At 47.0% G+C, this 71107-nt stretch overlaps 5 protein-coding genes and 4 pseudogenes across 10 annotated transcripts; 5 read left to right on the forward strand and 4 right to left on the reverse strand.

Moving 5' to 3' along the window:
• Positions 1–7012: 7012 nt before the first annotated feature.
• On the forward strand, positions 7013–9785 carry LOC136537668 (scarecrow-like protein 30). Of its 2 annotated transcripts, none has more exons than XM_066529627.1 (2): positions 7013–7417; positions 7503–9785. In XM_066529627.1, the coding sequence occupies exon 2, from the start codon at positions 7664–7666 to the stop codon at positions 9617–9619; it is 1956 nt and encodes a 651-aa protein (XP_066385724.1). In that variant the 5' UTR covers positions 7013–7417; positions 7503–7663; the 3' UTR covers positions 9620–9785. The 2 variants fall into 2 exon arrangements, with proteins under 2 accessions (XP_066385724.1, XP_066385725.1); XM_066529628.1 differs by having other exon boundaries at positions 7522–9785.
• A 603-nt stretch (positions 9786–10388) lies between these two features.
• Positions 10389–12547, reverse strand: LOC136537669 (uncharacterized protein At5g02240-like; annotated as a pseudogene).
• A 1032-nt stretch (positions 12548–13579) lies between these two features.
• Positions 13580–14458, forward strand: LOC136535979 (probable protein phosphatase 2C 31). Its single transcript, XM_066528423.1, has one exon. The coding sequence runs from the start codon at positions 13580–13582 to the stop codon at positions 14456–14458; it is 879 nt and encodes a 292-aa protein (XP_066384520.1).
• Positions 14459–14783: 325 nt separating this feature from the next.
• Positions 14784–17192, forward strand: LOC136537670 (uncharacterized). The gene is made up of 6 exons (XM_066529629.1): positions 14784–14920; positions 15002–15088; positions 15196–15258; positions 15359–15460; positions 16148–16406; positions 16548–17192. The coding sequence occupies exons 1-6, from the start codon at positions 14843–14845 to the stop codon at positions 16655–16657; spliced, it is 699 nt and encodes a 232-aa protein (XP_066385726.1). The 5' UTR covers positions 14784–14842; the 3' UTR covers positions 16658–17192.
• A 6577-nt stretch (positions 17193–23769) lies between these two features.
• On the forward strand, positions 23770–26939 carry LOC136537671 (hsp70 nucleotide exchange factor fes1-like; annotated as a pseudogene).
• A 1951-nt stretch (positions 26940–28890) lies between these two features.
• LOC136537672 (uncharacterized) lies at positions 28891–37624 on the forward strand. Of its 5 annotated transcripts, none has more exons than XR_010779120.1 (6): positions 28891–29317; positions 29468–29630; positions 29848–29942; positions 30101–30352; positions 37123–37182; positions 37283–37624. XR_010779120.1 is itself a non-coding variant. In XM_066529631.1 (5 exons), the coding sequence occupies exons 1-4, from the start codon at positions 28985–28987 to the stop codon at positions 30314–30316; spliced, it is 807 nt and encodes a 268-aa protein (XP_066385728.1). In that variant the 5' UTR covers positions 28891–28984; the 3' UTR covers positions 30317–30352; positions 37254–37624. The 5 variants fall into 5 exon arrangements, 3 of the variants coding, with proteins under 3 accessions (XP_066385728.1, XP_066385727.1, XP_066385729.1); XR_010779121.1 differs by having other exon boundaries at positions 28908–29317; positions 37278–37624; XM_066529631.1 differs by lacking the exon at positions 37123–37182 and having other exon boundaries at positions 37254–37624.
• Positions 37625–41202: 3578 nt separating this feature from the next.
• LOC136537674 (uncharacterized) lies at positions 41203–56046 on the reverse strand (annotated as a pseudogene).
• Positions 56047–67513: 11467 nt separating this feature from the next.
• On the reverse strand, positions 67514–69034 carry LOC136537675 (transcription termination factor MTEF1, chloroplastic-like). The gene has a single exon (XM_066529634.1). The coding sequence runs from the start codon at positions 68959–68961 to the stop codon at positions 67765–67767; it is 1197 nt and encodes a 398-aa protein (XP_066385731.1). The 5' UTR covers positions 68962–69034; the 3' UTR covers positions 67514–67764.
• Positions 69035–69631: 597 nt separating this feature from the next.
• LOC136535980 (uncharacterized) overlaps positions 69632–71107 on the reverse strand; it is a 3934-nt pseudogene continuing 2458 nt past the window's right edge.

Raw genomic sequence — 71107 nt, forward strand, 5'->3', positions numbered from 1 at the left:
GACTTTCCCCCAACTGCTCATTTGTCTAGAAATAGCAGGGCTCCATTCCATCAGGATAGCCTACATAGGTGAGCACTCTCCACAAGAGTGTAGGCATCCCAAACTCTCCAAGAAACATGTGGTGTTGACGGGTATGTGGAGCAAGCTGATGGTGGGGAACTCTGCCTTCGGTGGACTTGCGAGCGGTCTGCTTTGTGCGTGCCATCTGTAGCAATTTTTTTATTACCCATGTGAGAACAAGGTTAAGTTGTCATTTTTATTAGAATGAGATAATCAACTTATAAGGGGAGGAATAATGCCATGAATGATATGTAACAACATGATGCATGCACGTTCCATACGTTCTCACAAACTTAGGAAAAATAACAATTGCTAGCGGCATAGACGGTGGCATACAACGGTCTCTCATAAACGTAGCTAATATGTACTACACGATAGTGCTGTTATGTACCTACAAAAGATCCACTTCAGCCCAAACCCTAACAGTATGAAAAATATGCACGAAAGCAGTAAAGTAATCTACTCGCTCTATACGCATCCCTAGATATGCGTACAACGATAGCAACTACCTGAACCATCGTCCTATCGACGACATCGTCACCACAGGACGGAATTCCCCACACATTGGATACCTTCATACAAACACGCGTATGGCATGTAAATAATCCAGCATCATATAAGCACTTCCCTAGATCGGCAGTGTATCCGATCATGCTCTCACAACTCTCACTTACCAAGGCGTAGAGGCAATGGATCCATACATTACCACTCAAGTGAATGGCACTAATACAATAGCACGCCGTATGAGCAACGAAATAGAAATATGATGCAAAGACCCCCAAGTCAGTACTTAAATAAGCCACCTAGAGTCCTTAACTAGGCATACAGGATATGACCACTGGCACACTATTAAGTTTTAAAACTTAGTTTTAAACACAATTTTGGTTTTAAATACTCATGGGAATAGTAACCTGCTAAACCTTGCTCTGATGCCAGCTATAATAGAACCGACCAATTATACGCGATTAAGTAAGGAAATCTTCCACCGAAGCAGATAATTAAGCAAACTTAAGCCTGTATAACCCGGTAGTCTGTGAAACCATGAAGGATTTCAAACCAATCGACATACAAATCAAGATCGTACAAGTTTAGCAATCACCATCACATGTTACAAAAAGTTCGCAATGACAGTTGGATACATCGAAGTTTAGAACATAAAGTTATTACAACCCAAGTTTAAACTGAAATAGCGGAAGCAAATAGTTTTAAAGCCACACACATACTTTTGGTTCAAATACAGTGCCAGTAGGTAGTCATCTCCAACAAAAGCATCAGATGAGAGATACGGAGTGACCATTACCCTTGGTCCTAGTTATCGCCCATCGCCGAGTACAGGTAGTTAATGCAATAGCCGTAGTACATTTGACCATCTGCAACAATAATGGGAACAACGCCCTGAGTACGAGAAGGTACTCAGCTAGACTTACCCATCTTAAACCAAAATAAAGTGACACCAAGGATTATGCAAGGCTTTCTTTAGTGGGCTAGCTAACTCGTTTGCGAAAAGCATAAGCTATCATGAAGAAACCATTTTAAGTACTTTGCATCATCTTTATTATGACCTATCCATCTAGGTAAGCACCTATACTATAGCAATCACTTGATTAACCAATAACATCTAGTTACCGATTTAGATTTAGCATATCCCATACCATCCAGATAACCATCAGTGTTCCATCATAATTACTACGATGCTATAGCTCGAGTCAAGTGCTCACTATCCAAGAGTGATGGCGATTCGAATCGATTCCTAACCAGCTGGTGATTTATTCCTCACACAAACCACACTCACCGATCAAGTGAGCTACAGATCACTAATGACACTTTCTAAGTAGCCGAAGGATAACAGTCATAGATCGCACTACCCAGGGACCGCCCGACAGCCAGGACGCACCTTGGGCTCACTCTTCATGTCCCCATCATACCCCCTTCAGCACTAGTCTGCCAATCCGAGTTTATCCCAACTCGAATAGTGTCACTAGCTTCGTGGTCGAAAGGTACTTTATTCGGCCAGCTAAATATGAGGCATATGTTCAACATGACAAGAGGGATGAGCAACGATCGGTCCTTAATCAACATAGACGGAAAACTAACAGCACCCCAGAACCCTATCTTGTTGCCTCCAACTTTTCCGTCCGGTCTCCAATTATCCATCACACATGGTTAATTCTAGGATATCATTCTTTCCATAGCTAAATTCTTCTAGTAACCACCTATAAATGTAGGTGACCCGAAATCACCGATCGCTACCGGTCTAAGCAAGACTAAGCAGTTATTTGATCCTAACCTAACAGGGTAAAAAGGTAATAAGGTAGGCAAGGATAGTAATAAATGCATCAACGGTTTCAATCAACTCCTACAACTTAATGCAACAATATATAAACTCATATATAGAAAGAATTACTTTTATAAAGTAGAAGACTTAGAATGCTTCGGGGCTTGCCTCGTTCGAACGAACTAGGTTAATGATCCACGCACTCGGGCAAGTCCTCTCCTTGCTCCTCTTCCTCTGGTACCTCCTGTGCCCAGATTTCTTGTGGATCTATCCCTGTCTGCTCTTTCTGAACTGCTACTAGTAACTCCTCCTACGATCCTATATGATGCAGATGTATAAGTGCTCATGCATAGGTGCATCGGAGAGATGACATGTAATGATCATGATGCATGGAATGTAGATGAATATGTTTAACTTTATTGGACATAGTAGAAGTAAAGCTCTTCTACAAGGTAGCCAACATCATCCAAGAACATGTACTACTATACTACTACTACAACCACTGTACTAACATGCCAAGTCACCATAGCAAGCTAAGATGCTTCAAAGATACACCAAAGCAAACATTATTAACTAAACATGCATTAAAAAGGTTAATTAAACCCTAATTGAAACTAGGTTTGAATAGCAACACCTATTTTGGTAGCACATAAAAATCTAAGAAAATTACAGTAGCATAGTACTACTCTAAGTAGACTACCATAAAATTTTCATGGCATTTGGATAAGTAAAATAGCCTACACAAAAATAACAAGCTATGGCATAAATATGAGCATGAAAATACTTTGTATTATGAAAAGTATCAAATAACAGATTTAATATTTTTCCTATGTTCTACACAGTAAACAATCACTGCACAAAAATTATCATACACATGTTTTATACAATTTTTGCTCTCTATTAAAATAACAAAAATCATCAATTAAAGGCACTTGAACTACACATCAATATTTCTCTATAGAACATGTATGACATATATTTTTCCTACAAAGTACACCACTAAAGGAGATTAACCAAACTAGAACCATATTTTTCTGATAATTATTCTATTTACTAGACATTTTCTAAGATAACAGCAAATACAAGGATTAAATAAAACCCTATACAAAAGTATCACTAAAACCACATGCAATATTTTTCTACTGTAGATCTAAGAATAAGAAGCATATAGAAATTTGTTTCATCAAATTTGGAGCAATATTTTTAAATTTATGAATTTCCAAAGCATTTAAACAAAATATGTAAATCGTTTCTTTTATTCCTTCTGAAAATCTCGGTTCAAAAACGCTAGATCCACCCGGATCTGTACACACGCATACACACACAGGGGCTGACAAATGGGCCCGGGGGTCAGCGGGACCCCACCTATCAGCAAGAGAGGAAGAAGGGTGGCGCTGACCACGGCTAACCTTGCCGCCGGCAAGGTCTCCGGCGAGGAGGTCTACTCTATCGCATCCTCCTTCGTAAGGCAAACCTACTGGTGCAGCTATCGTGGCCAGTGGAGCTCGAGAGCAAGCTCACCGGCATCCATGGTGGCACGGTGGCCCGGCTGAACATCGACCGGCCATCTCCGGCCGAGATGAGGCGCGGGGAGGGGCTTGGGAGCTCCACCGCGTCAAGGTGGTGCTTGAGCACATGAAAAATAGGGAGAGAGGTGGAGCAGAGAGGGGGAGTCCACGGAGCGGAGCTCTCCAGTGAGCTCGACCACTACTCCGGTGAGGGATTCCTAAGGAAGGGAAGCTTCCCATGGCTTACCAAGGCGAGCATGGGGTGCGCGAGGTGGAGGCGGAGCTTTGGGCGAGATGAAGCGGTCGACGGCGAGCTGGGGTGGCCAGGTGAGCCAACTCCAGCGAGGCGCTGGTGCGAGCGGTGGTGGAGGCGAGCGCGTGCGCGTGCTCTGCTACTGGCGTGTGAGAGGAAAATGGGAGAGAGCGCAGGGGAGTCAGTCGCGCGTGCGGAGTTGTAGGCGAGCGCGTGGGGCACGGGGGTCACCGGGACGGCTAGGTGCCACCGTCGCCGGTGCATGGAGACCATGCGGCGACGAGCGTCTGCCGCGGTCAGGACGTAGACGCGCGGGCGCGGGCGAGCGGGAGGCGTGGCATGGGCCTGGGCCTACAAAGCGGCTGCTGGGCCAGGGCGAAGCGCGCGGCGCTGGAGCGAGGTGGGAGCGCGAGCGTGCGAGCGCTGTGGGCCAAATCCGCGAGCGGGCCAGAAGGGAGGCGGCGGCCTATTAAGTGAAAATGTGATCTTTCCTTTTTATTTTCTTCCCCAAATTCATTCAAATGAATTTTTAAATCTTTTCAAAGTAATTTCAAAAGTTGGACCCAAAATAAAAGTTGTTTAGAAAAATGTACTCTACAACTTTGCCATAAAGAGTAAGGCCAAATTCTAATTAGATTTTGAACTATAGATTTAAAGTTAATTTAAATCAAAACCCTATTCTAGAAGATTATTTTTACAAGCAAAACTTGAGAAAACTCTGAGTATACATTTTGCTCCAAATTGCATTCTAATTACTTCTAAGTTGTCTAAGTGATCAATCAAGGTTCACACATGGCAAAACAAACATAGCATCCAATCTATTAAAACAAAACTATGCAACATACATGTTTCATTAGTATGTTTCAATTCTATATTTCATGTCATACTTATGAATGCATAATAATGATTATGCTCATGATTTGCAAAATGTTAATGCATGCTTAACACCGAGGTGTTACATCTCTCCTCTTCTAATGCCCTCCGTCTCTCCAACCCTCATTTGTCAAGCCTAACATCAATCGGGTTGCAAATACAGCGCTATCTAGCAAACTCACACATCTTCTTTATGTGTAGTTTAACGAAGAGGTCGACGTATTGAGGTCTATATCCCCTCTTCCGTACAAGTACTTGCTTTCCCTTCAAGCCATCCAACAACTTAGCTTGATCATCATAAGATTCCCACTTGTATTTTCTAGTGTTCTGTTCAAATGAAAAATTAGATCATAACTCTTTGGAAAAGAAAAAAAATGATTTCATGTTTTCCACAACAATAGCCAACCTCATCATAGTCAACTATATGGCCGCAATAATGGCCTACTCCAAGCTCCGAAGGGACTAGGCTGTAGTTGGCTTTAACACCACATTCGCACATGACAAGAGGTGCTTTAAAAATTACCCTTTCTTTCTTCTTTTCCTTTGCCTTTGGCAGCTCTTTCGGCCATTGATTCTTAGGACCATAGAGCCACTCCTTGAAATGACACTAGTACATGAACACATAGTGCTAAACATTTAAATAGATACACTGTCCACTTACTTTGTACTTGTTAGGACACACAAACTCCAACGTATTCTTAGGGTTTATCATAGCTCGATCTCTGCAATCGCACAGAGGAGGTTCCTTGAGTCGTCTAACTACGGCTAGGTGCTTCTCCTTAGCCGTCATTGGCGGTGGGTTAGGGAGAGGTAGAATCCATCGCTCGAAGTGCTCACGTGAATGTCTTCCTCTCCACCAATCGTCGAAAATGAGGTACCTTGGGTCAAACTTGTCTGCACCGTCGATCCACTGAAAGAAAAAGCACCTCTCATGAGCCTACACAACAAGATTTCAACAAAATATTAGTAACCTACTAACACAAATGAAGAAAAAAGGTATGAATAGAATTACTTATATTAAAATGACTGCATGTGTAGAAGCAACGCATCGCTGTGTCCGAATGTCTTGATTGAAACACGTTGGCCGGAAAACCACAGTCACAGTTAGGGACAGGGAGGTCAGGAGGGACGGAGGCATCTTTACTAGACGCGTCGAGGTAGAATTCTCAAAGACAGCCCCGTTTTCGCCATAACTGCTCCCGAAATATGTCTTCCATCTAATAAAATGGTTATAATTTAACATCAATCAAAACATCGCAAATTAATGTAAAAGATAACCATTTGCATTGCAACTAAAATAATATAACCAACACTTATAGGAACAAAAATAAACCTTATAGTAAACATGGTAAATATACTTCTAACTAGCTAATTAACCTTAACATTGATAAAATCAAACTAATATCTTCCTCCAAACCCTAGCCGTAGTTCCCAAATATAATTTTGCTCCAAACCCTAACTATCATTCATAATATTTGAATCCAAATTAGCGTGACCGAGGCCGAGGAGAAGCTTGGGGGGAATGGAAGGGAGGAAGGGAGGCGGGCAGCGAGGGCTGGGCGGCGGCAGCCCTTGGGAGAGGCGGGAAGGGGCGGCGCAGTTGCCCTCCACCTCTTTTCGAAGTAAGGCAGACAGAGGGAAGGAGGTTCGCAGCGCGACATGTAGTCAGCATTGCCGCGCCTTGCGGCATGGCGCGGCACTGACGTGCCAAGATCTGCGGTGCGGCAGCGCCTGCCACGTCAGTCGGTCAGGGCTCGGGCCGATGCCACGTCACCCCCACCACGCTGCCATGCATGGCGCGGCAGCGTTGTTTGGCCGCGCCATGGCAATGGGCGCGGCCAAAAATGTTAGTTTTTTAAAAAAAACAATGTCAGATTTAAAAATAGTTTAAAAAAAGTGTTAGAAATAAAAAAAAAATTCAAGATGGCTCTCGTCCGTCGTCTTTGCCTCCTTACAGGCTGCAGCAGGCGGCAAACCATTCCGCAGAGAATCCCGCGCCGTTCCCCACGCGTCACCGAGGTGCGCCCCCTGCTCCCTCTCCCCTCCACCTCGACTACCAAACACTAGTCCGGTCGCTGATTCGCTGGTGCTGCAGTTTAGGGTAAACAAATCCCCCTGTTGACGAAGAGAAAGCCGCTGCCGCGGTCCTGGCCCTGCCTGCTAGAGAGAACTCTTTTGCTCTTGGACTCTTGCTGCCGCTGTTCCCCCAATCGGCGCCGCTTTCTTCCTAGTTTCTTCAACGTTCCGCGCATCAGCATCCAAGACTTGGGATGGAGGGCACCGCGTCTTCTTAGCCGCGACTAGGGAAGCCGCGTCTTCTTGCCGTCTTCCCAGTCTTTGTGCAGGGTACAGCCGGAGATCAGAGATCTTGGTGCAGACAAGTTCTTGTGCAGTCTTCGCAGATCTTGGTGCGGAGAAGTTCTGTTTGCTCTTCCATCGATTTGCAGGGTAAATATCGTCTCCCTTCTTAACTTGGATATATGCTTGTCGGCGAAGTACATGATCTGCTGCTAATACATCGTTCCATCATCAGCTTTTCTTCCCATTTGTAGTTCTCTCTAGATGGAATCCTTGTGTTCTTGAGGGAGAAAAACAAAACAGAAAGGTAGCGTAGATGTGAGATTTGTGAACCTGTAAGTGACTTGTGGCACTGAAGCGCGAGAGTCAGAAAAATCTTGTGGGAAGCTCCAAGGAATGATAATGGACCCTCGTCCTCGTGATAATCTCAACTTTGGTGCTCGATTGCCCACCCCAAATCCACCCACCCCTCACATGATTAGCTTCTCCCTCCAACAGCCACAGCTTCAGTTCTTCCCTTCATATGGATTCCACAGCCACAACCACAACAACCCTCCTGTCAGCTCACATCCATCTCCACCCTCGGTCATGCCTAGCTGCACCACGCCAAGCCCGGCATCAACAACCACAACCGAGCCAGACAACGCCGAGGATTTCTCCGAGGCTGTTGCTGATGATGCCATCCTTGCTTACATCAACCAGTTCCTTCTTGAAGATGAGGATGAGGAGTCCTATCCTGTTGCCAGTGCGCCTGTGGAGGATTCAGCACTCCTCGCAGCTGTCGAGAAACCATTCGTTGACATCCTCAAGTCTGCTAAGCCTATCACAGCAAAGGCCTATGAAGTAAAATCCTGGATTACTGATGATTGCCATTCCACGGGAAGTGGAAGATTTCATGATGTGGTCACAAGTAGTCTGGACTCTACCCAATTGCCTGGTGAAATGGTTCAGGGGGATGTAGTTGGTGCTGTTCATAAGGGTCAGAAGAACCCACGTGACGATGACTTGGAGGTGGAGGGGAGGAAGAGCAAACAGTCCGCATTGTGTGATGAGGAGACTGTCCGAGAGATGTTTGACAAAGTGCTGTTGTGTACCGATAAAAATTGTGCGTTCAACTCACCAATGCCAGCCGATGCACAAATTAGCGGGGGATATGTGAAAGGATCTGGAAATAGAAGAGGGCGAAGGAAGGGAGGATCCGGTGCTGGTGCAGAGCAGGAGCCAGTCGATCTCGCAACCCTACTTATCCATTGTGCTCAGGCTGCGGCTATTGATGACCACAGAAACTCAAGTGAGCTGCTGAAACAGATTAGGAAGCATTCTTCTGCTACTGGAGATGCTGGCCAGAGATTGGCACACTACTTTGCTGATGGTCTCGAGGCTCGCCTAGCTGGCACTGGTAGCAGCATCTACCGTTCACTTGCTGCAAAGAGAACTTCTACTGGTGATATGCTGAAAGCGTTCAATTTATATGTTAAAGCATGTCCATTTAGGATAATATCGCACTATGTTGCAAATATGACCATCTTAAATGCTACAAAGAGTGTGACAAGGTTGCACATTATAGAATACGGGATAATGTATGGTTTCCAGTGGCCAATCCTCATGCAGCACCTCTCAAAGAGATCTGGTGCCCCCCCAATCCTTCGAATCACTGGTATAGACTTTCCCCTGTCAGGATTCCACCCTGCAGAGCGTGTTGAGGCGACAGGGCGACGGTTACATGAGTATGCCCGTATGTTCAATGTTCCATTTGAATATCAAGCCATTGCTGCCAAGTGGGATACCATCCAAGTTAAAGATCTCAATATAAAGGGCGACGAGTTCATTGTCGTTAACTGCCTTTACCGAATGAGGAACATGATGGACGAGACGGCGACAGATGACAGCCCGAGAACAAGGGTTTTGAACACAATCAGAAAGTTGAATCCCAATTTGTTCGTTCATGGGATTGTCAACGGTACTTACAATGCACCCTTCTTTGTGACACGGTTTAAGGAGGCTATGTTTTTTTTCTCTTCAATCTTTGATATGCTTGAAGCAAATGCCTCACGGATGGATGAACATAGGCTGCTGATAGAAAGAGAATTCTTTGGACGGGAAGCTCTTAATGTGATTGCTTGTGAGGGTACAGAGAGGATTGAAAGGCCAGAGACCTACAAACAATGGCAGATGAGAAACCTCAGGGCAGGCTTCCGGCAGCTACCTCTGGACAGAGAGATAATGAAGAGAGCAAGGTACAAGGTAAGCAAGACCTATCCGAGGGATTTCCTCGTGGACGAAGATAACAAGTGGATGCTACAAGGTTGGAAGGGTCGTGTCATATATGCTCTCTCAGCATGGAGTAGCTAGACTTGTAAATCCTAGTGAGCTTAGCTGACATCTTCCATTAATTTCTTGATTTTTCACCATTTCATTTTGTTGTATTATGATTACGTTAATGAATCTGCCCCTCGTCTAGGAACCAAAGTTTTGTAAGTTTGAATTGACTGCCATAAAAGATTTTTGTCTGTGTGCCTGACATATTTGCGTAATAGTGTAAGAGGTTTCCCTTTGTCCCTATATCATAGGGTAGAAGACACTAGCACTTTTTTTTTTTGTATCATTTCATTGTTTGCTACCATCTCTTGAGTAAAAGATGATGAGGCTCAGCTGATACCTTTTACAAATCTGTAAACTGTTTTGCCAATTAATCTTCTGTGATGTTATGTTGATGAATTTTGACCTTCTCCGGGAGTAAAGATGTTAAAGTTCGATTTGACTGGAATAAATATGACTTCTAGGTATATGCCTGACATATTTGTGTAATAGGGTAACAGTACGCTAATTTTGTTTCGTTGAACCGGTAGGCTGTAGCACCACGAAGTTTCACTTCATGGTTTCAATGTTTGAAATCATCGCCTCAGTTGAGTTAAAAACATTGAGGTGATAGTCGTCAGCAGCAGCACTCCCATGGCCATAGAGGTCTGATGAAGCTCCTATATCTGCCTTGTTCAGAAGATATAAGCAGGATGGCTGCAGCTTTCACCACTAGGATGTCACTGGAACGATGGGGGAAGTTGCAGCTAAAGAATCCAAGCAGGTGGCTAACTGTGCTGGATAAATTGTGCCCAACGATTTATGCAAATAGGGGTTCCTAATTACTATCATATTGGCTCTTAACAGTTTACACAATGGCAACTAGACATTCAGCAGTGTACTGCAAACAATGCACCAATTTCTTTCTTCAGTTTTAATACAGCTTTGCAATTGCACCAAACTGGAGCTCCATGCTCAAGCTACCTGGTTATACCTCCAGACACCATGAAATCTAGAACTTGGAGTAGGCTTCTCAGCAGCTCACTCAAAACCGAGCAGTAATCTGGGAGAACAGTGCCCGAAAGTCCATTGTTGGTGTGCCCACACCTTCAGGCTTCGAGGCCAAATCAAATGCCTTGAACTTGGCCTCTTCATACTGCAGAGCCTATTATCAGAGAAGAAAAATGAGTAAACTCAGAATGGCTGTCTCACCACGCTGTCCAATCGACCCATGGCTATACACAATTTTAACCAGGTCCTTTCAGACAGATCTGTATAGAGATGGTGGTTTATATATATATATATATATATATATAAACCTGGACACAAACCTCAGCCACATCGGCTCTAGGAATCGACTTTGTGTCAGTCTGGAGAAGTTCATCGTCTTTCCCACAATTAACTCTCTCACTCCTCCATCCTTGTCTTGTAGACCTCCTGGCCTAAAATTTAAGGCACAGAAGAAAGCAGCATCAGATTATGTAAGAGAGAAGGAAATGAGATTGAATATTTTCTTTTGTATTAGCCTCATGCGATTTCCAGGCTTTACACTAGAGATGTACTAGATAGTACACAAAGTATTTTTTCAGTTGTCCAAAAACAAGGATCAGCACATTGTCCCTTAAGAGTCCAGGTAAATACCTCTTTACTTCTTTACATGCACAAAACAAAGAGTAATAATCTACTGAATAGAGACTACCATAACAAAAAGCAGCAGTAGAATTTTCTATCTGTTCTAAATATTGTGTCCTATACTACTATGTACCTTATGATTGTATAAGGGACTCCACTGTCTGCCCAATACTGTTCTGCCTTGCGCTTCCATACCTACAGCAAACATATGCAATAATCAAGATCCCACTTTTACAATTTGTGAATAGTAGTTGCCTAATGGAACAGTCAGATTTTAGCTTACCAGTATATTGCCATTACCCAGGCTGTTCAGCAGATGGTTAGGATTTGTTCCTCCCATAGATCCCACCAACACAATATGCTTCACTCCAGCAGCTTTAGCTGCCAATATAGGTCCAAATTAACAATCATTTATGCTCGGAAGTATACGATCTACCAAAAAATCAGAAAGTGAAGCACTGAGCAGAATGAACACATACCAGCATCAATCTGATTCTTTTGGCCAACCCAATCCACCTAAAACAACCACAACCAATGTTATCACAAATTAAACTGTTCAAGCAAATTCTACTAATGCGCATACAATCTTGGACAAGATTCATCAACCCACCTGCTCAGGGTACATTCCATCTTCATAGTAGAACTCAGGCCTCCCACCTTTGCTAGGGTCGAAACCCGGTTTCATTTTTGGGACTGCACTGGTGAGGATTATGAGCGCATCAACCCCTTGTACAGCAGGTGTTAGACGATCTCCGTCTCGTATGTCAGCAATGTAAACATCACCGGCTCCCCCAATCTTCTGCTTGCTCTCCTCTGTCCTGACTAGCCCTCTTGCCACGAACTGCTCGGACCTCTCTTTCAGTTTGTTGTAGACAATTTGGCCTAACATCAAGTTAACTCAGTGAACAGTGAATGCAAACAGAAACACGGTTGCAGAAATAGCTACAGACCCACTGCAGCCTCACTAGCGTTACAATTCAGCACTAAACTGTAGGAGCACGGCAGCCAAATTGAGCAAAAAACAAAATCCAAGGCCGTTCCCATTTGGATCACCATTCCCTAACCACTCTAGCCAGCCAAATTCCCCATATCAACAGCTTTGAACAACAGGCGAATCGGGTGATCATCAGTCTGTTTCTTCCCTTCCCTATGAAGCAGTACTGCAGCACGCGCGGCGAATGCGAGAGCCTAAATGCTACGCTACCGGAGCTGACGGGGAAAGCAGAGCTACCTGTGCGGCCGCCGGCGCCGGTGACGAGGACGGTTGGACGGGAAGCGGCGGAATCCGCCATTACTTGTCGCGACGATTCGATTCGTGCTGGACACCCACCCCCTCGCGGTTGGTGCTGTAGATAGGGCCTTTTTAAGTGTCATTAAAAAAGACGGTCTAATCGTTAATGTGCTAAGTCTATTATTGTCGTTCCTGGGTTTGAAAACTTCTTTCATCCAAGCTATTCCGTTCATTGTAGCTATTAACGGTGGGTAATGAAGGTAGAAAAAGACTTTGAATGCCAGTGGGGAGTAAGAGGGACGGAGATCCCGTGCAGTTGCTATTGCTACTGCAACTTATGCAGTTGGACGTTTTCAGCCTTCCGATGACCATCCGACGGCCCAAGCGAACCAAGCAATACTTCTTCCTCATTTGCTATTTCTTCCTCCTCTGCACTCTGCTGCTTGTCTATCTTGTTCAAGGAACCAAGCACGGTGGCATCGACGGCCAAAGGCACGACGCTAGCCACCTGCTCCGCGGCAAGGGCAAGGCACCTGGCCTGCTCCTTCGTGAGCCACACACCCTGTCCCTCATGGCCACCGCGAACACCATCACATTTCTCAGCTGCTGGCCGAACGCTGGCCACGGCCCCACGACGAGCGCGCGCCGGAATAGGACACCAGGACATTGCCGCCGCCGCGGTACTCCATGTTGTAATCTAGTTGCATTTTGTTTCAGTTATAGATTTGCATTAGGTGCATGTTTATCTTGTAATCGGTCACGCAGCGTCGTGCTTGTACACGTCGTGACTGCGTCCAATTTCTGTTTGCACCCGCCACAGTGATCACGGCAGCCACGCAGAGCACGCCGTCGCAAAATCAGGGGCGTCGCCCACCGTGCGAGCTGTGGCCGGGAGGTCGGGCTACGAAGCCCGTGTATGCATTGTGTATATGTGTATGCATTGTGTATATGCGTCCACCGTTCGTGTTTTGCCGATCCTGGCCGAGCTGCAATCTCCGGCAGCCGGTCTCAACACTCCACCATGACCGTCTCGTTGCGGCAGTTGTCTGCGTGCATGGCAGCATCGAGCTGCTAGGAGAGGATCAAGGAAGAGGAGGACCGGTGAGGACTACAGCTCGCTGCCGAACGGCAATGTGGAGTGGGCTCAGGGCATGGCCGGCGAGGACCGGTTCCACGTCGCGGTGTCCGAGGAGCACGGCTGGGTGTTCGTTGGAATCTACGACGGCTTCAACGGCCCCGACGCGACCAATTATCTCTTTGCCAACCTCTACGTCGTCGTGCACAGCGAGCTCAAAGGCGTGCTCTGGGACGACATCCAAGCCGGCGACGGCGCCAGTTGCGGTCAGCAAGAAGCGGCCGCAGGCAATGCCGAACGCCTCTGTCTTGCTGAGGCCGACGGCGACAGCGCGGAGGCTAAGCGCAGACGGACGGAAGTGCCTATGCCAGGCAACAACGCCATACCGGTGCACCGCGACGTCCTGAGGGCGCTGGCGCGGGCACTGAAGAAGACGGAGGAGGCGTTCTTCGTGGCGGTGGAGGAACACGCGGCCGAGAGCCCACAGCTGGGGCTGATGGGCTCCTGCGTGCTGGTCATGGTGATGAAGGGAACTGACGTTTACGTCATGAACGTCGGGGACAGCCGCGCCGTGCTGGCGCGGAGACTGGAGCCCGACCTGAAGAACGTCCTCGGCAAGGCATCGCAGGACCTGCAGCAGTTCAAGGCCAAGATCATGCGCGAGCTGGAGGCGCACGACATGGACGGCCTGCAGGCCGTGCAGCTCACCGCAGAGCACAGCACCGCGGTCCAGGAGGTAGGCCATACCGGCGTCGGCATGGGCGCCAAGTTGGCATTGTGGCGCCGCCAACGAGCTCACGTGATTCTCCCCTGGTGGTGGACTTCTCATGCGAACCAAGTGCTCGATGTAATGTCAACTGTCCCATACCCATGGGCAACTGGGTCATTTTCTATGCCCGACCCGTCTTCCAAACGGCGAAAAACAAGCAGAGAGGCGACGGAATGGCTTGGGTGAAAGAAGTTTTCAAACCCAAGAATGACAATGATAGACCCAACTTTATAGGGGCATTGACGATTAGACCATCTTTTTTAATGGCACTCACGTAAAAAGCTATTGTAGATAGCCTCGGCGGTAGCCCGGAGGTGGGTTTGAGAACCGTCTAGAAGGTTGTGCCGATCCGACACGCCCCAAAGCCAAGGGGGGGCGCCGCGCGGCGCGGAGGGCGTCCACGTCACCCTTGTCAAAGTAGTAGGCCCACACGAACCAGCCCAGCCCATACAAGGCCCGCTCTCGATAGAACGGGCTGACTGCCCACATCATCGTCAGATCAGAGAAGAAAGGAAAAGGGCTAAAACCCTAGCAAAAACCACCTCGCCGTCGCCGTGGGACGAGGCAGACATGGCCGCGGGGGGCACCGCCGACTTCTTCTACCGCGAGTCGCAGCGGCTGGGCTACGTCGCCCGCTCTGCGTTTAAGGTCAGCTCCCGCGTCCACCCTGAACCCCTGTTGTTATCTCTTCCCCTTTCATAACGCTGAGCAGTTGCTTCGCCGCTGCAGCTGATCCAGATGCAGAAGCAGCACAAGCTCATAGCGCCGGGCGCCGCCGTGCTCGACCTCGGCTGCGCCCCCGGCGCGTGGCTCCAGGTTAGCTTCCATTACCTCTTCGTCGTCTCCTCAAGCTCTGAGTACGCAATCAGTCCTCATTTCCACATGTGTTTGATTAACTTGCTCGGTGGGGCTGCTGCTTGCAGGTGGCTTGTCAGAACCTGGGCCCCCTCGAAAAGGGTGGCGTTATTGTCGGCGTCGATGTTAAGGTCAGTTGGCACTTGGCAGTTGAATTGTCATTGGTCGGTGCGATGATTGTTGCTGGATTGGTGGTTTGTCTGATTCAGTAACTCGGTTGTTGCAGAGCAGAAGGTGAAGGTCCCCTCTGCGCACTGTGACTCACGGGTCAGGACAGTCCGCGCAGATGTCATGACTCTGATGAAGCAGCAGGCTCGGGCGATGTCGCCGCAGGTTAGAATACTTGATTGTTGGTGGACTGATTGAATACTTGCTTCGATGTGATGATTGCTACAACAACGAATAGTGTGGCATATTGCTCAGTTAGCTTTGGATTTTACTGTTGCTCAGTTAGGTTTGGATTTTACTGAATCTCATATTTGTCCTAACTACTTGTTTTGTTTGTATAACTTGCGAAGCTAGTTCATAGAATAGATAGATGGAATGGCAAGAATTACTATATTTTCAAAAAGAGTCAGGCAATTTACTATAGCGAGTAGCCAAGTAGGGACTAGAGATGCAGTAATTGATAGTGTGGATTCTAAATAACTGAAAATTGAACGTAGAGCTAACTGTGGTTCTGTAAATTTGTAAGAAAACCATGTATTTATTCAGCCTTCAGCGGTGAAATGAAAATAACAATTGTCAGTTGTTAAATTGAACATAGAGCTCACTTATTTTGCTCAGCACTCCCCTTTGTGATTTACGTTTAGCAAACCCTCGTTCCTTTCCTCCAATACTAATGTTAGGAGGATTCATCTATCGGAAAACCAATATTTCCCTTCTTGGTTTTCAGCTTATGAAATATGGTTAGAAAGACTTTAGCAAGCATTTCAGTTATAGTGTGTCCTGTGATCTTGTAACCAGTATTAGCTGTAGTTTGATTAATGGATTTTAATAATATTTTATCCTCATGTACAGGAACGAGGATTCTCTGTGATACTGTCAGACATGTGTCCACCAGTTTCAGGGATCACAACCAAAGATGGAGCTATATCTTGTGAGTTGGGCATGCGTGCTCTCTCGTTGGCAGTAGGGAAGATAAAGTTAAAAGAGTCTGATTACAGTGATACTCTAGAGAAGTATCTGAGCTCCACCGAGCCTGATCCTGATGAGGATGGTGTTCTTCGTCGTGGAGGCAACCTAGTAATGAAGTTTCTTGAGAATGAGGACATATCAGGTCATTATAAGTTCTGACCATTATCTGATCTAAGTGCTGCTCTTCCACTAAAGCTTAAATTAATTGTACTGTTTCAACTGACATAGTGAAAATTTGGCCCAGTTAAAACTGACCCTGACTGTCTACCATTGCGTGGCGCAGGGTTTGGCAAATTCTGCAAGGTGAAGTTCAAGAAAGTATCCTTGTTGAGACCCAAGGCGACTCGACCTAGCTCGAGGGAGATCTACATGATCTGCGAAGGTTTGCGGTAGAAAGGAGGCCTTCATAAGGCAAGCGGAGACTCCACGACGAAAGGAGGCCTTCATAAGGCAAGCGGAGACTACATGATCTGCGAACGTTTTGAGTCTAATTAGTTCATGTTTAAACACTATTTGCTAAATAAAAACGAACGTGCTACAGTAGCCCCAAAATCCAAATTCCTAGAACTAAACAAAGGCTTAGCGTCTCAGCGAGCTATGCGCGGTGATGGACCGGTGGAAGTGCCAGACGCGGACGCGCGCCAGAAATTTCTGAACTGCAGGACCTGCGAGAAGCCGAGAACAGACACAGACAGTGCCACGGAGACACGACCGTGCCACGCTGGCGCAAACCTTTTGTCTGTCAAGCAACCGGCTGGCTCCACGTGTCGCGCCCCAATCACAACCTGGTCCGCCGGTGCGCGAGGTGGAGCCCACGTACTGAAGCGATACGCTTGTTCGGCTGGGGCCGGCGGGCTCGCTGGCTGGGCTGACCAGCCCCCTCTCATGAACACTGTTTATATAAACCAGACAGCAATACTTTTCTCTTACCTAAATAAACTAGCAATTATACGAATCAACCAACCGAACAGGCTCTGCTCGAGACCGTACCACTTTCTAGCCTATCCATCCATCTATGGCTTCTCCGGAGACTAATCAATGTTTGAGGCTGCATTTGAGCGACCACACCAGCCTGGGATCCACTGCGATTAGGATACTCGCTATCAACTCCTCAGTTGGATTGTGGTACTTATCCTCCCTTGGTTTCCAAATACTAGTACTTGTAAGTCTTGTCACCAGGCGTTTACTTTTCCAAATTTGTCATTTGCCGCCACTGTGAAAACTTAGCTTTGTTTGATTATTTTTCGCTGAAATTTGATTTATACGCTTGTACTGATCCGTAGTGAGAGAAAAACATTATTCATTCGCTAAAAAGTACCGCCGAAGCAGTTTAAGCCAACAGGGGAGCTTCCGCTACACTTACTATACTTGTGTATTTGGCATTCTTATACATACAGCTAGGTAACTTCAATAAGACACGTGCACATTAGGCTTGCATAAGTTTTTGTTTGCCATAAGTAAAACGAAGAGAACTGGAGTACGTACTCTACTTAGGTAGAGTCGTAGAGACTCCATTTTTTTGAGAAAAGGTCAGACCTCTTTAGGCTCTATTTAAAATGCAGATTTCTTTTCTGTTTTTCTATAAATAAAGTGATTTCTGTATACAATTAAAATTAGTGCATTGTAAAGACACCCTGTGAAGCGATGCACAGAGAATCCTCAGCGGAGGTCTAGACCATTCCGCCACTTTCGCGCTTCCAGCGCACTGGCGAGTTGGTGACACGTAACTCTCCCAATCATCCCGCCACCTCCCTTACCAGCGACCGCGCACCCACGTCCCACTGACATCCGGGCTCGGCTCCACCACGGCCCCACGAGTCATGCAACGCTTGGGCACCGCACGTGGGCCCCGCCCCCTCCCGTCACGCCAGTACGGCACCGCCATGCCGCTGGAGCTGGACTGGACTCCACTTGATCTCGCGCGCTGGTGTGGTGTTGCGCTTGCGCTTGAACCACCACCAGGTCCAGCACCCACCGGCCACCGCCTATATTACCCCTCCCACCTCCCTCCTCCGCCGGCTCACCATAGACTCGCTCTCGCTTGCGTAGCTGCGTCGCCATTGTCCTGCTTGTTTGCTTGCTCTGTGTCTAGTCGCGGCGAGGGGAGAGGTGGAGAGCGACGGACTACACCGCTTGAGATCAAGACATCATCCCGAGGGAGACACCGAGAGAGAGATGGAGGTGGAGCGCGGTGAAAAGATGATGGTGGTGGCGGCGGGGAGGAGGAGGGGTGGCAGACTGTCGAGGCGCGAGGACTGCCGCATCCCGGTGGCCACCGCAAGGAAGAAGGCCGTCGCGATGGCGGCAGGCACCGAGACCCACCCAAGGGCGGGTACTTCCAGTCGCTGGACCATGGCGATGGCGGAGGCTGACCTGCGAACCACTCACGACGAGCCAGAACCTCGAGACAGCCAACTAGTAGACCAGCCCACATCCATAGAGTAGGTACACGCATCCACCAAGTGACGCTGTGGACGAAGTCCGACTGACACCCCTCGCACAAGCTACCGGTAAAGAAAACCTAAGACTGTAGAGCCCTAGCTGTACTGACCCGCCTGGTCCCAGTCACTGAGGCAGTGGACCCACATCCATGGCGCAGTGTCACCCGTGGCATCAAGGAAGAGAACACAGGCAAACAGGTGTATGATCCACGCCCTGCAGTATTACCCAACTGTCTCCTCATCTGCCTTCTCGAGGCACTGTGCGAACTCTTGCCTCCTCGAGGCACTATGCGAACTCTTGCCGGAGCCAGGAGATTAGAACTCCAGAAGTGCAAGCCCCTTGCTCGCCAACCTCACACCCAAGGAAGGCCTCTACTCGTGCTCTCCAGCCTTCTGACATGCGCTGCCCGGTGACTGTGTTGTTGTGAATCCTCAGGCCTAGCATCTTCTGACAGTCCTGGAGCGTGACTGTCATCTCCCCGAAAGGTAGGTAGAAGTTGTGAGTCTCCGACCGCCACCTACATTTTAGACAAAGATTACATGTCAAAAAGGCAAGCGCATGAACAAATGACCATGAATGGAGGCAATGATTGAAGATAATACCTGTCAACCAACACAGTTATGGCCGCTGAGTTGAACTTGGGCAACCCACGACGAACCTGAAAAGAGATGACATCCAGGCTAGCTCTTTGCAGGAAGGGTGTATACATGTCGTCGTACTACATGTCCAAGAACCCATTGTGGGTTCTAGGACGAAGGAGCGGAAGGTCCTGCATAGAATAAAACATAGTCTCCTGTTACTTCACGAACATATGTACGCTCACAAAAAATTGAACAAAACATATAGATTATTACCTGCCCCTCAGCTATGAGGCGTCCTCAGTGGGTCGCCTCGTACGTCGGGTCGAGTAGGTGGAATTGCGTCATCCTATAAAAAAAGTTAATGAATTAGAAATTCAATATACAATGAAACATGAACTTAGAAATGTACAAGTAATTGACACAATTACATGCATAAATTGAGACATGCATAATTAATTAAATGAATATGACAAATATGAAATAATGAAAACAACCAATAGTCGCACCTCACTAATCTTCCAATGGCAACTGCGTGAATTGTGGCCAAGTCTACCACATTTGCCGCACTCGTACTGCTCGGGGTCAGTAAGAAATGGAGTTTCTCTCCCACGCCTCGTTCTTCTGGGTATCTAATCCATAACCATCCTGTGCCTCAGTTCATCTTTCCTTTATCCACGCTTGTTCCAACGGTAAGCTAGATCCACAATGTACTTTGGCCCATCATATGGAGGCCACTCTCTAGGGTCCCAAAAAGGTACGAAGCGGGGGCTCCATGTGTGCACAAGCGTGTCGACACTTGAACTCGTGAGGTATCCTGACTCTTGAAATTATAGTTGCGATGCCTAGCTGCTGTCACTAAATGGGAACATAGAAAGTGGTACTGCCTTGGTTTACCACAAGTGCATTTAAAATCTTAGAGGATAACCACATGCATCCTCGACTCTCGGACCTCGTCGTTGGACGTTGTACCGCCCCTATGCTCGACCTGACAAGTCCCTGTGGCATGGTCAAAGCATGTAACCTCATGTGTGTCAGCCCTTTCATTTGTCTTCTCTAGGTGTGCCTTTGGTTTCGGAGCCCATATCTCTCTATCACTCCGCAACTTCAATACATGGGCGTATCTATCGTTGAACCAGGCAACAAGCTTATAGAAGGTGAATTGAACGATTGCATTCACGGGAATACCACGTATCTTCAATAGCAACTTATTGAATGACTCTGCCATGTTGATGCACTGAAACTCGTACCTCCATCCACCGGCAGTCGTGAGCTCTTGTCTATTTCTCTAAATCCCTCATCAAACCTATGAGCCATTGTCTACCTTATGTATTTGATGCAGTTCTGACCTGCTCCAACTTTTTCTAAAAGTACTTGTCCTCAAGCTGTCGAGCAGCCTCCTTGGAATAGATCAAAGTTACCCTTCACACCATCCTTCCGGAGTAGATTCTCGGTAAGGTGCCGAGTACACCAACGATGGTGCAAAGGTGCATACCCCTCTATCTGCTCTCGCATGACATTAAGTATGCCATGGTGCCTATCAGATATGATGCCAACCTCCCTACCAGGCCCAACCACATGTATCTGGACAAGCCTCAAGAACCATCCCCAACTGTCATTGTTCTCATTCTCAACCAAAACAAATGCCAAAGGAACCAACTTATTGTCCGCGTCACATGATATGGCTATAAGAAGTGTGCCCTAGTATTTGTCAATCAAGAACGTACCATCAACGGAGAAGACGGGACGATAGTGCCTAGAGGCCTCGACACATTGAGGAAAGCACCAGAAAGCATGAAAGAATATCTGCCTCCCATCCTTCCATGCATTTGGTTTTAGGATGTACTCATAATGCATGCCTGGATTCACCGCTTTGATTGCATTAAAAAGTACTAGCAGCTGCTCGTACCCATCCTCCTAGTCCCCATATATCATCTTCCACGCTCGCTGCTTAGCCCTCCCCATCCTCCTAGTCCCCATATATCATCTTCCACGCTCGCTGCTTAGCCCTCCAAGCTTTACCATAAGTTATCACATAACCTCCATACAACGCCTCAACGGTCCTGATAATTATCCTAACCTTCATGTTGGGTTCTTCCTGCAATATTCTCATCAACCGCTTGACAATGAGGGTAGATGTCAACTGCCGATGCTTCAGTGTCAGCTCATGGTCAGCACAATTGTGTGGCCCAACAACTTTTGTGATCTTCCACTTTCCAGTGACCTTTTGCTTCCTTACACAAACCCTCCATGGGCAACGTTTCTTATCACACACAACTATGTAATGGCGCTGCGTATATGAATGCAAGACCTTGTAAGGTCTCTTTCGTATCACTGCAAATGCCTGCAACCACCTCTTCAATGCAGAGAGGTCCTTGAATACTCTCCAATTCTCAATTACCATGTTAAGGCCGGCCTTAGGAGTTTCTAGGAGCTCATTATCATGTCCTTTTGCACACGCCTGATCAGAATGAGCAAGATCGCTGAACTCATGAACTCTTGGATCACGACGGCCGGGAAAGATACGCCTCAGCATCTCAACATCAATCTCTATCAGCTCTCCAATAGGGCGATCATCATCAGAATCAAGAGCCCTTGCCATCTCATATGGCTCTGAATCATTCATAATTTCAATACTATTGGAGCCACGGAATCCATCTCCACAGTGCACTTACGTAGCAACAGGGGGCACATCCACATTCTCAGGAATGTCTCCCGCAACATAAGTAGAGAAATAAGGAAAGAATGAAAGAAATAGATGTAAGGAAGGGGGTAAGCTCCCAATAACCATGCGGTTAAGACACTCGGATAATTCTGTGCCAAAGAGATCTCATGAGGAGAATCTGCCACAATAACATGAGTCTGACAAGCATCTCCAACTACCTCATTGAGGGTAGATTGAGCATCGGGAACCGTAGGTGCAACCTCCACATCCATATCAGGTTCCAGGATGGGAGGGTCGATGTGTGCCTGTTGACCCATTGGTGGGGAAAACCCATGAGGGATGGGATCAACTAACACCCGACGCACAACCACGTCCAGACATTGCAACTAGCTCTTCATAGCCGATCTTATATAGTTCTCCCACTGATCCGCACACCCAATTAGGATCATTTGTCTAAGGATGTTGGGAGGAGAACCTAGGTGCAATACACCCTCAACTGCAATGCCATCATCATCATCTCCAAGGCAATGCAGCTCCTCCCAAACCCTTGCAACCATCTCGCTAAATGAAGGCCTATCATTGAATAGCACAGGCACGCTTTGCATATCAACAAACTCAACATATCCATAGTGATCGTATTCAACGGTGCCTCCATAATATATAGGTCACTAGGTTGTCCATCTAGTTCAAACATATAACGAAACACATGTCCTTTAGTCCAAATTAGACGATAGATAGTACTTAACAAGTACTTTCTAATTACAAACTAAGTAAATAAGATAATAACTACGTATATATATATAGTGTACTCACTAAATAGCTAGATCCTATTTAGTTAACTAAATATATAACTACCTATCTAAGTAGCTATCTAACTATATGTATGTACCTATGTATGTATGTTTCTATCTATCTATATATCTATCTCACTAGATCACTAACTAAATCAACTACATGAGTCATCATATTAACTAGTAAATAATCAATGCCAAAACTACTACACTACAATCAAAGCTAACTAAGTATGTACATTGCATATTCATAATTTTTACCTGTCCGACGACGGAGTCGCGGAAGTCGACGAAGTCGCAGCGGACGCCGGGCGTGGGTGAGGTCGACGAGCCGGGCCAGCGGTGGCACGGCTGGGCGCTGTAGGGGCCGAGGCCGACGGTGGCGCAGGATGGCTGGCGCTCCGCGCGGCGAGGCCGGTACGGCGGGCGTGGGTGGCACGGCGTGGCGCGAGCGAGGCCGAGCGCGGGCGGCACGGCACGGCGGGAGGGAGTGGGCGACGCGGAGAGGGCGCGACGCCGGCCACCGCGGCCGCAGGCGCGGGCGGTAGGGCATGGGCGACGGCGAGGGCGCAGGCGACGGCGGCGCGGAGAGGGCGCGGGGTCCGGCGTGGGCGCGGGGCGCGCTGGCCACCGCGGCCGCGGGCGGCCGGGCACGGGCGAGGGCGAGGGCGCGGGCGACGGCGGTTCCCTTGGTCGGGCGGGCGCTGGCGGTGCGAGAGAGAGAGGGAGAGCAAGAGAAAAATGAAAGGAGGGCCTATACAGTAAGCACGGCGCCGAGCTCGGCGCCAAGATCTACGGCGCCGAGTTGCCTGTCATGTCACCGCCACGTCTGTGTCGAGCCCAAGAGCTCGGCGCCAGCAACGATAGCGTCGAGACGTGTACTGACGCTGAGTTAAGGGTACAGATTTTAAAATCTTAACTTAAGGGGTAAATTTATGAAAATTTATAAAAAAAAAACTAAAAAATAAAAAATTCGGCATAAAAGCAGACAAGAGAGCTTTGCAGAGCGAGAAGCCGAGAAGCCCTATCGATCTCGCCTGAAGTAATCCGCACCTATCGTGAGCAGAACCCTACAGTTCGTCTCGCCTCATCTCGCAGCACCAGCTGCAGAAGAAGAACAAGGGGGATGGCGAAGGATGGGGGCCCCGACTGGAACGGCCTGTTCAAGTGGAGCATCGCCCACGGAGACGGCACCAAAGCCGCCGCGTGCTCTCAGGTCTGCGACCCCCACGTTCAGATCCCCTGCTTCCTCCCTTTGCTCTCGTCCTGTGTCACAACCCTAATGACTCCGTGTTCATCAGTTCATATGCTTAGATTTTGCTGTCGTACTCTCTGTACTCTAGATTCTTAGCGGTCAGACTTCATATGCTCAAATTTGCTGTCTTGCTACGGGTTCCTTTTCTTCCCCCCTAATTTGTGTGGCTAGTAGGTTTAATATCTGTTTCCAAAATTGCTGCACTTAGTTGAAGAGAAGTGGGATAAATTGATAGTGTGGTTCTTAATTTCATTGGGTTGGTTCTGCAGCGAGGAAGACAGAAAATGGTTCATGGAGGCTATGCAAGCCAACACGATTGATGTCGTGAAGAGGATGAAGGAGATCACTCAGGTGATGAAAACTCCAGAAGATGTCTTGCAGTCTCAGGGTGTGACCCCAGAGAACATTGAAGGTATTGTTTGGTGCTTCCTTAGTTGATTTTTAGTTTCTCTACAAAAATGGCTCATTTTTAGATCATTGACCTTTATTGCTGATATGTTTAGTAATCGGTGAAGATCCTCACACTTATAGTTGGACTAGGGACATGAGGGTATTTAAAGCATGAGCATGCACACAACACTTATTATGTGCAGCAAGGTGTGGTAGCATGGTGTGGAAACACAATAAACAAAGAAACCGTGTGATTATAATGGTCTAGGCTGTTAATTGATCTGCCAAAGGAACATGAGGGTATTTAACGCATCAGCATGCACGCGACACTTATTATGTGCAGCAGGGTGTGGAAACACAATATAAACAAAGAAACCGTGTGATTGTAATGGTCTAGGCTGTTAATTGATCTGCCAAATGATTTAACATTGGAGGGCCTTAGCAGTATCATGTTTCATTTGCAAAAGAAATTCATAGTTCATGGTCATGGTCATATGAGGAATTCATGATTGATGGTGTTCATGTGCTGTCACTTGCCTGCTAATTGCTAAACGAAGTTTCCAATGTTACTTGGTTGTGTATCCTCCTTGAAATTTGACTTTATGGACATTGATATTTATCATCCTTATTATTAAGTTATAGGTGTTGGCTCTTGAATAAAAAATTACTCACTCTATTTTCAGATATGTTGGATGAGCTACAGGAGCACGTTGAATCCATTGACATGGCAAATGGTAAGATACATAGTTAATCATCACTTCCTTGTAAATGCTTGTCCTAGTGGTTACTGTACAAGTCCCAACTCTTAATGCATATACATTATTCAAACAGATCTACATTCTATTGGTGGGCTGGATCCTCTGCTTGGTTACTTGAAAAATTCAAATGCTGGCATCCGAGCAAAGGCAGCAGAAGTTGTTAGTACAATTGTGCAGAATAATCCCAAGAGTCAGCAACTTGTCATGGAATCCAATGGACTCGAGCCACTGTTGACGAACTTCAAATCAGACCCAAGTACAAATGCACGCACAAAAGCTTTAGGAGCCATATCTTGTAAGTATCACTCAGTATCATGTGGAGTATAATCCTTTGATTGAACCGTGCAAACTGTGCAGTTAATTTTCAGTGTATTTTCTGTTGGTCATGCTAACAAAACTCCATACAATTATTTTGCAGCTCTAATTCGTCATAACCAGCCCGGAATTTCCGCATTTCGCCTGGGAAATGGCTATGCTGGATTGAAGGATGCTCTTGGTTCTGATGATGCCAGACTTCAAAGGTATGTCATGATAATAGCACACCCAGCATTCTGCAAGACATGTTGTACGATCAGGTTAGTTTTTCTTAAAATGGTGTCATGGACAGTAGACATGGGGTAGATGGAGTGATCTGACAGGGCACATCCCTACCAAAATTATCCCTGGAATCCTAAATGAGTAAATGACCTATGAACAAGCAGCCGTGTACTAACAGAGTCATACTACCCATGCCGTACTGAAATTCCTTGTTAATAGTAGTGTTGGTTTAAAGATGTTTTATATACTTGTGGTAGTCTATATTTTGCTAAACTTCAATCCGATTTGTATTAGCTGAATTTTTTCTGCAGTTGAAAGTCCGATTTTTTGTGCAATGTGAATGACATAGTTCTGTTGTATCGATGCAGGAAAGCTCTCAATCTCATACAATACCTGCTGCACAACAACAAGGCAGACAGGAGTGTTGCTACGGAGCTTGGTCTTCCAAAGCTGATGATGCACCTTGCGTCCAGTGATGATTCCTTGGTGCGCGAAGCTGCTCTAAGCGGCCTCCTTGAGTTGGCACAGGACAAGACAGCTGGTAACGCTCTTCCTGACCAAGACAAGCTGAAAGATATCCTCAAGAGCCGAATCGACGGAATCAGCGCCATGGACTCTGACGATCTCCATGCCGCTCGCGAGGAGCGGCAGCTGGTGGACTCGCTCTGGAAGGAGTGCTATAACGAGCCTTCGTCTCTCAGGGATAAGGGCCTCGTTGTGCTTCCTGGAGAGGATGCGCCCCAACAGCTGCCACCAGATGTTGCAGGAAAGATGTTTGAACCGCCACTTCGCGCGTGGGCAGCTGCTAGACCTGCTCAGGAAGACGATTCTGATTCTGGCAGCGGAAAGAAGGATCCGCCATTGATGCTTAAGTTTTGATGGTCTTCAGATACCAATTCCAGTTCTTAGGCTTGGTGATGGGTCTGGAAGGCTGCGAGGGCAGACCTGATGGATGCCTGTCTTTGCCCTGTGCACACACTACATCATCATGTATGGTTCAGTAGCGGTTCTGATAATGTGCTCTGCATTTTGGTTCAGAGTTTGCTTGACGATGACATATATTGTATTATGTGATGCTCGTAAATTAAACACTAAGGCCCTGTTCGCTTGTCTTACGAGCTATATTGTTTCAGCGAAGGAATAATATTTTTTCTCTTACAATAAATCAGCTAATAGTACTTTTAGCCATGACTTTTCAGCGAAGCGAACAGGGCCTACTTGTGAATTCTCTTGCACGATAGTTAATTTCATTTTCTGATGTTTTCATGATTTATCTGAATCCGATTGTTAACTTCGGTGTGAGAGGTGCTGGTGATTTATCTGCTTGCACGCTTATGTGCTTTCAGCTTCAAGTATGGCCGTCCTATAGAACATGCTGATAAAAATGTTAATAAGCTAATACTGGCAAATTCCAAATATCTTAATAAATTCTACAATAATAAAGATTAATTTATGGAAGAAAAAGTAAGCAAAGGATATTCTTCAGTCATGCTAGAAGATGAAACCAACAAAATGTGTACTAAAGATCCAGAATAAGTTAAACACAGCTCCATAAATAGCCATAACTTAAACGTGGACTATGAGCAGTCAGCGATCACCAGTGCTTCTATTGCAGACAAATTAGAAACAGCCGCTAATGAGCATGAGTTGCAGTTCCACCATTCACCAAAGACACAAAATGAGATCCAAAAATTAGATTCTAGACGGCACAACGCCAGCACGAGCTGCAGCATAAGTATCTGCAAGGCCAGAAACTGAGTCCTTGTGACAGTCGATGAACTTCGATTTGAAAGTATCCTCTCCAAGTGCAACTACTGAGTAAAAGCTCATATTGCTATCCAACAGTCCCTTTTCCCGCAGGACCTTCATGACATAATACCTGGGCACTAGCCGCTTCTCCAGGCTCAATGCAAACAGGATAGGCCTTTCAATGTATCGTGGCTCCATTGCAGCCTCATTGACCAGGAACTTAATCTTGCGAAGAAGAATTTCGTCAGAGAATCCTAATATAGCTGGCATTTTGGACATTGCAGTGGAAACCTCAGATTCAGAGACACAGAGTCCTCTTATAGAACTCAAGCTTGGCGGCAACCCTGTCCTTGGAATTACGGGAGATGGTGGCCAACATCCGCGAGGTAGGAGGCATCCCAAGTTCTTGCGCCCGCAGCAAAAACCCCTTCACGCGCTCGGGCTTGAAGGCAAGCACCCACGCATTGTCTGTGCAAAGCTGAGCAATATCTGGAACACCCCCACTGACGTAACAAAGCAATGTTAGGCTTGATTAACCTCTCAGGGCTCGCAGAAGGAGATGAAAAACTCGAGCCTGGGAATGACGTCGCAGTCGCGGAGGGCGTGTGAGCCCACCACGAGGAAGCAAGCGATCTCGGGAGTAGGGCTCATCCGATGGTCTCCTGTGTGCTCTGGATAAGTCGCGGAACGCCTTCTTGGACACCTCGCGGGCTTGGGCTGGGGTGAGGCCGCAGGACGCGACGAGGTAGTCCTCAAGGGAGAAGGGCGCGGGGACAATGGCGGTGATGGATCGGTGAGGGTAGCGGGGAGGCGGCGCGGAGGAGAGGGAAGAGGCTATTTCGAAGGCGCAGCATGGCGGCGGCGCAGGGTCGGCCACCAGCTGCTTTGCGCGTCAGGCTGTCCGACGATGCGGGGAACGGAGGCGGAGCTGCCCAACTGGGCTGAGAGAAGGCTGTATTGCCCGCTTACTGGGTACCAAAAGGGCTGGCGTTCTATGCGTTGATTCAACGAGTATGAAATTTGTACCAATCGTATAATAATTAGTCTAGCATAAAAATTTCATCTAGAAACATATAAAATGTAGGTATAAATTATTCTAATTAATTATAAAAAAACATAAATCTAAATCAATAATAAAAACTTTATACTAAAGTATATTATATTATATGTTTACTGTAGAGATCTACTCACGTGGACTCCAACAAAACTAGATTTTCTATTTAATGATTTTTCTATAATTTATTATAAATTTTTCAAATATTCAGTCAAAATAAATAAAAAAATAAAATCGCCTAACAAGTTTTAAATGTTAAAGTAGGTGTTTTGTCCCATGTCGAAGTTTACTGAGGAAAAATAAACTTTTACGAAATTTGAGAAAGGTAACGTGTACTTTTTCTCTGTATTCTGGACGGCGGAAGTTGAGGGAGTGGACTTTTTCGTGCACACTGGACGGCGGGTGATTTTGCCTTCTCCCGTCCGTACGGTTCGTCGCGAGCCATTCAAAAGGCGGCAAAATCCAGCTACCTCCTCTGCCTCCGGCGGCCCCTGCTGCGCCATGGCGCTACAGCTGCAGGCCGTGGCTCCGTGTCCGCCCCTGCCACTCGCCGCCTCACGCGGCCGCCTCGCTGCTCCTCGGCCTCCGCCTCCCTTCGTCAGCATAGCTGTCGCCGCCTCCTCCAGCCCGGGCTCCTCCGCGCGCCTCTCGTGCCGCGGCCCAGCGCCTCGCTGGCGGCGTGCGAGCGTGAGGGCGCGCGCCGGTGCCGGTGGCGGCGGGCGGAGGGAGTCCCCGTATGAGGTGCTTGGCGTGTCGCCGTCGGCGGCGCCCAACGAGATCAAGCGCGCGTACCGGCGCCTCGCGCTCAAGTACCACCCGGACGTCAACAAGGAGGTGCGTGTGGCAAACTGGCAACCGAACCCCTGCTGCATGCTCGCGCTCTTTACCTTCGCATTTGTGTTTGATCCCTACGGGATTTCTTGGGACCTTGGGGATGGATGACTCTGCTCACCGCCAGCCTCGTGGATCTTGTCGTCAATGCAGCCCGATGCTCAGGAGAAGTTTCTGCGGATCAAGCACGCTTACAACACTCTGATGAACTCAGAGAGTCGATCCAAGTACGCGAGCAGCAGTTCAGATTCGTCCTGGTCCTCTAGCTCCAGGGAGAGCAAATCAGCTGCTGCAGAAGAGCCGTTCTATGGATTTGGTACTGAATTCTCTCGTTGCTGTCAGTAAACGTGCGTTACATTACATATGGTTGATCGTTGATGTGACCAGGGGTCAAGTGAGGTTCCATTGTTCCACTGGAAATTTGAGACCTTAGTGATTGTCATGTGGAGATATAAGGCTTTCTAGTGCAGTTCACCAAAGTGTCTTCACCTCTACTGTGACTTTAAGACCATAGTGGTTGTGCCTTTTTGCAGCGGATTTCCTTAAAGATCTGCAAGCAGAATTCCAGAACTGGGAAGCTGGGTTGAATTCAAATCAGAAACCTAAAAGCCTCTGGGAAGAGTTAGCTGTAAGTTATCTTTATTCAACATTTCAACTATATCGATTATTGTGAGTTTGTCACTATTAAGAATTGCCATGCAGCAATATAGCATAGATAAGGCCAGTACTAGTTATAGTTTTTTGGAGAATGCCATGTGAACCCTGCACTGCGTTCTCCTCAATCAGGCAATTGGCGAGGAATTCGTAGAATTTCTGGAAAATGAATTGAAGATTGATGACTCCAGCCCTGAGGACGTCACTAGAAATGACCCATACACCCAATTTGGACAGCAGGCAAAAAATGCTAAGGACAACAAGACATCAACAAACAGCTTTGATGATGGTCTCTCTGAAATAGAGGCCGCTCTCGAGAAGCTGAAGAAGGAACTTGGATTGGGATAAACCATAGATGTGGCAACTAAAGGCGTTCTTACAAAGGTATTTCTTGTATTGTATCTAACGGTTGGTGATAATAATTTGCAATTGTGATCTATTGCCTACTTTTTGTTTTGGCTTTTCTAGATACATAATTTTTACCTTGTATCTAGCCATAGCATATATCTAGGTGCATAACAAATACTATGTACCTAGAAAGCCAAAACAACCTATAATTTAGGATGGAGAGAGTAACCGATAGCTCATGAGCTTATACACATTCAAAGAACAGTGACAAATATTTGTTTGCCTTTGAAATTTTTGGGTAAAGGGGTTCTGATTTTTTGTGTGATGGCCTGATGAGGGTACCAAAGAAAAGGTTGTGCACTGCCAGCACAACCTTGTTAGTCGCTGAATTCTCACTCTTGGTAGTAGGAGAATTCTTACTCTCATCGAGAGAGGATGACACTAGGAGTTGGGGTAATTTTCTTGTCTATTTCTCACACAGGCTCACACAAATGCCATACCAACCTGAGGGGTTGGGGTTACATATTTATAGGCTGCTAGCCAGCCAAGCATATGCCAAGATGCTAGTCTAAGATGCTAGTCTAAGATGCTAATATGCTGTCCTAGCTAAGATGCTGTCCTTTAGTCTAAGATGTTGTCCTCTAGTCTAAGATGCTGTCCTAAAAATAGAAAAACAGCCACAAGGACCATGACCATGTGAGCATCATAGCCCCACAAAGACCAGCCACACATGAGACTTATCCATCATTCTCCCCCTAAGTCTTGTGCGTCGTCTTGTGGGAGAGTTGAACCATCCCGGTCCTAGAGCAGAGCTCAAGGAACTTGATCCTCCCAAGGGGCTTGGTGAGCAGGTCCGCAAGCTGGTCCTTGGTGTTGATGTAGCTCGCCTTGATGCTCTCTTCCTCCAAACAGCCTCGGATGAAGTGGTACCTCACCCGGATGTGCTTGCTGCGTTCGTGGAACACGGGGTTCTTTGCCAGGGCCAAAGCGGACTTGCTGTCCATCCTGAGCTCCACCGCTCTAGTGTCTCTGCCGAGGAGATCACCAAGCAGTCGAGCGAGCCAGAGCGCCTGAGTCGAAGCGGTGGAGGCCGCTATGTACTCGGCCTCGCAGCTGGACAGGGCCACCACCTGCTGCTTGACCGACCGCCAGCTAACGAGGCACTTGCCGAGGAAGAAGAGGATCCCGCTCGTGCTCTTGCTGGTGTCGATGTCGCCGGCGTGGTCGCTGTCGCTGTACCCGACGAAGTGTGCCGCCCCAGGGCACCTCGGGTAGTAGAGGCCATGGTCGAGAGTCCCTGCAACGTAGCAGATGATCCTCTTCATAGTCTGCTGGTGCTCCGTCGTCGGTCGCTGCATGAACCGACTAACGTAACCGATGGAGAATGCCAAGTCCGGCCGTGTGTGGGCGAGGTAGCGAAGGCTCCCCACAAGACGCCGGTACTATGTAGCGTCCACCTCCTCCGTCGTGCTATCGCGGCTCAGCTTCAGCCTCTCCTCCATCGGAGTGAGAGCTGGGTTGCAGTCGGTGAGCCCAGCTAGCTCAACGACGCGCTTGGCGTAGGCGGTCTGTCAAAGCATGATCCTAGAGTCATCCTGGTGTACCTTGATTCCCAGGTAGAAGGAGAGAGGCCCCAGGTCACTCATCTGGAAGGTGGCCTTCATCTCTTCCTTGAATGCCACCACCTCCGCATCCTTGGTGCCGGTGATCACCAAGTCGTTGACGTAGACACCCACCAGCAGGGCATTACCTCCATTGCCCCGTCGATAGATGGCCGTCTCGTGCGGGCTTTGCTCGAAGCCCATCCCCTTTAGCGTGGAATCCAGCTTGGTATTCCACGCCCTCGGTGCCTACCGCAAGCCATAGAGGGCCTTGCGCAGGCGGAGCACCTTGCCCTCCTTGCCGGGGATCACAAATCCCGGCGGCTGGTGCACGTAGACCTCCTCCTTCAAGTCGTCGTTAAGGAACGCCGACTTGACGTCCATGTGATGAACACGCCAGCCCTCTTGGGCAGCTAGCGCAAGGAGGAGTTGCACGGACTCCATCCGTGCCATGGGAGCAAAGGCGTCGTCGAAGTTGACCCCCTCCTGCTGCACGAAACCTCGTGCCACCAAGCGAGCCTTGTGCTTGACGATGGCGCCAGCTTCATCCCTCTTCAACTTATACACCCACTTAAGGGTGATCGCGCGGTGACCACGAGGAAGGTCAGCAAGCTCCCAGGTGCGGTTCTTCTCAACCGCATCCATCTCCAACTGCATCGCGGCATGCCATGCCGCGTGTCTCTCGGCCTCTGCAAACGACCGAGGCTCGCCGTCGTCACACGCAAGGTGCAACTGCGCCTCCAGGTCGTGAGGCACCGGTCCCGGCATCGGCTGGTCACCGAGAAGGTTCTCCACCGTACGGTATCGCAACGGCTCGCCGTCGTGGTACGCGTCGACGCGCTCCTCGTCGTGAGAGAGTGGAGTAGCGAGCTCAACTGGGCCATGCTCGACACGAGCTGGTGGTGGAGTAGACGTGCCCGGAGTGGTGCCTGTCGGTGCTGGAGTGCGTGGCGTTGCCGGCTGTGGTGGAGCCGGCGAAGAGCTCATCGCAGCCGAGGTCCTGGCTAGAGAGCATGGTGCTGTCGGAGTAGCAGGTGCCGGGGTCGGTGGAGGCTCGGAGTCAGGGGTAGACGCGCTCACCGAAGAAGAACTGCCTACTCCCCCAGCTCCCTCGAAGTGGACGTACTCGACAGTGAAGTCGTCGTACGTTGGAGCCGAGCCGTCGTCCACTGTCTTGTCCCATGCCCATCCTCACCCTTCATCGAACACAACATCGCGCGCCGTGCGCACACGCTGTGTCTTCGGGTCAAGGATGCGGTAGGCCTTCGAGCCCTCCGCGTAGCCGATGAACACTCCCGGAGTGCTCCTGTCATCGAGCTTGCTGATGTGGCCAAGCTCCTTGGCGAACGCGAGGCAGCCGAAGACCCGCAAGTGGGAGACCGCTGGCTTGCGCCCATGCCAAGCCTCGTACGGCGTCCTACTGTCGAGCGCTTTGGTAGGCGAGCGGTTGAGGATGTAGACGACCGTCACCACCGCCTCTCCCCAGAAGACAGCCAGCATCCCCCTCTGCTTGAGGAGGGCCCGAGCCATCCCCACAACCGTCTGGTTGCGCCGCTCGATGACGCCGTTCTGCTGTGGGCTGTACGGCGTGGAGTAGTGGCGCTGAATGCCCTCGTCAGCGCAGTACGACGCGAATTCAGCCGCCGTGAATTCGCCGCCGTTGTTGGTGCGCAGCACGCGCAGCTTGCGGCCGCACTCCGCCTCCGTAGCAGCCTGCGCGCATCTGATGGCGTCCGCAGCCTCTCCCTTGCTGCCGAGGACCATCACCCACATGTAGCGGGAGAGGTCGTCGACGAGCAGTAGGAAGTAGCGTCGTTCTCCTAGTGTGGCCGGTGTCACCGGGCCACACAAGTCCCCGTGCACGAGCTCGAGCCTCTCCTTGGCTCGAAAGCTCGCCCGCTGGGGAAAAGGGAGTCGCCTCTGCTTCGTCAACACGCAGACGTCGTAGAGCTGCTCCACATGGTCGAGGCACGGCAGGCCTCGCACCATCTCCGTGGCACTGAGCTGCTTCAGGGCCTCAAAGTGAAGGTGCCCGAAACGCTCGTGCCATTGCCACACCTCGTCGTCCCGACGAGCAGCGAGACAGAGGGGTTGTGCCACCTACACGTTAAGGATCTAGAGTCAATTTGCGCTTCTGGATACCTTGGCAAGAAGGCGACGACGACGATCCCAAATCCTCATGACTCCGTCCTCAACCACCACGCGCGAACCGTTCTCATCCAGCTGTCCCAAGCTGATGATGGAGTTCCTCAACGTGGGGATGTAGTAGACTCCGGTGAGCAGCCTGTGCTCACCAGACACGGCGGTGAAGATGATGGAGCCGACGCCCTTGATCTCCACGCCGGAGGCATCCCCAAACTTGACAGAGCCTCGGACGCTAGAGTCAAGCTCGGTGAAGAACTCCCGTCGACCGGTCATGTGATGGGTGGTGCCGGTGTCGAGGCACCACCCGTCAGTCTTGTCGTTGCCGGAGCTGTCGTCGAGGAGGGCGTGTGCTTTTGGCTCGTCAAGGTGGAGGAGAGCCGCTGCGGCCGGTGCCGCTGGAGGTAGCTCGATGCTGGCATGTGCCATGAACAGAGCCGGCTCCTCCTCCTCCGCCTGTGCGACGTGGGCCTGGCCGCGTCGTGGCTGTCGACAGTCCTTGGCCCAATGGCCAAGCTGGCCGCAGTTGCGGCAGGCGTTGTCTCGTGCCGGCTTGTGCCTACCGGCGGTGCCGCCCTGGGCGCCTCCGCGGGCATCTCCCTCGGCATGTCCTCGCGCCCCGGCCTGGGCGTCTCTGCGCGCCTTGCGTGGCTTGCCACGCTTGCGGCCACCTATCGCGGAAGAAGGCTCCCCTTCCTCCGGTCACCTTGGCTGGCAAGCCACTGCTCTCGAGTGAGGAGGAGCTTCCCGCTAGTGGTGATGGGCCCCGAGAGGGACTGTGGCTCATCGCTGTCGACGACCTTGAGGCGACCTATCGCCTCCTCGATCGACATCATGGAGAGATCCAGCAGAGACTCGATCGAGCGAGCCATCTGTTTATACTTCTCGGGGACGCAGCGGAAGAGCTTTTCGACAGCTCTCTCCTCGCCGTAAGTATCGTCGCCGAACTGCACCATCTTCTGCAACAGAGTGTTGAGACGGAGAGCAAAGTCATCAATGTCCTCACCTGGCTTGAAGGCTAGGTTCTCCCACTCCTTGCGAAGTGCCTACAGTGTGGACTTGCGGGCGCGGTCGCTGCCGATGCGTGCCGCAGCGATGGCGTCCCAAGCCTCCTTGGCAGTCCGCTTGCTGGTAAGCGAGAACTGCATCTCGGGCGGGACTGCAGCGATGAGAGCATCCAGCGCCCGTCGATCTAGGTCGTAGTCGACGTCGCCATACCGGACTGCCTCCCATATGTGCCACACCTAGAGCTTTACCCTCATCACCGCAGCCCACTCGACGTAGTTGGTCTTGGTGAGGGTAGGCCACCCACCGCCGGGACCGACGTCTCTAACAACAGCCTGGAGCCCGTGGTAACCACGGTACCGATCCGGGGAGAGAGAGCCACGCTGCCTGTGAAGGCCGCGCTCTCCATCGACCCGTCGGTACCGATCCGGGGAGAGAGAGCCACGCTGCCTGTGAAGGCCGCGCTCTCCATCGACCCGTTCGCCACCGTTGCCGTGCGCGCCTCCTCCAGGAGCGCCACCGGTGCGTCTGCGCCTGTCTGGGCTGCCGCCGCGCTCGTGGGCGTGCGCGGCTGCCCCAGGAGCGCCACCGCCGTGCGCGCCTCCTCCAGGAGCGCCGCCGGTGTGTCCATGCCTGTCTGGGCTACCGCCACGCTTGTGGACGTGCGCGGCTGCCCACTGCGCCGCCCGCGCTCGCGCTGCCTCCCTCCCTAGCAGCTCGAGGTCCGCGTCGGCGGTGTCGTCAGCGGAAATGGAGCTGCCAATGCTGCCGCGCAGAGCCTCGACCTCCGCTGCCGCCGCACGCACTGCATTCGCCGCCGCCACTGCCTCCGCCTCCGCTCTGGCTGCTGCCAGCTCCGCCGCTGCTAGCCTCGACGCCCTTGCCGCCGCCGCAGCGGTCTCTGCCGCCGCTCGCTCGCGTTCCTCTGCCACGGCAAGTTCGGCCTCCTACCGATGCCGCGTGCTCGAGGCGACCGAGCGCTGAGACTGCCCTGCGGACATGACGCGCTACCGGGGGGCTGCTGCGTGGGGAGAGGGCTGCTTCAGACGAGCTAGGAGAGGAGTGAACAGGAGCGGCCGGAGGAGCTGCTGCTGCCAACAGCTGGGGCTGTTGTGGGGCTGGGAGAGAAGACGAGCAAGAGATGCTCAGGCTACAGGATAATACGGCTCTGATACCAGTTGTTAGTCGCTGAATTCTCACTCTTGGTAGTAGGAGAATTCTTACTCTCATCGAGAGAGGATGACACTAGGAGTTGGGGCAATTTTCTTGTCTATTTCTCACACAGGTTCACACAAATGCCATACCAACCTAAGGGGTTGGGGTTACATATTTATAGGTTGCTAGCCAGCCAAGCATATGCCAAGATGCTAGTCTAAGATGCTAATATGCTGTCCTAGCTAAGATGCTGTCCTTTAGTCTAAGATGCTGTCCTCTAGTCTAAGATGCTGTCCTAAAAACAGAAAAACAGCCACAAGGACCATGATCATGTGAGCATCATAGCCCCACAAAGACCAGCCACACATGAGACTTATCCATCAAACCTATGGTTCTTTTCTTTTCTGTCAAATACAATTTTGCAAATGACATGAAATGGGATGCTGTTTTTTCGAGTCTTAGAGTAACCTCAGGCAATCCTTATTGGTTCTTCATCCTGCATCTGTGCAGTGCATGTTAAATCAAAATATGTAGTGTTCTTGAGTGTTTTTTCCGTAATGAAAATCAACACTCAACAACTGGAGTTCCAATATCAATGTGATTTACTGTAAGTCCTCTTTTGGAAAAAAAAATTAAACCCAAAGAAATTTACTCACCAAATAGAATCTAAAGAATAACAATGCAAGTAGCCAAACCCTTTGGGGCCGGACCATGCCTCCCCCCTCCCAACCCACACATCCTCCACGCCCTTTTTTTTGAATACCAGGGACGGATCCCTTATCCATTGCATAACATCATGACAAAATTATGATGTTTATCACCCAGTTATATCAGTTCTGTCGTTGTACTGCACATAACATTACATCAAGTTTCCAAATAACTCACAGACTCACTATTACCCAGCTTATACTGCATCACAGAGGGATATGCTGCACCTGTAGTCCATGACGCTTCCATTTACCAGTTATGTTTCTTAATTCATTTCCCTTCCCCTTAAATTATGTTCTAACTGTATTCAATGGCATTTTGACCAGTCCTATATACTCTTATGTAACCAGTTTAGGACATACCAATGATGCTAGCTGGTACTATCCACAATATCTGGAACACCGTTGTTGGCGCATGGACAAATTCAGAGATCATCATGAAGATATAGGTCACATCTATTCTTTCATGAGGATGGTCTTCAGGGAGAACACCTTGATTCTTGATGTATGTTGGAATACTCCTCGCAAAAGAGTTGGTCACATACAATTTTACATATAAAGAGCAATCTTTTCGCCAGTTTCTATATGAGCAGTCTTCTACTGGTGGCAGAAGTACATTGTTGATAGACAGCTCTTGTTCATGTTTTTGTATATTAGCCGCTTGTTTATGCTGTACATATTCAGAACTTATGGTGCAAGTTGCAAGATTCATACCCTTTCTTCGCTATGACATATATAGCTATAAGCTGTTTTAATAGGGTGAGTCTTTGGTTTACTTGCCACTCCCCCTGTCACAAAAATCATGATGGACCACACCGCATTTTGCAACTCTCGCATTGCAGTTATAACTCGTGCAATTTTTCAAGCCGTCATGAACCAACATACATAAGCTGAGGCAACTAATTAGAAGTGTACACGACATGGTTCAGATTGTTCAGATGGGCAACACTAACAATTTCCAAAGCAAACGCAGCAGCCAGGCCAGCAGGTATAGTTTGGCAATCGATCACACAAGTTCTCAAGGGATGAGGGCATCGGTGGTTACATCGGCCCATGAACCCGCCCCAATTTTTTTTACGACTCGGCCCTTTTTGAGGAAAATTTATGTTTGACCTCCTGGGAGACTTAAATTTATCTTTGGACCATGATGGTCGGCGCCATGACTCATGACGTCGAGGTAACACGTCTCAGCATCATAGATCTTAGCTACGAGGTGCCTGACCGTGCACAGTAGGGCATCCTAGGCGGCGTTCACGTGGCCGGTACCTCGGCACCAGAATACATGACGCTGAGCTCGGCGCCACAGATCTTGGCGCCGACCTCGGAGCCATGTATTCTGGCGCCAGAATACATGGCTCGGCGCCAGAATAACTGCGGCCACAGATCAACGATGGTGGTCGTCTCCGCACAAGAATAGGGGTGGAGCACACTCGAGCCGGGGAAGAATGCGAGCGCGGAGCTGCGGGGTAGGACGACTCAGTGTGGCTGCAAGGAGAGGCGAGAGGAGCGCCCTTCTATAGACAGCCCGAGGCGAAGATTGGCTGGCCGGCTTGCTCATGGCCATGGCAGAGCTGGTACGTGGAGGGGTGACCGGCATGCGTGGTGCAGCAGTTGGTCGGCGTTGAGGCGACGCCCATGTTGACGGCGCGTGCGACGAGGCGGACAAGGCTGGCGAGGACGGCCGCAGCGACGTGGGTGGAGCAGGGCGACGTGCATGATAAATGCTACCAGGAGTGTGCATAGCTAGCTTGCTCTGCTGTGGGCTGCGTGTGTGTTTGTTGTGTGCTGTGCTTGCTGCTGCTAGTGGAGGAGAAAGGAGAGGGAGGTGGGGCCCACGACGTGCACGACACGGCAGAAAAAGGTGGGGCCCACATGTCGTGGTGTCGTACGAACAGCTGAGGTTGAAAACGGTATTACAATATAGAAAATGGAAGCAATCGATTCAGAATATTTTTAGATTTTAGCAATTAAAGAGTAAAAAAAATAGTTGAAAATGGTTGTGAAACCAATTGAAAATGACAAATTTTTATGTTTGACGAAATTCAAAAATAGTATCATAATATAAAAAACGATATCATAATATAGAAAACGAAAACGATCGATTCGGAATATTTCCGTACCGTTTTTATCTTAGTCAGGGGTGAGCCGCCGGGCCGGACAAGTCGATTACGTGCACGAACTGTGATCGATGCAACGAAACCAAAGCAAATGGTTGAGGATGCAAGTTCATGTACATGTATTCCATCCAATTAGAAAAAGAGAGAGAACTTTTTTTATGTATATATAGGGAAAAAAGAGAGAGAAAACTTGGCAGATGGTAAACCTAGCAAACAGAAAAAGACAATTGTTTGTTTATTTTTTTTGTAACGTATAGGAGAAATCCAAGAAAATCAGTAAGCTGCACTTTCACTTGTACATATAGTTCCTTTTATTTTCGCTTTTGGTGCTAATAAATCATTTTTTTAGGATGGGGTTTCATTTTGAAAATTTAAATTTAAATTTATTATTTGCCAAGAAATAGAGAAAAATGTAAATGTTACTATTTATAAAAGGAACATCCTTCTCGTACGACACCACGACATGTGCCCCACCTTTCTGTCGTGTTGTGCACGTCATGGGCCCCACCTCCCTCTCCTTTCTCCGCTCGCAGCAGCAAGCACAGCACACAACAAACACACACGCAGCCCACAACAGAGCAAGCTAGCTACACACACTCCTGGTAGCATTTATCACGCACGTCGCCCTGCAACACCCACGTCGCTGCGGCCGTCCTCGCCAGCCTTGTCCGTCTCGTCGCGCGCGCCGTCAACGCGGGCGTCGCCTCAGCGCCGACCAGCTGCTGCACCACGCATGCCGGTCGCCCCTCCACGTACCAGCTCTGCCATGGCCATGAGCGAGCCGGCCAGCCAATCTTCGCCTCGGGCTGTCTATAGAAGGGCGCTCCTCTCACCTCTCCTTACAGCCACACTGAGCCGTCCTGCCCCGCAGCTCTACGCTCGCATTCTTCCCCTGCTCGAGTGTGCTCCACCCCTGTTCTTGTGCGGAGACGACCACCATCGTTAATATCTGGCACCGATCACCATCGCATTCTTCCCCTGCTCGAGTGTGCTTCACCCCTGTTCTGGCGTCAGAATAACTGCGGCCACACGCTTTGAATCCATGCTCGGCATCAGAATACATGGCTCTAAGGTCGACGCCACATATCTTGGCGCCGAACTCGGCACCAAGATCTGTGGCGCCGAGCTCGACACCATGTATTATGACGCCGAGGTACCGGTCACGTGAACGCCACCTAGGATATCCTGCTGTGCACGGCCAGGCACCTCGGAGCCAAGATCTGTGGCGTCGAGACTTTTTACCTCGGCGTCATGAGTCTTGACGTCGACCCCTAGGGTCCAAAGATGAGTTTAAATCTCTCAGAGGGCCAAACGTAAATTTTTTTAAAAAAGATAGCCAAATTGTAAAAAAATAGATGATCCTGCTTAGTGAACTTTTGTAGATGGCGCAAACCCATCATATGAGCTGCTTATAACCTTATAAATTAGTAAAGTTTTGTTGATGGCGTAAACCCATCATATGAGCTGCTAAACCTTATAAATAGTACTATGCGTGCTACTATCATGCACAGGCATAAAAGTAGAAACATTCCGTGAGAAATTCCTACTTAGATTCACAAAACTAAACGAAATGGTAATACACAAGTTTGAGACTAGTTCCAGAAGAGGCACGTTCTATATATCACAGGCAGCCAAAAGGCCTATATTACTACTCTCTCATATCAAGTCGTCTCCCATACAACATGCAATTTATTTTCAGGTTTTAGTATCTCATTCCGTTACAAATACTGTTCTACAACAAAGACTTATCCACATAAGAAAACGAAGTTAAGGATAATCTTCAGCCATGTGCTAGGCAGAAGATGAAACCCACAAAATGTGCATTAAGTATCGGTAATAAACCAAACACAGCTCCTTCGTTAATAGTTGTAACTTAACCTTGGACTATGACCAATCAGTCATCACTAGTGGCTATATTGCAGAAATCAGAATTGAGAAAACCTGCACAGTGGACAGCCGCTAATGAGGATAAGTTGCAGTTCCACCATCCACCTAACCCACACGGCCCTGTTCGGTTTACTTTATAATCCGCACTATTCAGCTTGTTTTTTCAGCCGTAATAGTGTTTTTCTCTCATAGCAATTCAACCAGAATAGTATTTTTCAGCCAATTCAGTCAAGTTTCAGCAAACCGAACGGGGCCAGAATGAGACGTTTAGATTACACTCTAGAGGGCACAATACTAGCACTAGCTGCAGCATAGGCACCTGCAAGGCCATGAAGAGTCCTTGCGACTGTAGATGAACTTCGATTTGAATGCTTCTTCTGTAACATGAGCTAATGAGAAAAGGTTCATATTGCTATTCGGCAATCCCTTTTCCTGCAGCACTTTCATGACATGATGCCGGGGCACTAGCCGCTTCTCCAAGCTGAATGTGAGCAGGATAGGCCTTTCAATAATATACCGTGGCTCCATCGTAGCCTCGTTGACCAGAAACTCAGGCGGTTCGACAGGAGTGAAAAATAAGTCTAAATACTGTTGTGGCTGATTATGGTGAGAAAAAAATATTGTTCTGTCCGGCTGTTCACGTGAACAGTGTCACTATGAGTGCGCTGGCCAGCCCAGCCCCAGTCGGCCAGCCGGCCGAACGCGCTTACGAAGAAGAGTCGCATTAGAAAATCCTAGTATTTGTGGCATCTTGGACACTGCAATGGAAACCTCAGACTTAGAACAACCAAGAGTCCTCTTCAACAACTCAAGCTTGGCAGCAAGCTTCTCTTTGGACATACAGGCAATGACGGCCACTGCGTGCCCGAACAGCCCCGAAGTGGGAGGCACCCCAAGCTGTTCCGTCCGTGGCAAAAACTCTTTCACGCGTTCCGGGTTGTAGGTAAGCAACCTTGGGTTGTTTAAACACGCCTTAGCAACATCTAGAACACCACGCTGACGATACATAGCTATGTTGTTATCTTCTCAAGGCTCACCCAGAGGAGGCTCCAGTTCCTCTTTGCGACCACCAGGACCCGATCAAACGAGCCGAAGAAGGAGATGAAGAACTCAACCTTGGGAGCGACGTCGCAGCGGCGGAGAGAGCATGAGGCGACCAGGAGCAAGCGAGCGATCTAGGGAGTAGACAGACCGGCGCGGTCGCGGAGAGCGACAAGGTGGGGAGCGATGTTCTTCACGGAAGCGTGGAGGAGCAGCGGGTCCGCGGAGACGACGGCGGCGATGTCAGCGCGGGAGAGGCCGGCGCCGGAGAGCAGGGCGAGGATGGCATCGGGGTTGGAGGCGGAGATGAGGCGGCCAGAGGAGAGCTCCTCCAATGGTATGTTGGCTCTGTCCAGGAACACTCACACGAACGCAAAGAACAAGAAGCTCGACGACGAACGCCCCGGCCGACGAACGGCCTGTATGTTGGCTTTCTTATTTACTAGACTTGGCAACTTAAACAACCGAAGGAGTACATGGGTATAAATAGGCCAGGGACACACCACGGAGCTAGGCCTCCATGCCGGCCTTCACGCCCATGATCCGCACGACCCGCCCGGCGACGGCGCAAGAGCCACTCGCTCGTTCCGCACATCAAGGCGCTCCTCCATGCTGACCGGCGCCATGCACACCACCCCCTCTCAACGTACTTTGACTCTATCTAACTTGATCCTCGCAGCTATCCCACGATGTTCTGGTGTGGCAGAACCTCCTAAGTTATAGGGCCCACATGCATCTGTCACTGTCCGACGACCTTTGACATCTATGCATATATTTCCATGAACTTAAAAAGACTGTCGGGTGTCCTCAGGGAACCCCGAATCATCCACGATTTCCGAGCAGGATCACGTTACAGAGTCATTGCAGTATTACAACATTTATTCAAATATCAAAACCAGAGTAAAAACAGCGGAAGTCTTACGATAACATAGTTTACAAACTAGTTAATTCAAACCTTACAAACTAAGTTCTTTAATTATTATAAACCATAGTAGTAGTGGAGTGGCATAATTAATATATACATAACACATAAAATAAACACCCTGCCCAAGGATCACACATTTACTTCTCATCGTCAGAACGAACGATAGTCATGCAGCACAATCCAAAACAGATCTGCTCATGAGGCTCACCTACAACAAGGGGTCAACGAACCCTGAGTACAAAAGTACTCAACAAGACTTATCCGAAATATTAACTGATAAACTCAGTAATGCAGGCTCAGGGATTCAAGGTATAGCTTTAACAATGATCAAAGTTCTTTTGCGTAAAAGCTCTTTTAACAACATTCTTTATATAGAAAACTTCTCAAGAATTATATACAAAGCTGACACGATCCGCACTGAGATCATGAAACTTCATATTCAGCACCTTCACAAGCCTTATTCATGTTCCGGTTATTAATTCTACGATGATGAATAGTGAGTTGAGTCTCCATAACCGAGGAGCAACGACGATTCGAACCGATTATAAACCCAGCTGGGAATTCCAGACCACATGACATATGCAGGTCCCTGACCTCCATATACCAACCTACCCTCGGATCCTCTAAAACAAGAACGGGTCCGCGCCACCCGAGAACACAGTACTCCACCATTCCAGCCCATGGCCACGTGGGTACACGCTATTCCCGCCATCTCTCCACTCCTAGTGCACGAGTAGCCATTCTCGTAATAGAATTGCCAAGTTCAGGCTTACCGGAGTATGTGGTTAGTACTACAAATTCTCACCTCATACAATTCAACAACGGACGTGCCTTAATCGACACAGGCGGAAAGAACCCGCTCACAAGACCTCCATGTCTTGTGGCTCACACACACCGAGTCCGCCCGGTCTAGATTTATTACTCCACATTCCCATATCACATGCTAACATAATTAACCAATGTTCCATTTAAAACTTGCAGGTGGCAGGTAGTCACCCGACTTTCATCGTTCTACGCATAGCTAAGCAAAACTAGGCATATACGAGTTTAAAACTGATAAAATGGTAAATATGGAATAACAAGGGTGGTAATGCACCAATTAGGCTTTTACTTAACCCTTAATCACTTAATGCAGTAACGGAAAGCAAAAGCGAAATTAATTTGTAAAACACAAGGTAGGGTTGTATGCATCCGGGGCTTGCCTTCGTTGACGGAAAAGTCCGATTCCTACGACGTTACACAAGTATTCGATCTGACCTCAACAGACGGATTAACCTCTTCAACAGCTTGATTAACTACCACGTTTTCACCTTCGTTCACTACACGTAATAACAATGCCATGTTTAACATGATGCGGAATACGAAATATGATGCTCGATGATGGATGCAAAATTAATAATTTGAATACAACTTTCCTTCGCAGTACAGTTGCAAGTCAAACAAACTAAATCTTTTTCATAACACATATATCAACTGCCAAGGATCATTAACAACAAATGACCCGAGGTCATCACTCAATCCAAAAGTCCAAACAAAAACCTAAATCATTAAAGGTTACTATTTGCTTTTATGAATTAATTATTTAATTCAAAATTATGAAATAAATCAACTTATTCTAATTGAGCTCAAAATTTTAGTACATGTTTATTACATGTTAACTAAGTGGCAAAACAAATTTCATAATTTTTGGATAAATAAATAAGCCTAGAAAAATCATGGAAATCCATTTATGAATAAATTGAGCAATTTTTATCACATTTAAAAATTACTGAAAAACATTATTTCATATTTTTCTTAAATACTATACCTCACAGAGAAGTCACTCAAAAATTTTCATAATTTTTGGAGTTCTAAATAAATCTACACAAAAATAACAAAAACAGACACTATTTATTCAAATCTGAAAATAGAAAAATCCATTTGAACGCTGAGTCACTGACAACGGGTCCCACATGTCATCTTCAACCTCCGACGTTGACCACGGCAGCGACGGCTCTGATCGGAGATAACTCGCCGATGGTGAGTCCAATGGCGATGGCCAAGGTACCAAAACGTTCACCAAGACTAGGCGCATCTATTGACATCCCTACTTGATCCGATAACGGTCCTATGCTAGCTCAACGTCGGCCATAGCGGATGCGGTGGCACGGTAGTGCTACGCCGGTGAAATGAAGCTAAAAATGGGGAAACAGAGGGCATGGGAAGGTCCAGTAGCTCACCACGAACACGTTCAAGCAAGAATTAAGGCCGGAGAAGCAACGGTGAAGCGGGGCGGCGTTCACAGCGATCACGGCGGTGCGAGCAGTGGCGACGGTGGTGTTCCAGTGGCTGTGGTGGACAAAATGAGCAATCAACAAGATATTAAGCACCACGGCATCACGGAGAAGCTGAAACAATGCTTCCCGAGATCAGAAGCTCACCGTAGAGTACTGGCCACGACGGCGCTCGCTCGACGGGGACTCTGCCGGCCGCGAGGAAGAAGAGCATGGTCAGCGAGTTCCCGGCGAAATCAGTCGACCACAGTTGGCTGGGTGGATGCGCAAGAGAAAGACAGAACTGGAACGGCCTTTACCAAGACGACCACGGCGCTAGGGAGACGGTGCGGGCTCGCCGGAGCTATGGCGGTGGCGTCGGGAAAACAGAGCAAGAGAACGGGCCAACGGCGACGGCCTGGGCTAAATAGAGCAGCTCAGAAGCGCAAGGAAGCTACACTGTGGCCTTCACTGCGTCAGTGCGACGCCAAAGACGGCCACGACCGCGCCTGGAAGCAAACCAAAGGTCGCCGCCGGTGTAGCTTGAGCGGTGAGTACTGTTCATCAAATTTACAAAATTGCCCTCCAGTTTGAAACTCAAATTACTCCCAAATTTTTGCAACAACTCAAAAATCTCCAAAAATAAAAGTTGTTCAAAATCAAAAGTTCTACAACTTTGCTTTTATAACCATCTCCTAATTCGGTCTAGATTTTGAAATGAACTTTTGAATTTGAATAGGGAAATTTACCGAATTACGCCTTTTTGATTTACTCAAAAATTTTCTAAACAACTTGAAAAACTCCAAAAACAAACTTTGTATAACTTGCCAAGCTCTACACTTTTGCTTTTGGGCCCAACCCCAAAATATGCTTAGATTTTGAAATGGATTTTCAGGGTAGGGTTTAAATGTTGAAAAGCGGGGTTTTCTGGAAAAATTCAAAATCCAAACAAACATTGAACTTGAGTCAAACAATACAATGCAACACATACCACATAAATATAAACTTGTTTTAGCGTATGCATCTCAAAGTATCACCAAATGCCAAATGCTTTGCAATGCATATGATGACATGTCAGATTTTAATATTTAAACACCCAAGGTGTTACAATCCTTCTCCCTAAAAGAAATCTCGCCCCGAGATTCAAAGCCATAGGGTAAGTAATGGAAAAGGAAATGTGTCATGAGAACACATACAAACTCTGTCCATAAAACAGCCGAGGTTACTTTACAAAACATAACTTGTAGCAACCGAGCTCAACTAACATTATTCTATTCTATATTGACGCTAGAAATTCTAGAAACTTTTCTAACAAGTAGTCTTCTGATTCCTAAGTAGCTTCCTCTTCTGAATGTTGATTCCATTGTATTTTATAGAACTTGATTGTCCATCTTCGAGTAACACGATCTTTCTGATCTAACACTCGGATATGATATTTGGAATAAGTTAAATCTGGTTCTAGTTCCACTCCTTCAACTTCAACATTCTGTTCAGGCACTCGGAGACACTTCTTCAATTGAGAAACATGGAACACATCATGCATAGCTGCAAGATGTTCAGGTAATTGCAAGCGATATGCCACTTTTCCATATCTTTCCAAAATTTGATATGGTCCAATATATCGAGGTGCCAACTTTCCTTTAACACCAAAACGGGTAACTCCCTTCATTGGTGATACTTTCAGATATATAAAATCTCCTTTGGTAAATACCAATGGTCTCCATCTTCTATCCGCATAACTCTTTTATCGGGATTGAGCTATCTTCAAATTTCTCTGTATTTGCCTAACCTTGTCTTCTGTTTCTTTCACAAGGTCAACTCCAAAGGATCTTCTTTCTCCAGGTTCAGACCAACTCAATGATGTTCTGCATCTATGACCATAGAGTGCTTCAAATGGAGCCATTCTAATGTTTTCTTGATAACTATTGTTGTATGAGAACTCGACCAAAGGTAAGCATTCATCCCACTTATTGGAATAGTTAAGGACACAACACCTTAACATATCTTCAAGTACTTGATTGACTCTTTCCGTCTGTCCATCAGTCTGTGGATGATAAGCTATACTATACAGAAGTTTAGTACCCAATGAAGAATGCAATTGTTTCCAAAAGTTGGAGACAAACTGTGTACCTCTATCTGACACAATAGTCTTGGGTACTCCATGCAAACTCATGATTCTTGCTAAGTACATCTTGGCATATTGGATCGTAGGATATATTGTCTTGACTGGAAGAAAATGTGCTGACTTAGTGAGTCGATCTATAATAACCCATACTGAGTCAAATCCTTTTGATGTCTTGGGTAGACCAACAATAAAATCCATACTTATGTCCTCCCACTTCCAAGATGGAATAGACAATGGTTGTAATTCACCAGCAGACCTCAAATGTATAGCTTTCACCTTTTGACAAGTATCACACTTCGCTATATATCTAGCAATTTCTATTTTCATTTTAGTCCACCAGAATCTTTGCTTCAAATCATGGTACATCTTGTTGCTTCCTGGATGGATAGATAACCTAGTAGCATGTGCCTCATCTAGAATTGACTGCCGCAACTCAGGAACTTTTGGTACCACTAGGCGATCCTTGAACCACAACACATCTTCATTGTCAATGCTAAAGCATTCCGCTTTTCCATTCTTGACTTTTTCCTTAATATGGGCTATACCCTTGTTTTCCTTCTGAGTAGCAATAACTTGATCTCAAATAGTGGCTTCAACAATTATGTTGGTCAAACTTCCTTGTTGAATTACTTCTACATTCAACTTCTCCATTTCTTGACATAAATTCAAATCCATTGTCCTCATTGTTAGACAATTGCAATAACCTTTGCGACTGAGGGTATCTGCAACTACATTTGCTTTACCGGGGTGATAATGTACTTCCAAGTCATAATCCTTAATCAGTTCTAACCGTCTTCTCTGTCGCATGTTCAACTCTGATTGAGTAAAGATATACTTTAGGCTTTTGTGGTCTGTATACATATGACATGTATTACCAAGCAGGTAATGCCGCCAAATTTTCAGAGCATGAACCACAGCTGCTAACTCCAAGTCATGGGTCGGATAGTGTTCTTCATGTTGCTTAAGTTGCCGGGATGCATAAGCAATGACTCGACCTTCTTGCATCAATACACATCCAATACCAATACCTAAAGCATCACAATAAACATCAAACAGCTTCTTGATGTTAGGTTGGGCTAATACTGGTGTAGTGGTTAATAGTCTCTTCAAAGTCTGGAAAGCCTCCTCACAATCTGATGACCAGACAAACTTAACTTGGTTCTTCAACAATTCAGTTATGGACTTTGATATTTTTGAGAAATCTAAAATAAACCGGTGGTAATATCCCGCCAAACCCAAAAAACTCCAAACTTGATGAACTGTGGTTGGCGGTTTCCAATCAAGCACGTCCTTCACTTTGCTTGGATCAACTGCAACTCCTTCGGCTGACAAGACATGTCCAAGAAATTGCACTTCCTTAAGCCAAAAATCACACTTGCTGAACTTGGCATATAGTTGATGTTCTCTCAAACGGGTCAGAACAATTCTAAGATGTTCCGCATGTTCTTTCTTATTCTTGGAATATACTAAAATGTCATCAATAAACACCACTACAAACCTGTCTAGCTCAGGCATGAATACTGAGTTCATTAGATACATGAAATGAGCTGGAGCATTTGTTAAACCAAAAGACATTACCAAGTATTCATATAACTCATATCTTGTGGTAAATGCCGTTTTGGGAATATCTTCAGGCTTTATCTTGATTTGGTGATATCCTGATCTCAAATCTATCTTGGAGAAAACTTTGGCTCCGGCCAATTGATCAAAAAGCAGATCTATCCGAGGTAATGGATATTTATTCTTGATGGTCACTTCATTCAACGGACGATAGTCAACACATAACCTCAGGGTCTCATCTTTCTTTTTCACAAAAATTACCAGACATCCCCAAGGTGAGGAACTAGGTTGGATAAACCCTTTCTCAATCAATTCTTGTAACTGAGTCTTCAACTCGGCCAATTCCTTAGGTGCCATCCTATAAGCTCTCCGAGAAATCGGAGCTGTTCCAGGTTGTAACTCTATATTAAACTGTACATCCCTATCAGGTGATAGACCGGGTAAATCTTTAGGAAACACATCCGGAAATTTACACACTACCAGAATATCTCTAATCTCTTTGACAGCAGTTGCACAAATCTTGCCCACTGATCTTCTTAGGGTTGGAAGTTGGATAAGAAGTTGAGAATTACTATCAGGCAAACTCACTCGTAAGGTCCTATTTAAAGCATCTATAACAGCCTTATGCTGATACATCCAATTCATTCCCAAGATTACATCTATATCCTGATCCTTAAGGATAATCATGGTAGTAGGAAAAATATGCCCACCCAGGTTTACGGGTACCTGGTATACCATTTCCTTAGTACATAGATGTCCCCCGGGCGACTGTATAAAGAAACTTTCCTTTGTTGCCCCAATTGAAATTTCATACTTCACGACAAATGTTCTATTGATGAATGAATGCGATGCGCCAGAATCAAAAAGTATAACTGTAGGGTGATTGGCAACAGGAAACATACCCATCATTACTGGCTCCCCTTCTAGAATTTCTCTAGCTTGAATATAGAACACCCGTCCTGTCTTCCTCTCATCTTTGCCCTTCTAAGCATTCTGATTGGGGTTCTTGTTTGGTGCCTGACCCTGTTGTTGATTAGCAGGGGCCTTCTGATAATTTTGATTAGCCTGCCTAGGATATGGACATTCCCTGGAGAAATGACCAGTTCTTCCACAATTGTAACATGGATAGTTGTGACCCTGGGATGTTGGAGCATTGCCACCAGGAGCATTGGTTGACTGTGAATTCGGATAGGTTATAGCAGGACGGACATTTGACTGTTGCCTAGCTTGGAACTGCGACGGACGATAAGGAGGACGATTATGATGTACTAGATGATAAATCACCCTCTGCCTCTTCTGATTTCCACCAAAAGATCCAGACGGCACACTCTTTTTTTTTGAGCTCCTTATGTTGCCGATACTTTGACTCTAAACCAATTGCAATATTTACGGCCTCATAGTAAGTGACATTGGTGCAAGTGGTCATCATAGTCTGCAACTTGGTATTCAGGCCTCTCATAAACCACCTCTTCTTCTTGGCATCAGTATTGACATGTTCGAATGCATATTGGGACAGATGATTAAATCTTCCCACATACTGCATCACGGTTTGATCTCCTTGTTTCAAAGAAAGGAATTCATCTAGCTTCATAGCCATCACTCCTTCAGGGATATAATGGGCTTTGAAGGTAGTACGAAACTCAGCCCAAGTTATTGGAATGCCAGCAGGTTGCATAGCCACTAAGTTTGCCCACCAAGCACTTGCTGCTCCTCTAAGTTGTTGGGCGGCAAACATAGGTTTCTAATACTCCATACATGGGATAAGGTCAAATTTCTGCTCCATGGTTCGAAGCCAGTCATCAGCCTCTAATGGTTCATCTGCCTTGGTGAACACTGGGGGTCTTGTGTCTGTGAAATCAACATATGTAGCCTCTTGTCGGTTATGGTGGCGTCCATGGTTTCCGTACATCTGATTCTGATTACTCTGGGCCATCTCATGAAGCAAACGAGAATTTTCAGCCGTCACATTGACAAGTGCAGTTATAGCATTAGCTAAATTGGTTGGAACAGGTGGTGGATCTGGAATACCATCCTCATCTTGTGAAGTTCCAGGAATATACGAACCCCGCATACGACGCATCTGCTCATAACAAACCAAACTTTATTCACATGTCTTTATTGAATTGTACCAAAGCTTACTCTAGACACATTACAAAGAGTTTACTAATGTACAAACAAACCCACGAGTACGAGAACAAAACTACTTAACTTAACTAGAGCTACTATTATACAACTCTACTCTTTTCCTCAATTTCTTCAAACTTTAGGCTCGGTATCCATTCTGGAATTATTACCACCTTCATCATCACTTTCATCGATCATTACTAATTCTTCAGGATCTTCTTCTTCTTCCTTTCCCGATTCATCATCATCGGCAAGGATGACACTGGGGTCCATGGCATCAGCTTGAGGCTCATGATTCGGATTTAGTAGATTGCTAAGCCTATGAACTTCCTCATGTAGATATGTATTATGTTCTTCTAAATCTTCTACATAGAATTCTAGCTCATGAGTTCTAGCTCTAGCTACATTTTCCCTGTGCCAAGCTTCATTTCTTCCCTCCATCGTACGAACTAACATACTTTCACAGTTCCTATGCGCGGTGGTGAGCTGCCTCAATTGACCATGTAATTCTCCTATTTGTATAACATCCAAAGCCCTATCTCTAGTAGATTGTGCTAACTCCATAGAAACCCTTAGTATCTCTACTTGGGGATCAGGCCTAGTACTGCTACTGCTAGCACCATCATTTTTAGGGGCAAGTTGGTGACAAGGAACTCCTTTGGGTCCGGTGGACTTACGGGGCGTCATCTTGGCACGAGCCATACTGTAGGAAGCCAATTTAATCCAAGTAAGACCATTTGATCAAAATCCAAAAAGTAGCTAAGATGGATTACATTCCTCCAACCAGACTCACTACTTAATTCCAGACTAAGAGGTGAAGGAAGTAACGAGTGAATTATTCCTGATGCATGAATCGTTCTTACGAACAAAAACAGCAAAGTTTATAATACACATAAACAACATTTATTTTTATATAGGGCATAGTATAATTACTACTCCACCACACAAAAACTTTTTATTCCAATAGGGAATGGTGAGAAAGAAATAAGATAAGTCAGAAGCAATTTGGACCAAATTAACAAGTTAAATTTAGTCATCCAAATCATTTTGAAGTTTTTGTAAAACAATACAACAAAAACCTTATAACGATCGCTCTGATACCATTCTGTGGCAGAACCTCCTAAGTTATAGGGCCCACATGCATCTGTCACTGTCCGGCGACCTTTGACATCTATGCATATGTTTCCATGAACTTAAAAAGACTGTCGGGTGTCCTCGGGGAACCCCGAATCATCCACGATTTCCGAGCAGGATCACGTTACAGAGTCATTGTAGTATTACAACATTTATTCAAATATCAAAACCAGAGTAAAAACAGCGGAAGTCTTACGATAACATAGTTTACAAACCAGTTAATTCAAACCTTACAAACTAAGTTCTTTCATTATTACAAACCATAGTAGTAGTGGAGTGGCATAATTAATATATACATAACACACAAAATAAACATCCTGCCTAAGGATCACACATTTACTTCTCATCGTTAGAACGAACGATAGTCATGCAGCACGATCCAAAACAGATCTGCTCATGAGGCTCACCTGCAACAAGGGGTCAACGAACCCTGAGTACAAAAGTACTCAACAAGACTTATCCGAAATATTAACTGATAAACTCAGTAATGCAGGCTTAGGGATTCAAGGTATAGCTTTAACAATGATCAAAGTTCTTTTGCGTAAAAGCTCTTTTAACAACATTCTTTATATAGAAAACTTCTCAAGAATTATATACAAAGCTGACACGATCCACACTGAGATCATGAAACTTCATATTCAGCACCTTCACAAGCCTTATTCAAGTTCCGGTTATTAATTCTACGATGATGAACAGTGAGTTGAGTCTCCATAACCGAGGAGCAACGACGATTCGAACCGATTATAAACCCAGCTGGGAATTCCAGACCACACGACATATGCAGGTCCCTGACCTCCATATACCAACCTACCCTCGGATCCTCTAAAACAAGAACGGGTCCGCGCCATCCGAGAACACAGTACTCCACCATTCCAGCCCATGGCCACGTGGGTACATGCTATTCCCGCCATCTCTCCACTCCTAGTGCGCGAGTAGCCATTCTCGTAATAGAATTGCTAAGTTCAGGCTTACCGGAGTATGTGGTTAGTACTACAAATTCTCACCTCATACAATTCAACAACGGACGTGCCTTAATCGACACAGGCGGAAAGAACCCGCTCACAAGACCTCCATGTCTTGTGGCTCACACACACCGAGTCCGCCCGGTCTAGATTTATTACTCCACATTCCCATATCACATGCTAACATAATTAACCAATGTTCCATTTAAAACTTGCAGGTGGCAGGTAGTCACCTGACTTTCATCGTTCTACGCATAGCTAAGCAAAACTAGGCATATACGAGTTTAAAACTGATAAAATGGTAAATATGGAATAACAAGGGTGGTAATGCACCAATTAGGCTTTTACTTAACCCTTAATCACTTAATGCAGTAACGGAAAGCAAAAGCGAAATTAATTTGTAAAACACAAGGTAGGGTTGTATGCATCCGGGGCTTGCCTTCGTTGACGGAAAAGTCCGATTCCTACGACGTTACACAAGTATTCGATCTGACCTCAACAGACGGATTAACCTCTTCAACAGCTTGATTAACTACCACGTTTTCACCTTCGTTCACTACACGTAATAACAATGCCATGTTTAACATGATGCGGAATACGAAATATGATGCTCGATGATGGATGCAAAATTAATAATTTGAATACAACTTTCTTTCGCAGTACAGTTGCAAGTCAAACAAACTAAATCTTTTTCATAACACATATATCAACTGCCAAGGATCATTAACAACAAATGACCCGAGGTCATCACTCAATCCAAAAGTCCAAACAAAAACCTAAATCATTAAAGGTTACTATTTGCTTTTATGAATTAATTATTTAATTCAAAATTATGAAATAAATCAACTTATTCTAATTGAGCTTAAAATTTTAGTACATGTTTATTACATGTTAACTAAGTGGCAAAACAAATTTCATAATTTTTGGATAAATAAATAAGCCTAGAAAAATCATGGAAATCCATTTATGAATAAATTGAGCAATTTTTATCACATTTAAAAATTACTGAAAAACATTATTTCATATTTTTCTTAAATACTATACCTCACAGAGAAGTCACTCAAAAATTTTCATAATTTTTGGAGTTCTAAATAAATCTACACAAAAATAACAAAAACAGACACTATTTATTCAAATCTGAAAATAGAAAAATCCATTTGAACGCTGAGTCACTGACAACGGGTCCCACATGTCATCTTCAACCTCCGACGTTGACCACGGCAGCGACGGCTCTGACCAGAGATAACTCGCCGACGGTGAGTCCAATGGCGATGGCCAAGGTACCAAAACGTTCACCAAGACTAGGCGCATCTATTGACATCCCTACTTGATCCGATAACGGTCCTATGCTAGCTCAACGTCCGCCATGGCGGATGCGGTGGCACGGCAGTGCTATGTCGGCAAAACAAAGCCGAAAATAGGGAAACAGAGGGCATGGGAAGGTCCAGTAGCTCACCACGAACACGTTCAAGCAAGAATTTAGGTCGGAGAAGCAACGGTGAAGCGGGGTGGCGTTCACAGCGATCATGGCGGTGCGAGCAATGGCGACGGCGGTGTTCCAGTGGCTGTGGTGGACAAAACGAGCAATCAACAAGATATTAAGCACCACGGCATCATGGAGAAGCTAAAACAATGCTTCCCGAGATCAGAAGCTCACCGTAGAGTACTGGCCACGACGGTGCTCGCTCGACGGGGACTCTGCCGTCCGCGAGGAAGAAGAGCGTGGTCAGCGAGTTCCCGGCGAAATCAGCCGACCATAGTTGGCTGGGTGGATGCGCAAGAGAAAGATGGAACTGGAACGGCCTTTACTAAGACGACCACGGCGCTAGGGAGACGGTGCGGGCTCGCCGGAGCTATGGCGGTGGCGTCGGGAAAACAGAGCAAGAGAACGGGGCCAACGGCGACGGCCTGGGCTAAATAGAGCAGCTCAGAAGCGCAAGGAAGCTACGCTGTGGCCTTCACCGCGCCAGCACGACGCCAAAGACGGCCACGACCGCGCCTGGAAGCAAACCGAAGGTCGCCGCCGGTGTAGCTTGAGCGGTGAGTACTGTTCATCGAATTTACAAAATTGCCCTCCAGTTTGAAACTCAAATTACTCCCAAATTTTTGCAACAACTCAAAAATCTCCAAAAATAAAAGTTGTTCAAAATCAAAAGTTCTACAACTTTTCTTTTATAACCATCTCCTAATTCGGTCTAGATTTTGAAATGAACTTTTGAATTTGAATAGGGAAATTTACCGAATTACGCCTTTTTGATTTACTCAAAAATTTTCTAAACAACTTGAAAAACTCCAAAAACAAACTTTGTATAACTTGCCAAGCTCTACACTTTTGCTTTTGGGCCCAACCCCAAAATATGCTTAGATTTTGAAATGGATTTTCAGGGTAGGGTTTAAATGTTGAAAAGCGGGGTTTTCTGGAAAAATTCAAAATCCAAACAAACATTGAACTTGAGTCAAACAATACAATGCAACACATACCACATAAATATAAACTTGTTTTAGTGTATGCATCTCAAAGTTTCACCAAATGCCAAATGCTTTGCAATGCATATGATGACATGTCAGATTTTAATATTTAAACACCCAAGGTGTTACATCTGGTGGACTCCCACACGATCCTAACTACCTGCAACGGCAACATGAACACACCATGTTCCGTGCACAGCATGAACCGGCAACACATTGCCACGCGACACACAACACCCTGATTGGACAAACACCCAAGTCAGGTTTATTCCTAACATGGTCGTCTATTGGATTCTCTAGATAACTCCTTGGACGCCTTCTTGGACACCTTGAGGGCTTGGGCGGGCGCGAAGCCGTAGGCGGCGATGAGGTAGTTGTCAAAGGGGAAGGGTGTGGGGACGGTGGCCATGGAGGTGGAGGTAGAGAGGAGGTGGCACGCGCTGGAGTGGATGGGGGAGGGAAGCCCCGGGGAGGCGACGTGGAGTGGGGAGTAGAGGGAGGAGGCGATTTCGGAGGCGCAGCATGGCGCCCACACGGCCACTACCTTGCTCCCGCCTACCCTGTGGCCGGCGTGGCTACTCTAGTCGTCTGTGCTGCCACTCCTTGATTCGGGGGCGAGGGAGGCAGTCGAGACGAGAGGTGGAGTGGCAGAGCCCTCTGGAGCTGGGCTCCTGGGAGAAGGCCGTGTGGTCGATTTGGAATGCTGGGCTGCCAAACGAGCACATGACTTGGGCCGTATGGACTGGGCCATCAAAATCTAAGCAAAGTTCTCCATGCTGCACGCGACTTTTTTTTGTGAATTGCTTGCCTTTCATAAATCAGCCAGCCGAAGCCTCAACCAAGATCAAGTCATACACACATGCTGGAGTAACACGCCACACCTCCGAGCAATGTGAACTAGAAACCTGACGAGCTAACAAATGTGCAACCTTATTACAACTTCTACTAATAAAAGAGAAAGAAAACTCTTGAAAGGTAAGGCTAATTTCCTCCATCTCCTTTAGAATCAGATTAATGATGGATCTTTGTGACTCCTTCCACAATTGCACAACCTGGAGACAGTCGGTTTCCAAGGCCACCCGACATAAACCCATCTATGTAGCAAGCTTCATGCCATCCCTACACACCAAGGCCTCCATGGAGCAAACATCAAGACCACGCTCATACCAGATTGCTTGTGCCGAATAGAACGTGCCTTGATCATCTCTGATAATGGACGAGGTTGCTCCTTGCTTACTTTCTTCAGAGAACGCAGCATCCATATTAATCTTCGACCATCCACCTCCGGCTTTCTCCATTTATCCCTATTGTATGCTGGAGCTGGTTTGTCAAATTGGTGGCTCAGCTGCCATAAATCATAAGCTGTATCTTTGGCCCAGAGCACCGCTTGCTGAACCAGCATCGTCAGCTCTCGGTTCCTCAGCATCCAAAGCGCCCACATTCCAATCATAATCAGAGCACGATCTCGTCTTGGGCAAAGCTGTGGCATCAAATCAGCAGCCCACGTCTCAGCATTCAGGCTTGGTAATTTGACCCCTATTGTCCATCTTGTATATTGCCAGAACTGCCTCGCCACTGTGCAGTCCAAGAGTACATGCCTGATCGATTCTTCTGGCTCCCCACAGACCTCACAGAAGGCCTCCGGTTCTATGTGCCTTCTGAATAAAATTTGCTTCGTCGGTAGGAATTCGTGCAAAACACGCCACCAGAACACTCTAAGTTTGGGAGGGACCTCCAGCTTCCAAATTTTTTCCATATAGCATCATCAGAAGAGCTAGGTAAATGGCCAAAGGATTCTTCCCATTTCCTCCTGTATATAATCTTGTATGCCGAGTGGACAGAATAAATCCCAGAACGCTCTGGTTCCCATGCCCAAAAATCACCATCTCCTCGACCCAGCGGCTGTCGCAATATAGCTGCTGCATCAATTGGCAACACCAGTGCTCTCACTGCCTCAACATTCCAGGATCTGCTAGTTGTCAGCAGTTTAGAAACTAGATTCGGATGCCCGACAACTCTTGGTGTGATTGGCCTAGCATCAAAGTGCTCTGCCATCCATCAATCACCCCAAATAGCAGTAGAATCTCCATCGACCACCCTTCTGATCAGACCCCACTGTAGTACGTCTTGGCCTGCTAGGATCGCCCTCCACGTACTGCTCGCGTGCTTTTTCCAGGTAGTCCTCAAGAACTCCGTGTCATGATAATAGCGCCCTTTAAGAACTCTCGCACAAAGTGAGTTTGGTCTCGTGATGAGGCGCCAACCTTGCTTTCCAAGCATTGCCAAGTTGAAACTCCTCATGTCTCGAAAACCCATGCCTCCTTTATGTTTTGGTTGATTAAGACGCTCCCAACTCATCCAATGCATGTGCCGGTTATCAGCAGAGCTACCCCACCAATAATTGGCCACAACACTTCTCATCTTCAGCCTGTTCGCTTGTTGGTTTCAGCCAGCCCAAATCAGCTAGTCAACAGTATTTTCCTCTCACAACAAACCAGCACCAGCCAGCCCAAACTAGCTCAGAAACCAACCAGCGAACAGGCCGCTTGTCGCATATATTGAGAGGTAGAAGAAAGCAACTCATAGAATAAGTGGGTACCGCCTGGGCAATTGATTTAATCAAAACCTCTCTACCTGCACAACTTGCCTCACGTCCGCATCAACTTTCAATTCTACCTTTCACCTGGGATGGCAGGTATTCAAAACAGTCGCTCAACTTTCTTCCTGCCTCCGTGGGTAGTCCTAGATAGTGTTCAGCCAGGACTTCCTTTTGGATATCAAGCCTCTGACTAACCACTTACTTCATCTCCACAGGACAGTTTTTGCTGAAGAATATGGCTGATTTATCCCGATTTACCAACTGTCCGGATCCACGATGATATCTGTCTAGAATCTCTACCAGTCTGTTAGCCCCTCCTTGCGATGCTTCAGAAAATACTATGCAGTCATCCGCAAAGAGCAGGTGCGATATCTAGGGGGAGTGAACTCCAACTCTTACACCCCTTGATATGTACACTGGACCAATAGCTTTCAGCATACAAGATAAACCCTCAGAGCATAGCAAGAATAGGTATGGGGAAATGGGGTCCCCTTGCCTGATTCCTCTAGATGGTAGTCAATACGCCATTGATTTTGATAGTGAAACAAATTGTTGTTACACACCTCATAATACGGTTCACAAAATCAGCATGAAAACCAAGTTTTAGCATGATCCTTCTAAGATACTCCCACTCTACACGATCATACGCCTTGGCCATGTCCAATTTCACAGCACACGCTCCAGATTTCCCTTTCTTCCTTTTCAGATAATGGATGCACTCATAAGCTATGAGTACATTGTCTGTTATCAAGCGTCCAGGCACAAAGGTGCTCTGCTCTTCTACAATAATATCATCTAAGAATTCACGCATTCTCATAGCCAGAACCTTTGAGCATAACTTGTACAGAACATTACATAAAGAAATAGGTCTAAATTCTTTCATAACCTGAGGATTTCTTGTCGTGGGAATTAAAATAATGGTAGTAAGGTTAATATCATCCGGCATACCTCCACCATTGAGAAAATCCAACACCGCTGTTGTGATCTCATTGCCCATCAAATCCTAGTGTAACTGGTAAAAGCCAGCTGTAAATCCATCTGGCCCCGGGGCTTTGCTCGGCTTCATAAGTTGCAAAGCTTGCTTAACCTCCACAGCTAAGTAGGGCCGTAGCAGCCGATCATTCATCTTAGTCAAGACCTTGGGAAGCACATGATCAAGCACCAGGTCCGGCAACAACTCTTCTTGGGCTGAGAAGAGCTGGCGATAGTAGTTAGTAGCGATCTCCTCTATTTCTGCCTGCTCCGTTGCCATCGACCCATCTTCTCTTCATAGAGCCATAATTTTATTCCTCTTGGCCCGTGCTTGTGACTTGGCTTGAAACATCGCCATATTGCAATCTCCATCCTTAAGCCAATCAAGACGCGCTCTCTGTCTTTCCATAATTTCTTCTCTTGATAGCATTTCAGACATCCGCGCCATAATTTGTCGCTCGTGTCTAGAAGGTCCCGAGCCTAGCGATTGCCCTCGGACTTCCTCCAGCTCACGCCTAAGAGTTGCCAACGCCTTCCGCACCGAGCCAAAGACGTCCTGCTCCTAGGTCTGTAGCGAGGACTGCACACCTTTCAGCTTTGTGTGCATGTCTCCCAATCTAGTAGCTCCTCCATTCGATGACCAAGCATCACGAATAAGAGCCATGTAAGAAGGGTCATGCTGCCACATGTTTTCATAGCGAAAATTTCGCTTTCATCTTCTCCTGTTCAAGGAGTGTTCCAAGCATTCTACCACCAGTGTATAGTGGTCTGATATTGTCGTTTGAACATGCCAGACCTTAACTTCGCGGAACAAGTCAAGAAAGTCATCATTTGCCAACCCCCGATCCAACCTAACCTTTATGTTGTGAGCATCATCTTGCCGGTTGTCCCAGGTGTACGGTAGACCAATGAAGCCTAGGTCCATGAAGCCACACACTGCTACTGCTTCTCGGAAACCCTCCATCTGCCGTTCACTTCTTCTAGCACCCCCAAATTGCTCGTTGGCATGCAAAGTCTCATTGAAATCCCCTACACAGAGCCATGGCAGTGAGCTGCGACCCTTGAGCATCTTAAGACAATCCCAACTCCTATATCTTAACTCTCTCCTCGCCTCACCATAGAAACCAGTTAAGCGCCACTTTTCCCTGTTTGTCATTGGATCAAGCACCGCCACATCTATATGAAGCTTGTCAAGACTTTGGAGCTTTACACAAACTTCATCTTTCCACAACAGTGCAAGTCCGCCACCTCTTCCATTGGTTCCCATGCCTAAACCATGTGCAAAACCAAGTGATCTTAACAAAACATCCACCCTATCCGAGAAGAAACGAGTCTCAGACAAGAAAACCACCACCGGATGATGTAGCTCACAAAGGCTACGGAGGTCACGAACTGCCTCGGGTTGCCCTAAACCCCGGTAGTTCAAACTTAATATTTTCATTGTGCCCGGCGGGGACTGCCACTTGCAGCCGCCGCTGATCGTGCATTTTGTGAAGTTGTGCCTCTCTTCTGCTTCTTCAGCATTTCCACCATACTCTCACCGCTTTTTTCGGAACCTCCATCTAGCTGGTTCAATCTTGAACTCACAAGGCCTACCGGAACAATGGCATTAGAAGCCTCAGCCGGTACATTAAGGTCTGGGGTCTGTAGGTTTTGGCCAACCCCCTTCGACTTGCATTTTCGGGGTAGCCTGGTATTTGTTTCCTCCATGACCGGCTGGCCTTTCCCTGCAGTTCCCTCTGTATTCCTCTTCTTCAACGGTGACTGAACTTCTCTTTCTTCTAGATTTTCCACTGGTTCTGAAGCTGAGAACCGGGATTCGTCTCCCAAAGACGATCGGTCATCACTAGAACGACAATGATCTTTGGATGGCCTGTACGTCGAGGAGCCGCTACCAAAGGACTCAGCTACAGCTCCCGCGAAGGACTGTACTCTTCTCCTATGTTCCTCCGGTGCTCTCAAAGGGACATCATAAGGTAGTTTGCCGAACTCATTACGTGGTGCCGGGTGTGGGCAATCGATCTCTGAGTGACCCATTAGACCACATGAGAAGCAGTAATAAGGAAGACGTTCATACTGTGCCTCAAACCACTTTGGCTCCTCCGTCTTGCTCATTCTCAGGAGCACACCCCGACGAAGGGGCTTGTCTAACTCAATAGCAACACGAGCCTGCAGGAAGGCCCCGCTCGCCTTCCCATCTCCATCGACGTCCATTTTCACAACATGGCCGATCAGGCTCATGGCCCATGTTCCCCGCTGCTGGTTCATCCAACCTAGCGAGAGCTTGAGGATGCGCACCCAAATCTCCATGCGATCAAAGATGATTTCATCAGCACTAAGTCTTTCATCATAAGGCTTGAGAACTACCGCATGCCTTCCTACCATCCACGGGGTCCCCGCAAGGATCCTCTCCATATCGGCCTTTGAACCAACCTCAACGATGAACATGTTGTCCGCCTTCTCTCCTATAGCTCGGATCTTCAGGCCAAAAGGATTGCCCCAGGCTGGCTTCATTGCTGCCCGGATCGTATTGATGTGTACTGCCATGGGTGAGAGAACCTTCCCCACCACTGCCCACTCCATCGGAGGGAGATCATCAATCTCCTCATCATCACTGAAATCTACTACCGCTCCTTCTTCCTCTGTTAGATTAAGGCGCTTTAGAAGATCAGAAACACTCGGACTAGGGTTTCCATCCCCGCCGAAAGGAGCCTTCCCGGTCCCCTTACTTCCACCCCCGTCCGACGCCATCAAGGCAACAGGATCAGAGAGGAAAAAACAGTAGCGATCAGTACGCCAACAAGTGCCGGCGCGATCGCACAGCCCAGCGAAGCCCTAAGCGGCGCTTACTACGGAACTATGTGGTTGGCGGCGCCAGGACGGCTAACCAACGATTTGCGGAGGCCGGCAACGACCAGCGATCGTTGGCGGGGCGTGGACACCAGCAATCGAAGGGATCACCGGTGGAGCAGTCCAGATCGTCGAGGAGACGGTCTAGAACGGGGCTGGGCGAGAGTTCGCTCTCAGAATCGCCAAAGGAGGGGACCGGGAATTACGGATCTCCGGACGTGTACATCTTTTATTTTCGCTGCACGCGGCTTGTGATGGTTGCAATAAGCTGGCCGAACCGTTGCTACTTTGGTAGCTGCGACGGGTTCACTCCAAAGATCTCATGCAACAACGCTGATAATCCTGATAATACTTGCCCGCGTGACGCCGCCTCATTCAGTTTGGTGTCCAAATACCGAAAGCCGGCCAAGTGTACCCCGGTGGCACACATGTTCTAATTTCACCGTCCCCGTGATAAATTCTGAAATAATCCACTAATTCACCTGCCATCCCTGATACGATGCTGTATTAACCCGTGCCAGCTAATTTTTTCAACACACAAAACCTGTGGCACAAAACACCTCAAAAGTAATGGCTTACTCACTCTGTCCTAGAGTTGTTTCAAGCCAAACATCTTTATGTTTGCCCGAATTTATAGAAAAAATATAAATATCTATGAAACCAAATAAGTATATTATGAAAATATATTTTATGGTGCATCAAATGATACTAATTTGGCATCATAAGTTTTAGTAGTTTTTTTCTATAAATCGGATCAAACTTAAAAATATATGACATAAAACAAACATATAAATTGATTTATTTAGAGATGGATGGAGTATTTTATACATCTCTCTGACATGCCTAACAAACAAAATATGATTACTACTATTCTCTAATCAAATACATGCCTAACAATTAATATTTTAATTCCAAAACCTTAAGACCTAGGTTTGTGCCAACTCATGAATATCAATTAATAAATTCCAACCGTTTATAATGAAATTGAATATAACTACTATTAAGGCCCCGTTTGGCAGGGCTTCACTTCACTAGTGAAGCTATTTTTTTTTGCTTCAGCTCCACGAACAGTTCCACCGGTGGAGCTGAAGCGGTTTTGGTAAATTGTTTGGCAAAATAGCTTTTCTGTGAGAGCATGTTTTTCGGGGCCTGGAGGAGGAGCCAGGAGAAGCCACTTTTTTTTTGGCTCCATCCCACCCCAAATCACTGTGAGAGCATGTTTTTAGGGGCTTCACAAGTGAAGCTATTTTACTTTACCCTGTTTAGTAGAAAACGGCTCCAAACGACTTCTGAAGCCGGTGGAGAAGCCCTGTCAAACGGGGCTTAACACTACTTTTATACCGTAACATTACATAAGATATAAATATATTTGGTTAAATACTATCTGCTACTACTACATAGAAACCGAATACCACATAACATCTCCACACACAGACTCTCAGAAAGTTTTTCTATAACTATTTTGATCAACTTTCCAATTATAATGATTTTTATCCTAAGTTTTCTAAAAAAAAAACTGGATATCAATTAATAAAGTCTAAGCACTAACTAATGTTTCCTAACTATTCTTTCTAGTTGTAGGGCAGGGGAGGATCCAAGTTCAGAACTCATTGATGTCACCTCCACTAAATCATGATAAATCTTCACCTATGAACACTATTTTACAAGGAAAAATACAAGACATCATTGTTGTCATGTGACAGCATGAAAATGGGGTGGCTCCGCTCCTATTGTAGGATACCAACTACATAAGGTTATGTACAATAAAAGCTAGCTTTGATGCTATAGCCATGGTTTGACAATCCTAGACCTGATCCTAAAAAGCATATCACTAACATGACTTGCCCCGATGGCTATAGTGCTAGTGACGGCATGGCCCGAAGCATGGCGCCCGCAATTATGGGCCATGCACTGTGGTGGCTCATGGCTTGATCCTTCACTGCCGTTAGATGGACGCAGGTCAACCACGGCCATTGGATGCGCAAAGAGTAGCATATATAAATGTGGTTGCGCATGAAACCCTAGCCTCCTTTCCATGATTCGTCTCCCTCTCCTTTCCCGTTTCCCTCTCGTGCGATGGTGGAGGCGTGGGAGCACTCCACTGGCCTCACACAGTGACAGCGGCAACCATTGTATCGATCCACCACAATATACACTTTAGTTCAACAAATATAAATACTTCTTGATCTGTGTTCCTTGACGGACTTGGATCCCCTTTTATTTGTCAATCTGTTTTTAAACACTAATGAGTTCTCTTCTTGATATATGATGTGTCGTGAATCTGTGATTTGTATTTTTGAAAAGTTCTTACTGAGGAGAGCTGTTTGAGCTCCTTCTGACCTAGCATAGACACACTTGGCCACCATGCCCACAGTGCCAGCACGACACGACTAAGAGACCATGCCTGGCTGAGAGGTCGGCATGATGTGCCGACATGACACGACCAGAATAAGACATAGTGCCTTTTAGTGCCCGGTTTAGTTTCCAAAAATTCTCACCCCAAACTATCACATCGAATCTTATGACACATGCATGGAGTATTAAATATAGACGAAAAAAACTAATTGCACAATTTGGTTAGAAATCACGAGACGAATGTTTTAAGACTAATTAGTCCATGATTAGCCATACGTGCTACAGTAACTAACATGCGCTAATGATGGGTTAATTAGGCTTAATAAATTCGTCTCGCAGTTTCCAGGCGAGCTATGTAATTAGTTTTTTTATTAGTATCCAAAAACCCCTTCCGACATCCCTGAAACATCCGATATGACATCAAAAATTTTCATTTCGCGAACTAAACACACCCTAACTATCTATACCCCATATTGGTTGAACACAAGCAAATTAAATAAGAATAAACATTCTTGCAACCTCTGGTTGGAGCACGGCCTCCGCTACACCTCCCTCCTGACTCCCCAATGTCGCTCTCTCTTCACGTGCAAGGATGGTATAGTCCAATTTGGAAGAGCTCCAGCCCTGAAAATATAGATCCGGAGTAACAACTCGGAGCAGCTCCACCGTGGATTCGGCTTGTAACTGTAGAGCCGTTGCAGCTCAACTCCAAATATAGGAAATGAAGGTGTTGGTGGGAATGGACACCTGTGTCCTTGGATTGATGTGCAATATAAAAATAATTTTAGATACATAATGAAAAATAGAAAGGAACAAATTCAATTGCCAAATCAAAGAAAATGCAAGAACATAGCCATGGGGTGCGGCCATGGCGGGGCGGGGGCGAAGCGTGGCTATGAGTGCGGCCAAGGCAGAGCTGAGCGCGGCCACGACGTTGACCCGCTCCTGCTTCCTATGACGACGCGCTCAACTAGATGTTGTCCAGAGCACATGCGGAGGAGGGAGATGTCACCAACGTCTAGCAAGGGGTTGCGCCCATGGTAAATGAAGTGGAGCTACGCGCCGGGGACACGAAGGAGGCCATGGAGACGGTCGGGTACCGCAGCGAAGAAGGGGAGGAGGCGGACACAAAAAATGAATTTAAATAAGTGGCAGTGATGGGTAATTTTCTTCAACTACGTGAGTAGATACGAAACAAACGTTTTCAGAGCACCCTTGAGAAGCTTTGTGAAAGTCATGGATCTAGTCCCTACATTCATGTTTTTTTTTGGATCTAGATTTCATGAAGGTAGGGATGTGTGGCAACCAATTCATAGAGTGGATCTATTTTTTAATCCGGATTTAGAGGAGTTGTCCCAAACACCAATCTGCAATCTCTCTCTATTACGGCACTAAATTCTGCGAAAGGGGCACTAGCTGAGTTGGTTAGGTGGTCTGGGTTAAAAAAAGTGGGGCTAGGGTTCTAGGAATTTCAGGCAGAAGGTTTTCTTCTTGATGCAACATCCAAGGGCTGTCATTCACGCAGGTCGAGTTTTTTACGGTACCAAATTCTGATATTTAGATGGATTCCTGCATGCATATTTTTTGATCTGTCCTAATTTTAACCTATCCAATTCTTCAAAAAAAAAACTATCCACATCTCGTCGAGTTTTTTACGACACCAAATTCTGAGATTCTGAGATTTAGATGGGATTTTAGTCCATTTTCTTCGCATTCTATTCCGAAAAAGGGCTAGGCTCGCTCAACCTAAGGATTCCTGCATGCATACTTTTTGATTTGTCCCAATTTTTAACCTATCCACATCTCGCACGAACAAGGAGTCTGGAACTCACAAAAGTTTCAGCCTTTTAACCCTTCAAAAACTTCCATGAATCCTTTTTATACATTTTCTTACAAAAGAAAGAAAGAAAGAAAATCGTCCCCTTTGTTCCTTTTCGCTTTTTATTAACTTGCCCTAAGAGTCAACGGCCAGATATTTGAGTATTTTTCCTCCCATTTTCTACTTGCCATCCACAGTCCACAGATGATTTTATCACTGCTCTCTCTCTCTCTCTCCGTAGATGCCGCTCTATCCGAATCCAATATCCATTGGGATTTCCAATATCCAAGCGTATATATACCTCCACTCTTTTCACAGCAAAACAAAAGTTAGGGCGAAAGAGTACCTCCAAACGTATCTAGGAGCAGATAGAGAAACCATCCATCCTGGGACCGATTGCCCTCCTTGCTGCCCTGTGCCTTCCATCACCCCTCGCATGCAGCGTAAACCTTACATTGACTGATTCAAACGCAATTGCACTTATCAGATATAGTATTCCTCAATTATGGAGACTTCCATCAGTATGCAATTGCACTAATCAGATAGTAAACTTCAATTATGCAGGCTTCCGTCAGTCACACTCGATCGATCGATCGATCATGCAATTGCACTTATCAGATAGTAATCTTCAACTATGCAGACTTCCATCAGTATGAAACTGCGCTTATCAGATGGTAATCTTCAATTACGCAGGATTCCGTCAGTCGCACTGATCGATCAGGCAACAAAACAAACTAAACTAGCCAGCGCTACAGATGGCAATGCAATAGCACGCCCATGGTTCAGATTCTTCAGAGCGACAGACACCATGTCCGGCGTACATAACCTGAGGCAACACCAATGCAATACAGATGGCAATGGCATACCATGCCCACGGTTCAGATTCTTCAGAGCCACAGACACCATGTCCAACATACATAACCTGAGGCAACACCTCCAAAGCAACCACAGCAGCCAGGAAAGCAGGTTTAATTTGGCAATCAATCACACAGCCATCAACAAAAGAGTTCTCCAGACATCCGGAGTTTAAGATGCAGCTCGAAACAAAAGGAGCTATTGGTATCTCATTCCCAGCTTACAAGCCAAACAGGCAACCATGTTTCACACATTGACACATGGGCAGAATCAAGAATACATCGTTGGCCCTTAACAACACCAGCTTTTAAAATTGTTTTATATAGCTTGTTTCTCGGTAGCATTTTAGGCCACTACCTGAAACTACTAGTTCAGCTTCAACGAAGTACTACAATTTAAGCATCAGTAGAAACAAAAAAAAGGGCTTGTGAGAGCCATGCAAAACATCAGTTGCGATAGAACACGCTGATAAAAAAATGGTTATAAGCTAACATGGGCAAATTCCAAATATCATTAAATTCTACAATAATAAAGACTTATTCATGGAAGAAAAAGTAAAGTTAAGGGTATTCTTCAGTCATGTGCTAGGCAGAAGATGAAACCAACAAAATGTGCATTAAGGATCCAGAATAAGCCAAACACGGCTCCTTAATAAATAGTCTTGACTTAAACGTGGACTATGAGCAGTCACGGATCACTAGTGCTTCTATTGCAGAAAAATCAGAAACCGCCACTAATGAGCATGAACTGCAGTTCCACCATTCACCCAAAACACAAAATGAGATGCTAAAATTAGATTCTAGACGGTACAATGCCAGCACGAGCTGCAGCATAAGTATCTGCAAGGCCAGGAACTGAGTCCTTGTGACGGTCGATGAACTTCGATTTAAAAGTATCCTCTCCAAGAGCAACTGCTGAGTAAAAGCTCATACTGCTATCCAACAGTCCCTTTTCCTGCAGGACCTTCATGATATAATGCCTGGGCACTAGCCGCTTCTCCAGGCTCAATGCGAACATGACAGGCCTTTCAACAATGTATCGTGGCTCCATTGCAGCCTCATTGACCAGGAACTTAATCTTGCGAAGAAGAATTTCGTCAGAGAATCCTAGTATATTTGGCATCTTGGACACTGCAGTGGAAACCTCAGATTCAGAAACACCAAGAATCCTCTTATAGAACTCAAGCTTGGCGGCAACCCTGTCCTTGGAATTACGGGAGATGGTGGCCACTGCATGCCTGAACATCCGCGAGGTAGGAGGCACCCCAAGTTCTTCTGCCCGCAGCAAGAACTCCTTCACGCGCTCGGGCTTGAAGGTAAGCACCCACGCGTTGTCTGTGCAAAGCTGAACAATATTTTGAACACCCCACTGACGTAACAAAGCGATGTTAGGCTTGATTAACCTCTCAGGGCTCGCAGTGAGGAGGGTCATGCACCTCTTTACGGCCACCAGCACCTGCTCAAACGAGCCATAGAAGGAGATGAAGAACTCGAGCCTGGGAATGACGTCGCAGTCGCGGAGAGCTCGTGAGCCGACCAGGACGAAGCGAGCGATCTGGGGAGTGGACAGACCGAGCCGGTCTTGGAGAGCAAGGAGGCGGGGGGCGATGTTCTTCACGGAGGCGCGGAGGATCAGCGGGTCCGCGGAGACGACGGCTGCGATGTCGTCGCGGGAGAGGCCGGCGCCGGAGAGCAGGGCGAGGATAGCATCGGGGTTGGAGGCGGAGTTGATGCGGGAGGAGGAGAGCTCATCCGATGGTCTCCTGCCTGCTCTGGATAACTCGTGGAACGCCTTCTTGGACACCTCGCGGGCTTGGGCTGGGGCGAGGCCGCAGGACGCGACGAGGTAGTCCTCGAGGGAGAAGGGCGCGGGGGTGATGGCGGTGGAGGTGGAGTTGGACAGGAGGCGGCACGCGCGGCGGTGGATGGGGGAGGGTAGTGGGGAGGCGGCGCGGAGCAGAGGGAAGAGGCTATTTCGAAGGCGCAGCATGGCGGCGGCGCAGGATCGGCCGCCAGCTGCGGAGGGGCCGTCGGGCTATGCCTATGCGCGTCACGGCGTCAGGCTGCCCGGCGAGCGGCGATGCGGGCGACAAGGGACAGAGGCGGAGCTGCCCAACTGGGCTGGGAGAAGGCCGTATTGTCGGCTTACTGGGCCATCAAACGTGCTGATGACTTGGGTGGGACGAACTGGGCCACTGCGTAATCAAAATCTAAGTAGGGTTACTCAGAGCTAACGAGCTTTATTATATATTAATTGCTTTCGTCAATGTTTCTGATCTCTAATCTCCAAGTGAGGCAGCCTTCTGCCGGTGCCAGTATACTAGTAGTAATAAATTGCTGATAAGTAGCTCTTGTTCATGTCTTTTGTACCGTAGCTGACGCACACTGTGAAACTAATAGCCGGATCAGATAATCAATCAGTTATAAAGCATCAGACACTCGTGCAAGAGAATTCTCAAGTTGAGCCAAATACGAGAATCATAGAGACAGATATCTATCATCCTCCCACAAAGCAAACTCAACTAAAATACAAACATATCATCAGAATTCAGAACACGAGTACAGGTGGGTATATGATGACGTAGAATTTGCACGGGACAAAAGGCCAAACTTCCATCAGGCCTCTTTCAGCCTTCCACACCCATCAGGCCATCACTAAGCTAAAGAATTGGAATTGGGGTTTGACAACAGCCCGACACCAGGCAACAATGGTGGATCCTCTTCCCACTATAACAATCAGAATCCTTCTTCCCGCTATAAGAATCAGAACCATCTTTCTGCTCATGCACAAAGCCGCAACTCAAACATCTTCCCTGTGACATCTGGTGGCAGCTGTTTGGCCGTGTCCTCTCCAGCAAGGCAGGAAGCACGGCGATGCCCTTCTCCCTGAGGGGCGACAGCTCGTTCTAGCACTTCTTCCAGAGCGAGTCAACCACATGCAGCTCCTCACGAGCAGCATGGAGATTGTCAGTGTCCATCGCGCTGATCCCTTTGGTTCTAGAGGACCTCTTTCAGCTTGTCTTGGACACGTAGAGCGTTACCAGATGTCTTGTGCTGTACCAACTCATGGAGACCGCTTCGCGCAGCTTCTTGCACACTGAAAACGAGGTCAATAATCAGCTTTGGAAGATCAAGATCTGTAGCAACACTCCTGTCTGCCATGTTGCTGTGCAGCAGGTATGAGATTCAGAGCTTTCCTAAAACGATACAACAAAGTTATGTCATTCACATTGCAGCTGAGTAATTCTGCCAGCAGAAAAAGTTTCAGGCAATACAATTAGGTTGAAGTTCAGCAAAATAGAGTACTACAGCTAAATAAAATGACCTTCAAACCAACACTACCATTAGCACAGAAATTTCAATATCACATGAACTATCCCAATGTGATAGTATAGCTCTGTTGGTATGCAGCCACTTGTTCACAGGGTCCATTAGGATTCTAGGCATAATTTCGGTACCCAGAGCCCCGTCCAGATCACTCCATTTACCCCAAATCTACTGTCTATGACACCTAGTTTAAGATAAATAACCCAATTGTAAACATGTCTGTAAACATGTCTTACAGAATTCTGAGAATACTGTTATCATACGAAATTACACTTAAGTCCGGCATCATAGGAACCAAGAGCATCCTTCGATCCAGCGTAGCCATTTCCCACGCGGAATGTAGAAACTCCAGGCTGATTATGACGAAAAAGAGCTGCAAACAATTGTATAAAGTTTTTGTTAGCATGAGCAACAGAAGCTACCGTGTGAAAATTAACTGTAAAGTTCCTCCAAAGGATTATACTCTGCATGATACTGAGTGATACATACAGGACATGGCTCCTAAAGCTGTGCATTGGTACTTGGATCTTATATGAAGTTTGTCCGCAGTGGCTCCAGTCCATTAAATTCCATGGCAGGTTGCTGACTCTTTGGATAATAGTGCACAATTATACTCGCAACTTATGCCACCTTTGCTCGGATGCAAGCATTTGAATTTTTCAAGTAACCAAGTACAATGTAGATCTGTTTGAATAATTGCATATGCATTAGGTTCACAATAGCCATTAGAATAAGCATTTACAAGGAAGTCTTAATTACAACTATGAATCATACCATTTGCCATGTCAATGGATTCAACATGCTCTTGT

The sequence above is a fragment of the Miscanthus floridulus genome, chromosome 2 (assembly GCF_019320115.1).
Source record: "Miscanthus floridulus cultivar M001 chromosome 2, ASM1932011v1, whole genome shotgun sequence".
Classification (NCBI taxonomy): domain Eukaryota; kingdom Viridiplantae; phylum Streptophyta; class Magnoliopsida; order Poales; family Poaceae; genus Miscanthus; species Miscanthus floridulus.

Coding starts and splice junctions, on each gene's coding strand:
- LOC136537672 (XM_066529631.1), top strand. CDS start 28,985: ATGGCGCTACAGCTGCAGGCCGTGGCTCCGTGTCCGCCCCTGCCACTC. Junction 29,318..29,467: donor ACCCGGACGTCAACAAGGAG/GTGCGTGTGGCA, acceptor TCGTCAATGCAG/CCCGATGCTCAGGAGAAGTT. Junction 29,943..30,100: donor GCCTCTGGGAAGAGTTAGCT/GTAAGTTATCTT, acceptor CTCCTCAATCAG/GCAATTGGCGAGGAATTCGT.
- LOC136537675 (XM_066529634.1), bottom strand. CDS start 68,961: ATGCTGCGCCTTCGAAATAGCCTCTTCCCTCTGCTCCGCGCCGCCTCC.
- LOC136535979 (XM_066528423.1), top strand. CDS start 13,580: ATGGCCGGCGAGGACCGGTTCCACGTCGCGGTGTCCGAGGAGCACGGC.
- LOC136537668 (XM_066529627.1), top strand. CDS start 7,664: ATGATAATGGACCCTCGTCCTCGTGATAATCTCAACTTTGGTGCTCGA.
- LOC136537670 (XM_066529629.1), top strand. CDS start 14,843: ATGGCCGCGGGGGGCACCGCCGACTTCTTCTACCGCGAGTCGCAGCGG. Junction 14,921..15,001: donor TCGCCCGCTCTGCGTTTAAG/GTCAGCTCCCGC, acceptor TCGCCGCTGCAG/CTGATCCAGATGCAGAAGCA. Junction 16,407..16,547: donor TGAGAATGAGGACATATCAG/GTCATTATAAGT, acceptor TGCGTGGCGCAG/GGTTTGGCAAATTCTGCAAG.